Raw genomic sequence first — 72,089 nt, 5'->3', positions numbered from 1 at the left:
TCAATTACTAAGAATATTATAGTTCTCTGATCTTTAGGACCACCTCCCTTTATAACCTCTTCTGACATCTTGGATATTTAAAGGAGAATCATCAGAAGCAGAGGATCAGAGAGCTCGAGGGGATGCATTGCATCACATCAGTACTACCGATAAAATGTAATACTAAGCCTTCACGTGTGAAACCTGTTTGTGACAACTTCATTAAAATTTTTGAGACTTAAATCTATACATTCATTAATCATTAGCCATTTAATCATCATTACAGGCTTGCAATATTCAATAAATCCAGAATGATTTGCTTTTCTAAATTTCTAGGTCTAATCAGTGGTACACCCTTAATTACCATAATTACACGTTTATTTCCAATGTAACCAAAATATCAAACTTATTTCCCATACATAAATGTAATTAATTTCCGACAAAATGTAACACTTTGTAGGAAACCTGTATAAAAGTTAAAGTGTGATTTCTAAACTTAACCATGACATGTGCACTTGAAACGAGCTCTAGTGACAGACATTATGCAATTTTTTGCTCTCAGGGATTTTCTAATATTTGATTAAACAACAATGTAAATAGGTCATTAATACATGATATGCAGAATTAAAAAGATGTTTTAAAGGATTTCAATTTTGGGGTAATATTCAATTTCCTCTGAATTTTCAAAGTAAAGATTTGTGAATACGGCAAAGTTATCGACAGACAAATTAACAGACAGACCATCGACTATGTGCTTCTCGTATGTTTGATCTCAGGAGTACAATGAGTTCAGGTAGCATGGTTACCAGTGATAAATTACATTGAGCTATTCTATAAAATAATTCAGGTTATGGAGTGAAACTTGAAAAGCATGAATATAATTAATGTTCATGCACTCAAAAACTAATATGCTATAGAAGATGACACAACTTCAAAAGTGGAAATACAATTGTTCTCCTTTTTACATTACAAGAGTTGCAGCCCCACCCACAGGCACCTAAAGTGTGGATATCGTATACATGGATCTTATGTACATACCCCCCACCCCCTATATCCAATGAAAAAATACAGAACCAATAATTTATCCAAAATACTAATATATGTATTAAAATCTTACAAGTAGTCATCTCAAGAGCTTGCAGAAAGTAGAAACTGACCATGCAAAAACTTATGAAGGTCAATGGTGTGGAAATCACATATTTTGGATAAATTATTGGTTCTATATTTATTTCATTGGGTAGAAGGGGGGATGGGGTATATATGTGCATTACAAGATCTATGTACACTCTATCCACACTTTACGTGCCTCTGACCCCACCCACCTCTTTGACTGGAAACATTTTTATGTGCCATTCTGAGATATGTCACCCTTTCCTCCCCCTTTGGTTGGAAGATTACCATCTTAGGTTGCAACCCCCACCCTTTTTAAAATATCCCTGATAAATCACAGAACACTAAACTGAGTGTATGTAACCAATTAAACCGATATTGAAATCAATAATACATCATTCAAGGAATAAAACCATAGAGAACATGACAGAACACAGGAATTTTATGTAAAAACTCAAATGTTTCACACAAAAAATGAATTCTTTTTCTATCATCTAACAATAAAACCCCAGCACAAGCTGTGACTGAAGGCAATCTTACATGTAATCCTACACCAAGAAAAGTCAAATAGAGTTTTTTAAAAACATTTTTATGCACTTTGAAATCCTTGCTTCCTGATGATTTGCAATAACTGAAGATAGGTGCAATAACAATCCTTATTATCCACTAACAATAGCCCCCAGCATCCATCAGCAAGCTGCTCCTGGCATTTACTGTGGGAAATTGAAATGGCTTAATGAATTTCATTTACAATGAGATACAAAGTGAAGTGGGAGATCTACTTTAACTAGCTGATGGGTTATATAATTTGTCATATAAAAAAAACTGTACAGAAAAATGGCACTCGAGGTCAAGGTCATAAGTGAGGTCAAGGTCATAAGTTCACTTTAAATGTACCATCAGTGAAAAAAATTGATACCAATCAGTAGAAATATTTCTGCAGCTGTCATTGACAATTATTGTAAAATTTCCATTTTAATTCACGAAGTTTGAAACAATTACATAAGGCAACAGAGTTTAATCATATTGAAGACAACTTGTGTAGAATGAAATTGATGCCCCTTCTGTCAAAGGTAAATAGCTACCGATCAACTCAAGGTCACACTTCTAGTTTTGAAATTGGAATGTGTGAAACTAGTACACCACCATTTTATCTTTATAACATATGTCATGAAAACAAGCACCTGCAAAACATTGGAATAGAATCTAAACTCATCAATCAGATAGTGCAGAGAGAAGTGACTCATCTCAAGAACATCAGGTATAAACGATTTTTAAATTTATATGCACGCAGAAATTATTCACTATCACTGGTAACCTGTTTCAAAGATAGCACACAAAAAAATACTTTTACTTGCCTTAGGCCTTTCCTGTGTAACTATAGAGCTATCATGAGAATTTCTGGAAAAGGCAGCTATAGTAACTATTAATGTATTACTTTATAACATTAAGTCTATTGTTTTTTAGTTTAATGTAAAAGCAGAATATGGTTTTTTTTTCTATAGCAGCAAAGTGACCACCTCTCTCTCTCTCTCTCTCTCTCTCTCTCTCCATCCATGTTCAAAGCTCATGTGTAAATGGTTGAGAGTTCAAATGCTCACAACACCAGTTGTCTGTGCACTGCATGTACATATAAACTAGGTTTTGAACTTTTCTGTATGTACACCTGCACAGTATCGGAACAAATCATAAGCACGAGATAAAACCTACACATGTCAATTGCATGTTCCATGATTTAGTACCGTAAAATGAGAGTAACCCTAAAACAATGGTCGATCATTCTCAGTATATTTCACTGCTATCTCTTGTTAATCAATGTGTAAAAACTACATTTTGACACATAGCTTAGTCATAGTTTGGGGCTATAAATGAGGACCACTAGGGGGTCTAAATGTAAAAAGAAAACAGTTCCAAACTTAGCTTGTGGCTATATATATAAGATCTTTCCTATTCAGAATGTGCAGTTACGTGGCTCCCCTTTACCACAAAATAGCATGCATACTTTGTGACCAACTAGTTCACGGTGTTTCTGCAAGTTGCGAGTAGTGTTCAATATTCCAAATACTTCAAGTTCGTTTGAGTAATGATAGATTGTAGATATTCATTTCTAAAATGTAGATTTCTGTTACCACAAAATTTCAAAACACCAATATCCCGCGGGTAGGACTACCAAAAATTCAAAAAAGTTTGTTTATTTTGAGAAGACACCTTCCGCTCTTACCTCATCATCCTCGTCTTTCACCTGTTCGTCGTGATTTTCGATCAAAAACTCAGCTTCCATTGTTTGCAATTTTCAATGCTCCCTCTCTTTTACACCGAACTAAGTGTACCCCCTTTGCTTTCAATGTCAATGTAAATGTTGGCCGAACACCGTCAACACACACTCTCAATGGCGGCACGCTATTTTTAGAGTTTTAAATTTTTCGGACAGGTGCGAATATAGCATTTGTCGTGGAATAACCAAAGAGAGATAACTCTATTTTCTTTACTAACCTCCACTTGTGCAGTATTTCTTTCATTTGTACTTCAGCGATTCAGTATGCATTACATAATCGCTTATATTTGGGGGAATGGACAAAATGAAATTAATTCAAAATTGATAGGAAGGGGTGGGGTAGTGGTGGTGTTGGGATTGCTTTATACATCTGTTATACCGTTAACTTTTGCCCAACCTTTTGTCTTTCTTACAATTTATCTATACAGAATCAGCTATTCCCATTGCCGTTAATGCAAAATTCAAAGAACCATACTCCATCCTCTTGGTAAACAAAACAGTTCATCAAAATGATACCAACATAGATCCGTTGTTTCTTGGATGAGATATAAATAGGTTCTATAACTACCGGGTACTTAAGACACATGCCACTAGGCCTATAGCGGTTTATTAAAATTATGCCGATGTGAAGTGTTGTGTCAGCACAGATCATACCCGGGCCTTGTGTATTTTCAAAAATGAAATTTATTTCTTGATTATGGACTTCGAGAGGCATAAAAATTGACACTCATGTAACAGTAATGTGTAATATTTAACTCAGATGCAATGAATACCACATCGTCGGATACCCATGGTGATCTCCTCTTCTACACATCACCCGAAGATCGGTCGTGGGTATACCATTGAAGACGGTGAGATATATTCCTCATTGTATTCATGTAGTCCAGTCACACATCCGTAGACTTATACCTATAGGTATCGGCTATATACTGTTTTCTCTGATATGGTACCCCCCCACCCCACCCCACCCCCAGAAAACCCTCTTCCCGGGGAAACTTCACCTTTATGTACATTTCATATTGATTCCTAACCGAGAAAATAAGAATCGTCGCCCTATATATACTCCTGTTATTTGCAACGCTCTACGAGAAAATCGGGGATTTTATTATGGAGCGTTGCCTGCAACGTCTTGATGTTAGATGCTATAATAGCATGATGGTACTATTTTGATTTCGTAAATAATATTGATAATAATTAGGGCACGCGTTTTGTTAAAATGTTGATATAGACATGTACATATGAAAGACAAACAAATGAATTAAAAGAGAAATGGTATAACGGAATAAGCCGCATGAAGCATACGATATTGTTCATAAATCTCTCTATATTTTAAGCAATTTCCTTGATATTCATAGTAAATTTTCTTGTCAGTTTAATCTTTTATATAGAGGATATGAACCCGATGTACATTTTGGTATCGTAATATACTAGGGATTTTAGTACCCCAAAACGTATACACAACGCGTTGCAGATAACAGTATATAGCCCTGATATCTCGGTTGTCGTCATCCTTTTTCAGCTGCACTTCTCAGGACTGAGATGACGTGTAGTGTAGACTCATCTTATTGACACAAAATATTAAACAGCAAAATTAAACGGATACTTTGGAAATAAAAGAAAAAGATGCAAAAATTGTATCGTTATGGAATATTGATTATTCAACTTTTATTAATTCATTGCTGTGTTATATTAATTGATAATGAAAATACGTTTTAAATTGTTATATATGATACACTGAAAAGTAAGAAAAATATTTATGTTAAACTTTTTTTCTTCAAACACCGCAAACCAATGGCAATAGGACATTGTGAGTTTCTCGTAATTACATTTTACACATTAAGTACATGTACTAAGTTAACTAACGCAAGTGCATGACGGACCAGACCGATATTAATTAGTCCCCTCCCCCCTCCCCTTAAATATCTGGTGAAGTACTCTACCAAATGAGCTGCCTAGATAAATGAAAGACAAGAGCTGTATGACTCCAGTGGCGGAGCTAGGTTTGAAATATTTGTGAGCAGGGGGTCTGCCCAGAAGCTGAGGACATTTTTCGTGATGTAATAAAAATTTTACGAAAATATTTGTAAGCACGTGCTTAGCCTTACAGTGCTACAATGTAGCTACGCCACTGGACTCATACAGCATTTGTCTCTCATTTATCTTTTTTTATGCATAGTCTTGTTAAAATTGCATATAGGCCCTAACTCATGATATAAAAGTAAAATACATACCATATTGACGGTCACCTTTCTCTTCCAACATAACAGGAAGCAACTTTAGAGCCATTCTATACAAAAACCGTACATGTTTTCCGGAAAAAAAGATTTCAATGAAAAATTACTACTAGCATTATGTCATGTAGACTCCCCAGTAATATTTTTATCAATTATTGTGTTGATCTCCCATTGTATATTTTTGTCCGCAAAAGGGGGAATGGGGTCGGAACACAACGTTCCCCCTCCTGTCCGCATCCGCTGTTGGATTTTAAAGGGTTTAGAGAAGGAGACAGACATTTGTCTAGGTACTAGTACCATCCAGTACGGTGGTGAATCACGTGACTTTAACATGAGGAGAAATTCAAACGACTACTTAACACCTTTATCAATAATCACATAACTATAAATATCAACATTTGAAGAATGTTCTCAAAAACAAATCTATGCTAAAATGGTAGTTTTCATCTTCACAAGTCAAGGGTTATTGATTCGTTACCTCGCACTAACCCTTGACATCAGTGATTATCAAAAAGTTGGGCTCATTCTGATTGCTTCCACAAAAGAGTGGGAACCAATGAGAATGTGGTTCTATTTATAACAATGCAAAGCGCGAGATTCAAATAAAAATGTGTATTGATACCTACAGTTATGGGTATTGCAATCGTTTAAGCAATATTGTCTTAAGCAAAAAGGTTTCCAAACTTGATCTACTATCAATAAACATAATTAGTGGTGTAAATATCACAATTGTGCGTGTTTATCAATACAGCAGTATAAGATTGCCTCATTTGTATCCATGTACACCATAACAAGATGCAGTGATTTCATTGAATGTTTTATTCATAGTGGATTGTGTAATGGTCTAATGAGTCCAACTTTTATATAGCGACTGATGTCAAGGGTTAGTGTGAGGTAACGAATCAATAACCCTTGACTTGTGAAGATGGGTAGTTCTAGGTGCGGTAGAAACAGAGAGCATTCACACAGTATTTTGGCGATCGAAAAATTGTTGACTGAAAACAAAAATCTGTGTCAATGTTCTCTGCTTCTGTCGCACGTTGAACTACCATTTTAGTGTAGATTTACTCCTAAGAACATTCTTTAAATGTTGATATAAGGTATATGTGACATTATTATTGTTATTGTTAAATTGTTATTGTTATTGATAAAGGTGTTACGTAGTCGTTTGAATTTCTCCTCATGTTAAAGTCACGTGAGTGAAAAATTCTCGATGGGACGCAAAACAATCAATCAATAATCTGTTGCAAAATGACCTTCAAATAAACTCATTTTAGCTTCTGATTTTACCGATTTATTTATCAAACCACGCCGTTTTGGGTGTAGATTGCATGCTTAAACTGCAGTTTTACGAGCTATGGCAGAATTGACGCGGTTACGTTCAAGATTAGACATCAATGCATTTCATTTTTATTTTTTTTATTTTTCAGTAGTCCACCGGATTACTCTTAACTGATATTCTGATTGTCCGGGACAACATTTACTAGCCTCGGGCTACCGGACTAGCGTAAGTGTCAAACCCTAATTCCTATTAAAAAGCAGACGTTTTAAAATCCTCCTTGGAAAACGATGACATCCCACAGGCAATTACATTGCTTAACTTAAGCCCTAAGGTCTAATTCTACTACTCTTTAATAGTAAATTCGACCCCAAGCGATGCAATTGCCTGTGGCCTATCCTTTATAAAGTTCCATCGCAATAAAATGAATGCAAATCCTGACAAATTCCTGGCAATTTCAGTCGGAAAGAAAAGTAAAAGATCTCCCCTTTCTCACTAGGTGCCTCCTAATTCAATATACACATACAGGACCTTTTCTCAAACAGACGAAATAAATTCATTAACTGTTCCTTTCATCTCTGAAACTCCGATCATTCAAAAGAAATGGAGAGCCTTCAGACCAATCAACCGGGAAACCCCTAACATTCACTCTTCTTTCTAACTAACTAAACGACTAGGCTAGGCGACCTGTGCCTTGCACCTGTTACTTCAAACAAACGCACAGAAACTCTCAATTTCACAGTAGCTTTATGACGTAACGCGAATTAATGCAAAAATTTCGCGTATTAACGCGAATTATAGCCATTGCACTATAACGCGAAATATTGTATACAGTTATGTATAACAGGGACCCGTGATTGATACAATGTACAAAGATTGACTTTTATGCATTTTCAAGTTAAAGTAAGAAACTATATACACACGCTAACACGCCTACATTTTACACACACACACACACACATTGATTGATACCACTATTGCTTAATAGTTGCTGCCATATACCCTTTTTAATATTGAGCGTTTTAAATCGATAAATACTGGTTTGTCTATCGAAAGCACTAAAAAAGATTTCAGCTACGAAAATGAACTCGATGGACTTTCGTAGAAAAGACAGTACATAGGGTAGGAGTGTTTTAAAACCTTCTGTTGCTGAAGAAGATAGTTTGTTATGCATGAAACGTCTGACACATTAAGCTACATGTACTGATAGGGTAGGAGTGTTTTAAAACCTTCTGTTGATGAAGAAGATAGTTTGTTATGCATGAAACGTCTGACACATTAAGCTACATGTACTGAGCTACCCAGCTAAAGCAATTAGATTAAAGGAATATATAAGCATTGTTGTTCTTTTTATTTTTAATCATGCCTCACAAGGAAGTCAGCCATTATAAAGATGTGCTATACCTCCTTAAGGCCTATACCGGTCTATACAAATTTCATACCTTTAGTAAGTGTATTCTATTTAGAATCGGCACGGTATACAATACAAACAAGCAAAATGAGCTCCACAAAGCTCTTGAACCGATATACAATTATATCACTTTTAAAAGTATCAAGGGTGAGCATGCAGAACACATACACATATTCACATACATATGGTATAAATAAACATTCTCAAAAGTTAAGAAACTAAATACAAATCAGCACAAGCATTTGACTATAAAAATTAAGAACTATGTAAATCAAACCACATCAGTGAGATTCGTAAGGCAGCAATATAGCTGTTATAACTAGAAAAGAAAATAATAATAAAAGTAATCAATAATGAATAGGAATTTGCATGAGAGTTTAAAATTTTAGCAAAGCATAACCAAAGTGTATGAAATAAAAGATTAGCATTTTATTAAGCAACACATCTTGCCATTGGTTTGGGTCCATCCCTACTATCACTACATAATAAAGATCAGAAAAGAGAATAAAAATTGCTAAAGGCAAACAAAAATTAAGTTACAATGTATGAATAATGAGTTGGGGAGAAAAAAAAAAAAAGGAGAAAAGGAAAACTAGATAAAATAGAGGTTTCAAACAAGAAGCAAGTAATGCATTTGAAATTAAGGCTGCAAAATTTGCATAAAACGAAGAAACAGACTGCAAATTAAACAAAGTAAATTAATTAAATGATATATTCATTCAGCCATGTACCTCCACACTGTGTCCTCGACAGTGGCTGCATATCCCCTCCCCCCTCCCCCCCCCCCCCCCCCTTCCCCCGTCTCTGTGTCAATGAATGACCTAAATTGACTGAATGTGAAAAGAGCAGTAACTCTCCCTAATCAGGATTCCGTGCCGGGTATTAATCTTAACACAATTTTGAAATCGTGAAAATTAAATTGTCTAATTTTTTTCTGAGTATCAGACACAATGCATGTATCCGGTTATAAGTGTGTATCAAATATTCTATGTTTCTACAGTCTAAAACTCTTGTATACATGTATTATTTTCTACAGCCAATTTGTGCATGACGCTGACCACAAAACAAAATACGCATTATTAAATTTCAACAAAATTCCAAGTACATGCATCCGCATCTTCCCAAGTCAAGGGTTTCTGATCCGCTCCTCTCCTCTTTTGAGGAGCGGATCTGGAGCGGATCAAATACCCTTGACTTGGAAAGATGATGCACCCGATTTACCAAAGCAATTTACTACAGGAATGCACACTATCTTATCCATTCAAACTGTTTAACAGTTATCAGGCGCGTAGCCAGAAAGAAAATGAAGTGTGAAGGCCGCCGTGAGGTCCCCATTAGGTCTAGGGCTTTGCGAACGGAACCCACGTGGCAAAGCCCCTGAGAGGCTGGGAGCTTCTGGGATTTACCAATGAAATCATAGAACAGGGTTTCTTGTAAATTTCCAAACCCAAAAGAATTCACAAAATTATTTCCAAAATGTTTGATAATCCCAACTCACCGAGAGTATACTAGGACTGTCTTTTACCTTCATTTTAAATACCCCCCCCCCCCCCCCGGTTAATTTTTACTATATGATATACATGGTAAATGTTACTGATAACAAAGAATATCCAGTCCGTCTACTACATGTACATCATGCAAGGTGAAGATAACGAACAGTGATCAATCTCATAACTCCTACAAGCAATACAAAATAGATAGTTGGGCAAACACGGACCCCTGGACACACCAGAGGTGGGATCAGGTGCCTAGGAGGAGTAAGCATCATGTACATTAAAATGATATTCAACATGATATTTATGATTTGAAATTCAAAAAGAACTTTTAATTGATTGAATTGGCATTGTGATGCTGATTTAATTATAAATTGGGACTGTATAATGCAGTTATTTTTTAGGTACAAATATTTTAGCGTCTCTCGCTCGCTCTTAAATGACGTGTACGCAGTCGTGTAGTTGTGTATAGGCAGCTATTTACCTTGTTTGGTCCTTTTCAAAGTTTACAACGGTTTTTTGTAATTTAGACATGGCGCCTTTGTCAACACCTTTCACTCAGAAAAACATATTAAGTTCATGATAGCAGCAATCTAATTAAAATTAGATGTTGGATCCGCTCGCATACTCGCTACACAAACTACAATTGTGTAGCGAGTATGCAAGCGGATCCAACATCTAATTTCAATTAGATTGACTGTTAAAACACTAGTATTACATGATGTATTCGGCGTGTTCATAGCGAGTCCCATTCACAAACAAACCAAACATTGTCCACGTTGGAAGTTTATTTCAAACTTGACATATTGTACTAAACAGAGATTTGACATGAAACATGTATAAAGACTAGTTTCTAAGTGTGTTTCCAAAAAATCTAGATGGAAAACGTAATATGAAAAAATATCTTAAGTGTCCGTGAGGGATTTAATTTCTGTGGAAACGAGGGGGTTATTTATATTCGGTAAGGATAGGAAAGACCGAATATGAATACCCCCTCGTTTCCATATAAATTATGAGGGATTTGTATGAAAGTCCATTGAGCTCATTTTCGTAGCTGGAAAAAAAAAGAGAAATTTCGCGTTATAACGCGAAATTATCGGGAATTAACGCAAAACTTTCGCGATATAACACGTAACTTTCGCGTTATAACGCGAAATTCTATATAAATATAGTTATGTAAAATAGAAAACGGTGATTAGTACAACGAACGAGGACTGACGTTTATAAAACATCTATAAACATATACGTTATAGTGCGAAAGTTACGCGTTTTTTTCGCGAAAGACGTTCATTCGTGAAAGTTTTTTAAACTACGAAAATGAGCTCAATGGGCTTTCGTATAGATTTGAACCCGGTCGTTTTTTAAAAAAAATATTACAAATTTACAAGTCGAAAACCTTACTCTCTGCTGCACCACGCAGTTCTTAGACCATAATTTCAATGGAATATTAACGTACAGGTGAAGTTGAAAATAATATTAGTTTGGTTTTTTTTTAATTTACAAAGACACAAAATTTCAAAGCGATGGCATTTTATTGGAAAATTCGAATAACATGTTCATGCTAAATTTATTTTGTTTCCCCGGGGGGGGGGGGGGGGGGGGGGGTGTCTGAAATTCGGGGATACCCCTTTATTTTAGCGCTAAAAAAATCATATAAATCGCTTATTTTTCTCTTTTAAAATGAAATTATTTTGACTGATTCTTGTTAATACATGTCTTTTAAAATTACATGTATTATCAAAAATGTTTGAATCAAGACATATAAGTTCCAGTTAATTTGATCATAAATTTGAATAACTTAATTTTATCGATCTTTTACGCAACACCTATAGCGAATTTAACATGAGACGTTCAACACCTTCCTTCCCATACATGGCTAGGCGGTTGCATAGCTGAACGACTGTTTAACATACCTAGTAGTTCCTGGCCTAGGTATTTTTGGGGTATGCGAAAGTCTTTTGGTATCTGAAATTGTAGTTTGAATTTCTTATTTGAACCAAGTCTTGCAGAAACAAAGGGCTTTGCTTGTTGACAATTTTGAAAACTTCAAGAGACATGGCTCTCATATGTCTGGTTTTCAGTGAGGGGAGATTTGATTTATCTAGGAGTTGGTGGGAAGTGCTAATGTGGTTTTCGTATATAAATCGTCTAGCTCGCTCCTGATATTTTCTCTCTCGATTTTTCTACAATTTTGTTCATTACGAAGGTGTAAAACCACGGGACAGTATCTGAAATTTGACATTATAAAAGAATGGTAGAGAGTGTGTTTGTAAACGCAATCTATATAGAGATGTGTTGCCCTATACGCTTTAGTACATTTGATTGACGAGCTGCTTTCTTGCATATATTTGAAATATAGACTACGAGGGTTGTTCTATATATATGTAATGTGTATTGTACCACAATGCGGTAACACTTTGCACGATATCGTGGATGATGATACTCTTGAATAGCTCCATTCAATACCTTTCCAACGGTATAAACACGAGCCTTCAGCTCCACACAGTTTTAAACTTATAGTCATTTCAATAGATCCATTCGTTGACCACTGCTGTAAAAATGGAACTAGGGAAACGGGTTGAGAATATTGAAGAAATTAGAGCTTTTATAAAAGTTTGCACAAAACTCGGTCATTCGGTAATGCAGATTTTTACTGAATTGGGGAAAGTTTATGAGTCTGATAAGGTATCTTATGAGACAGTTCGTAGACGGAGAAAGAAATTTCTGACTGGCACAGAGTCCGTCAAAGATGAAGTAAAATCTGGCCGACCTGTGGCTGTAACAGGCAAGGCAAATGTCTCAAAAGTCAGGGAAATAATTGAAAGTGATGGCAGATACACGATTCGTGATATTGCCAAAGATTTTGGCATATCGCTATTGTGGGTGCATTTCATTTTCAAGCGTATTTTGAAAGTACGAAAGATTTCTGCCAGATGGATACCGCATATATTGACAGATGACCAAAAACGGGTACGAGTACAAGCCGCTAAGCAATGCTCAAATTGTTTCCCAAATTCAATCAAAGACAATTTGCAAACATTGTTACTCAGGTGATGAAACATGGGTTCACTATTTCGAACCAGTAAGAAAAAATGGAAACAAAATATGGCTAACTAAACATGGTAGAAGACCTGTAATTGCCGAAAGAACCATAAGCACAAAGAAGGTTCTTTATTGCATATTCTTCTCATGTGATGATATAGCCGTACAAATTCCGGTGCCGAAAGGCAAAAGTGTTACAGGTCGGTATTACCGAGATGTTATACTAAAAAAGCTCAAGAAACATTATCATGTAAAACGTAAAACTTAAATACGGTACCAATTTTGATGCACCAGATGCGCATTTCGACAAATAATGTCTCTTCAGTGATGCTCAACCGAAATGTTTGAAATCCAAAATAACAATGAAGTTTTAGAGCTATTATAGGGAAAAACAGTGTGCCAAAAAAGTGGAGTCAAATTCGTCTAAGGATAAGAGCTATTCGTGAGGGAGATAATCCTTAATTTGGAAATGAATTTCTAAATTTTAAAACAGCAATTAAATATACATCCGTATTTTCAAGCTAGTAACGACGCCCTGTGTCAGGATTTAGGCATGTTCATCTACTTCATGATAATGCTCCATCACATACATCTGAGCTTGTGAAGTAATTTTTTAAGTCGGAGAAGGTTACCGTCTTGCCACACCCACCATACTCTCCAGATCTAGCCCCATGCGACTTTTTCCTTTTTCCAAAACTTAAAAAGTTCTTATTTATCTGGTCGTGTCAGTGCCTCAGAGGTCTACCTAAATCAGCGTACCGTGACGCATTTCAGAAATGGATTCAGAGATTGAAATTATGTATTTCAAACCGCGGAGAATACTTTGAAGGGATATAATGTTCATTTCACTATTTGAGTCGAATGCTTTTCAAATATCGTACAATGCACATTACATATCGAACAGCCCTCGTATATTAAACCAAGCAGTTTTACTCCCTCGTCACAGGCAAATTTTTTACCATTTAAGTTAAAAGTAATGTTTTTACCATGTTTCTTTCTATCGAGAGCAATTGCTTGGAATTTTTCCGGGTTAGTCTGCATTTTGTTTGCTGAAAACCAGTCTATGAGACTACCACTTCTCCTATGATTTTATTGTGTATTAACAACACGATAAAAATCAAAATAAGAATGCGATAGGGTATTGTCATTTGCATAGTTGTACAATGCTGAATCTCTAACAACCTAAAAAAAAAAAACCCAAACATTATTGGTCCGAGTATGGAACCCTGCGGTACTCCTTTGAAAATATTAAGAAAAGAACTGATATTTTGGCCAACTTTGACACATTGTTTTGTACAAGATAGACAGCTATGTAGTTGATCTACGGCAGGTGGAGAGAGACCATAAGACTTTAATCTGACCAGAATAAGGTTGTGAAGGAGACAGTCAAAAGCCTTAGATAAGTTCATAAGGATAGCAGCGGCATACTTATTTTCATCAAGTGCTCTCCTCACCTAAAAGCCGCTAAGAAGGGGTGGAAATTTTCAGCACAATGACCGGACTGATGAGTATTGATAAAGTTTTCAAAGATCTTACTCTTAGACATAGTTGATATATGGTATCTGGATAGGGCCATTTGCAAAAGCGTGACTGCGTGTTAGTCATAACACGCCATCACGCCAACAAGCAACGCACCTTCGCGCTCTCACGCCAACAAGCAACGCACCTTCGCGCTCTCACGCCAACAAGCAACGCGCCTTCGCACCGTTACGCCAACAGCAATACGCCTTCGCGCCGTGTTGCTTGTTGGCTTGATGGTGTGATGGCGCGTTGCTTGTTGTCGTGAGACAATCTCTATCCAGAGTTGTCGTTCCTTGCTCTCACTTACACCTCAATGAGCAATGTTATTCCACATGTAAATCCACTTTTTTACGGCTAATAAAACTAAGAACTATTTTATAAAATATCTGGAAAATGTAGGACAAGCAACTATTTGTATATTTTTTTTCCATTACTATATATTCTTCCTGTACCTATCTATAGGCCTGGTGCAATAGAACTACCCAATATCTACGTTTCAATCCAAATCAATGCTTCTTGTGTCACAAAAAGACTTAACATCTGCTCAATATTTATTTATTTACGTATATTTTTGTAACTGAAGTCAAAACCATACTTTATTTGAGCATACGTGTCATTTTACAAAAATCTTGTAAAACCCTTGAGACGTTTACAGAGGTGTAAGTGAGTGTAAGGAACGATATCTCTGGGTAGAGATTGGTCGTGAGAGCGCGAAGGCGCGTTGCTTGTTGTCGTGAGAGCGCGAAGGCGCGTTGCTTGTCTGCGCGAAGCTTGTCTGCGCGAAGGCGCGTTGCTTGTTGGCGTGACGGCGTGTTGTGACTAACGCGCAGTCACGCTTTTGCAAATGGCCCTATCCGGACACCATACTTATAAAACACTAACTGGTCTATAATTAACCTGATCTAGTACAATGTTTTTCTTGTGTATTGGAACTACCTGGGCAATTTTCAAGGAGTCTGCAAAGACAAAGGAAGCCACTTTGAGGACATATAGTCCTTTCTTATACTATAAATCAGTGGCGGATCTAGACCTGGGAGGGGGTTAATTTTAAAAAGATTGATTTAAAATGGTGCATTTTAACAGGGACCTATATACTAACGTTAGTATATTGGTCCCTGATTTTAATGCATTTTCGACTGAAATTCTTGTTCCCTGGGAATTTTTTTTTTAAAAGATTGCTTTAAAATGGTACATTTTAATGCATTTTCGACCGAATTCTTGTTCCTTCTTACTTTCATTTATAGTCACCACATCCTCTATAGGTTCGTGTGTGGTCAAAAAAAAAAAAAAAAAAAAAAAAAAAAAAAAAAAGACCCCCATAATCCGCCACTGTAAATGGTAGGCTTTGCAAGATGTAGTACCTTGAGGGAAATCCCATCTAGTAAAAAAGATTACATAGATCTACAATAAAATACATTTAATTAACTCACTTAACTTTGACCGAATCACTAATTACTAAGAATTATGTACGAAATAGTTTACGAACGATTTATCAAAAAGGAAGGTGACACTAACTAACCACAAAATATTTCATCAAAACTTTTTTGACGAGAGCAATATATGTTGTGCTTAGAGCTGGTATGTATTTCATTATTTCTTTTTGTTTTACAAACGTATATTATAATCCCAGTGTCATGTTAAACAGGAGATTAAAGCAAACCCAGCGTTGTGGAAGTAAAAAAAAAATTACTGGGATAGGCTGACACACTAGATCACAGCACCGGTGCTTGGGTCATAATATATGAATACACATCTAACCTTATACATATGTAAATTTACATATGTATAAGGTTAGATGTGTATTCATATATTATGACCCAAGCACCCGTGGATCACAGGAGTTCGAAATTTTATCAATAAAGCGATTGACCAAGCCATGATCATGCAATGCGTGAATGCGGGTGGTTTCGTCCCAATTACATATTCGCACCTAGTGGATTCGCACCAAGTGATTTCGTCCCTATTTCAATGCAGGTAACATAAGGTAGAACATTGCCTTATAGTCGAGTGGTTTCGCCCCGATGTACTAATCGAGTGGTTTCGCCCCAATAAAATAACATATCTTAAAATTATAACGATTTAACATATCTCAAAATTCACTTTCTTAAAATGATCATCTACTTTCAAATAAATATTGCTGCTTTAAGTTTATGCTATAAATTGAATTCTTCATTTTGAGATTTATATAAATATATCTAAGATTAATAAAATCACATAATAGACACACTAATTTTATCTACATAATGCTAATCTGTTTCATATGATAATTTTTACTTACTGATTTTCCACAATGAATGCAACTTGCCATGGCAAAAATTCTTGGTATAATGATAGAAATGGACATAGTTTGGAAGTCGGTAAATTAATATACTGTATAGTATTCATTAATTTCAATTCAATTGCTCATCATTAAAAGAGAGTATGCTCTGATGAATCGTTCCAACCACTGTTGCCATATATAAACATCCAATTTGAAAAATTGTTGGTATAATGATCAAAATGAACATACCTTGGGCGTCGGTAAATTAATATATAGCATTCATCCCCTAATTTCAATTCAATTCAATTGCTCATTGTTAACAGAGAGTATGCACTAGTCAATCGTTCCGACCACTGTTGCTACATACTCAATGGGGGCGAAACCACTCGGGACGAATCCACTTGGGGCGTACAGGTAAAGGTGCGAATATGTAATCGGGACGAAACCACTCGTCACCCAATGCGTTACCTTTTTGTTAACACAGAGCGTCAGCTCGTGCCACTGTGAATTTTGTTGATAAAATTTCGAACTCCTGATCACAGGATTAGACCATCGGCCTCTGAATTTCAACCATTACGCCGTAAGATGTGTAGTAAGGGTGACATGTATACCCCTTTCTTTCTCTCTCTCTCTCTCTCTCTCTCTCTCTCTCTATATATATATATATATATATAAATACATGTATTTATAAATACATGTATTTATATACAGAGGGAATAGGCCTATACATATTACCCTTATACAGCCCTTATGGGTGACTAGAATTACCAAAATACCCGGGATTTACCGAAAACACCAAATATACCCCCCTAACCCACATAAATACCCAAGTGTTTCATTTCATATTATTGTTATTTAAATACTTGTACAAGAAGTTTTTTCTTTATAAAACCAAGTATTTAATAATTTGTGGAATTTTTCTTGTGCCTATTGTTGGCCATTCTCTACCCAGAGTTGTCGTTCCTTGCTCTCACTTACACCTCTGTCAACGTCTCAAGGGTTTTACAAGATTTTTGTAAAATGACACGTATGCTCAAATAAAGTATGGTTTTGACTTCAGTTACAAAAATATACGTAAATAAATAAATATTGAGCAGATGTCAAGTCTTTTGTGACACAATAAGCATTGATTTGGGTTGAAACGTGGATATTGGGTAGTTCTATTGTACCAGGCCTATACATGTATAGGTACATGAAGAATATATAGTAATTGCAAAAGATCAACAAATAGTTGCTTGTCCTACATTTTCCAGATATTTTATAAAATAGTTCTTAGTTCTATTTGCCGTAAAAAAAAAAAGAAAAAAAGTGGATTTACATGTGGAATAACATTGCTTATTTTGAGACGTTAACAGAGGTGTAAGTGAGAGCAAGGAATGACAACTCTGGGTAGAGATTGATTGTTGGCCTCTATTTCAACTTGGAAACGGCTTGAGACAAGAACCATAACACCTGTGTATCATAAAGTATAACTGATGATAATGTTTCAATAATTTTTGCTGTAAATCTTTTGATGAATTAAATTATATTAATTCTTTATACCTAATTTTCAAACTTTGTATTAGCTTTTCTTGCCGGTAGACAGCACAAATCAATGATTTGAAGGGAAAGGCAACCCAAAATATTTTTATATGATAGATGCTATTTAGAAAATATTGAAATATTTAAAATGATTATAGATATGGCACAGTGATGTTCATGGGTGTGACATTTTGTCACTGCTAGACTAAGTGGAAGCAGCAAAACACACTGACATGAAATTTAGAAAAATTACCATTATCTCATCATTTGCATCTTCGCAACCCAAGCGTCCGTTTCGCTTACTCTCATCTCCCGGGAGATGAGAGTAAGCGAATCAGACACTAGGTTTGCGAAGATGCATCATTAGCTGCAATATTATAATGATGTAAACTTTTTTCAAATTACATCCTAATTTCTTAAAGACTATTTACCAATACTTCCATTTCAAAGTTACAAATGAATTATGTATTTGTTTCATGACAGAGAGCGAGAAGAGCTACAATTGAAGTTGATATTGTAGACCCCCAGCATCACGTTTGAAGTTAACAATGATATAATCCATCTGTATAATTTTGGTTCAGGCAAATATGGATGTCCTTGTTTGAAAATTGATTTGTTGGAGCTTAGCGGAAGTTTTAGATACAAAGTTTGAAAAACACATTTGACTGAGATTTGTTCATTAACGTGTCTATACACACTTACTACTGCATTCAATAAGCTGTGTAAAATATTTACACATTTTGTGATTAAATTTAAAAAAAAGTTCAACTAGTTTAATACATTGGGTAATCAAGTCATCTGAAATTCTTTGAAAAATATTTGACTATTTTGTAGTGTAACAAGTTTTGATTTTGACAGAATAAATACAATGGAGGTAAACGTTGCAGCTGGTGTTCCCTGGAATGAATTAATGTTGCAAGACTCTCTTCAAGGCAGCATGGAAGTATTTATTGAGTTCATCAAACAGGGACAAATGGACTCCAGAGACCACATGGGTTCCACCCTTCTCCACCTAGTAGCCAGGAGTGGCAATGTGGAAAAGGTTGAGAAATTGCTTGAACATGGAGCATCCACCTTTTTGAAAGATCTCCATGGACTCCTCCCACTCCATGTTGCATCGATTCATGGTCATGCAAAGATTGTGCAGTTGCTATTGAATAAGGGCTGTGATGTGAACGTGTCTTCTGATGCAAAACTGACTCCTCTTCATTGTGCCGCTCAAAATGGGAAGTCTGAGGTAGTGAGGCTTTTGTTACAGAATGGAGCATCTTTGGATCCCCAGAATTGTTACAGTCAAACTCCTCTCATGTTGGCTGTATGTGAAAGTCATGAAGAAGTGGTGAGGTTGCTAGTGGAAGCTGGTTCAGACCTTTTTGTGAGGGACAAAACATCCATGAGTATTTTCCACCTTGCAGTTGTAAAGAGCTCTTCAGTATGTCTGCAAATCCTCCTGGAAAAAGTGAAGAGTGGCAGATTGTTGGACCTCACTAACATTCATGGAATGTCACCTTTTCATTCAGCTTTAATGAAGTTAATCAATCAAAGAGACAGTTACAATGAGATGCTTGAAAAACTGAAAATGTTAATAAAAGCAGGGACCTCACCCAGACCTCAGCAGGTATCGAGAAGTTTTCACATGAAGAAATCAGCTCATGATTTACAAACACTTGTGATGATTGGAAACGTGGATGCCGTTTCTTTGATTTTACAAGTCAATTCACGAAAAAATATCCTCAAAGAAGTTAGCAGTGTGTCATCCGAACTGAATGGTGGTCGTATTCAGAGTGCTTCCAAAGATATGGCTGGACTCCTGCAGAGTTATGTTAGCAATGTGGACCGCCTGCAACATTTATGCAGAATGGTTATCAGAGACAATATGGATCCAGGGAATCAAAACATTTGTCAACTACCTCTACCACAGAACTTGAAGAATTATGTGGCATTTTCGGATCTGTGTTAGAAGTCTAAATATTCAGGAAAGTATTGGTGCAATATGTAGGTCCTCAACTTCTTCACTATTTTTCAGTGAAAGAGGTTGATAGGCCAAATTTCCTTTGTGTTCCTTTGCAAAACATGAAACCCATATTGTGAACCTGTCTTGGGCCTTGGGGACATGGTTTTAACAAACTTTAATCTGCACTATGTGGAGATGCTTGGTTATGAAATAGATAAATACAATATTTTCACAAAGCATCTCCTCACTAGTACATGAAAAAAGACAATAAGATAAAAAATCTTACTATAAATGGTACACTGTACCAATTTGTTCAGTTTATTAGTTATTTTGGTCTGATAATCCATCATTATAATTTATTACACAATGGTTAAATTGTTGTATATTAAACTAACATAATACATGCACTAGGCAGATTTTATTATTTAAAGAATGTGGACATTCCATTGTGAAAAGATTGATGACTTCCATTCATTATTTTTGCTGGTGTTCTTTTTTCTATTTTTTGTTTGTTTACATTGTACTGTGCAACCTTGTAAATATGGAGTGCCAAATTATCATAAACTCAAATGATTGAAGATCTCTTTAATTATTTGAAGATATCATTCGTTCATTTGAAATGTGCAGCAATACAGCATTAAACTTTTTTTTTTTCAAATATAAATCAATGACATCTTCAAATTTATAGCACACATTAATTGAATTATTGATAGCATTAATTATTCTGCTGAGTGAAATTCCACAAACCTTGAGAAATAGGCATGTGTACATAGAGAAAAAAACCCCGTTTTTTTGCTTTACCTACCCATTCATGAAAAAAAAATTTATTTGATTCAGCACACTGATTGTGAATGTATTTCTGATGGATGATATCTAATATAAAATATATGCGTAGTCTTGCGTACAACTTCTTTCTTGGGGATACAATGGCACTGGGGTGAAAGGAATCCTTTTAGGGTCTCAAAGTACAGCATTTTAAGTTTTTATTTGTTTGTTCCTTCTAAGGAACTTTTTGATGGACGGGTATGTATTTGTGAATCTAAAAATATTGATAAATTTACCTTTTGTAAATTTTAAGTAAACAGGTTCACAAATAGTCTGATTTCACTTAATTTCATAATGCATACATTTGTTGTTAGCTAGGTAAGATATACATGACTAATTAGAATTCTAGCTGTGGGGTATGAATTTATGATGTATGATATTGTGTGTCCAAGTTAAATTCTTTATTGCTGTGGTGTTTCTTGTGACCAAAACTTTTAATTTTTCAACCCTTGTTCATAATATTTGGTTTCAGAGAGTATGGAGCAAATGCATCAACCACAAAGTTTATATATAAATGTTACAAATACTGTACATGAAACTAGCTTTGATATTGAGACACAGGACTGAATCAGAATGAAATGTGGACATTTTTGACAATTTTCAAGAACAACATTTAAATCACCAACTTTGTGATGTCATATACTAGAAGAGAAATCAGTTTTAGGAAAGTATGATTTTCTCTTTAGTTTCAGGATTATTTTATGGAAACAACTGAATTTCAGAGAGATTTAAGAAAGGATTTTTCTCTGACCTAGTTCTTTAAAAGTGCTGGCCTAATTTTGGATAAGGTAAACATGTACTGGCACATGATATTGATGTACGTCAGAATGTTCCTATGGACTGCCTGTAACTCTTATAACCTTGCTATTATATTAATGAAACATTTAGGCCTACATGTATTTTGATATGTTTAAATGATGGTGATGGTTAGTAAAGTGAAATACATTGCTGTTCAGCAAGGAAATAAATCCATATTCTTAAACTATTTTATTACCATTTTTATGTTAAATTCTGGACATGAATGCATCTAAAAGTCATCATGTTTTTGAAATCAAGATATGAGAGTCACATCCCTAAAGTACAATAAAAAAAAAAAATGCAAGGTATTGAAGTTTATATTACCTTGGTGTTTGCATGAGTATTCAATATTCCTGTAGCAATCAAAGTACTGTGAGTACTGGTAAGCACTATCGTGATCACTAATGGTGAATAAAAGGATATCAACATACTGTATTTCTATGAACATCACTCATCAGATGAGTTAGTAACAACGTCTCAGTTTTGGATGACTCAGGTGAAAGTCGCTGGAGCAGATATTCTTGTGTCACATCATGACATCAAGATGAAAACATGCAATCAGATGACCCCCCCCCCCCCCCCCAATAGTCCAGATTTTCCCCCTTTGAATGTTGGATAAATTTGTTGATAAACATGCAATAAGAACAATTTGATGAGTTCAGTGATAAGATAGCGGCTGCAGTCTGAGATAATCACACAGGCTACTGTATGTCCATTTATTTTGCATATTCAATGCTTGGCACAATCGGATTTGATCTATTTCGTGAAATTAATTTAGTGCTTCTATGTATTTTAATTCATATTCTAGACCGGCTGTATTCTCATTCTAAAGAATCTCATGTAGACTGTCAGAAATAATTGGGGGAGGGGTTCTGGAGACAGCCCCTGGATACCCATCCATTTACTGCTCCTCCCCCCCCCCCTTCAGAAATTTATGGATCCGCCACTTGTAAACACGAGGTTGATGATTATCCTCACAATTTCAAGGGTTTGTGATTACATGGGGAGGATGATTACCGTGGGGATCCGAGTTAGAACAGGTCCTCAGTAACCCTTGCTTTTCGTAATAGGCGACTTAATGGGGAGGTCCTTCGGATGAGACCGCAAAAACCGAGGTCCCTTGTCACAGCAGGTGTGGCACGATAAAGATCCCTCCCTGCTCAAAGGCCATAAGTGCCGAGCATAGGCCTAAATTTTGCAACCCTTCGCCGGTAATGGTGACGTCTCTCCTAATGAGTGTAAAATTCTCAAGCGGGACATTAACCAACATACAATCAATAATGGGGAGGGTGGAAGTTGATAAGTGAGGGAAAGTTCGAATGTCGAGATTTGAAATAAATGTATATAGGCGATAAATTTAATTTTGCAAGAGGGAACTTCACACCTGGTAAATGTGATATTTTCCTGTGAAATATGGCTCTCTTGGACTTGACAATGTGTAAACCACTTAGAACACCTCGCGCATTACCCAATTCGTTATACAATGACTTACAATTAAACCAATAAAATCTTTTGTAACAAACCAAAATCATTTGGTTTAGAATCATCAAACTTAGTCAATTAATGCATCTTAAGTAGAGGGTGTGCTGCACTCTAAATCAAGGTCACTGTGACCTATAATGAAGATGATAAAGGAAAACGAAAACATTCATATCTAGTGATTAGTCGTCCAAAAATTACTTTGTTAAACACCACTCTGATTCCACGCACAAGTACTCTGAAGTTGAAATTAAAAATATGCTGAAGTTCCTCATTGAAAATATCTTCGTAGTCTTTGGTGATCAGGTTTTCCAACATGGCCACGAATTGTGCTCCTTTGTTAGCTGACCTGTTTTTATATTCATATGAAGCAGAATTTGTTCAATATCTTCTACGTGAGAAGAAAAAATCTCTTGCTGTGGCCTTCAATTCCACATTTAGATATATCGACGATGTTTTATCTATCAGCAATGCTAATTTTCATTCATATGCCTCCCATGGGGACCCGGGTTAGAATAGGTCCTCAGCATCCCCTTGCTGGTCGTAAGAGGCGACTTAATGGGCGGTCCTTCGGATGAGACCGCAAAAACCGAGGTCCAACGCCGAGCATAGGCCTAAATTTTGCAGCCCTTCACCGGCAGTGGTGACGTCTCTATATGTGTGAAATATTCTCGAGAGGGACGTAAAACAATATTCAATCAGTCGATCATTCACATGTCAATTCAATGTATTCCTGTTAAGGTATTCAATGTATAATGACCATATTTCATATCTAATAAATGGATGGTGGAATATTTGTAATCATGGTATCATTTTGAAGGGTTCATCAAATAAAAATAATCCACCATAGGAATTTTCAAAATTTTGTTTACTGCTTGATTTATTTCACCTAGAATTTAACATTAAAGTATATGGGAAAAGCATGTTTTATTACAATATTTTAAAAACAAATTCTATTTTCATAATTATCTCTTGGTAGAAAGTTACATACACTTTCTTTTTATGAAAATATGAAATAAAATTAATCATTGACCGCACAGTTTTAGAAAATGAGATTTTTCTTATTTTTACAAAGGGCAGACAACTTTTCCAAAAAATCTTAAGTGCAAAAAGGTCAGCTTCTAATCATTTACCAGTCATGTGAATTTTATCTGCTTCACTTTCATCATTATTTAACAATAAACTTTTATGTTGATCTAAATCCTTCAAAATTGTTCATTATCCTTTCATTATACATGGAATACCTTTACTCGAAATAAAAGACACCACAGAGTCATCCACTTCTGCTTCATACCTAGATATTTTATTGAAAGTAGATATTAACTGCAAACTAACAACTGATAGATGGGATGATTTCAGCTTCTCCATCGTCAACTTCATTCATGTAGCAATATTCCATTATCACCAGTCCTGCATAAAGTGTTTATATCTCTCAACTGATTCGATACGCAGGAGGTTGTTCTGCGTATGATCGGTTTTTAAATCGAGGCAGGGTACTGACAAACACGTTGAGGGTGCTCAATGGCCGTAAGCGCCGAGCATAGGTTTAAATTTGAAGCCCTTCACCGGTAATGGTGACGGTTCCATAGCAGTGACAAATTCTCCAGAGAGACGTTAAACAAGATACAATCAATCTTCTCTACGCTCATATATATTTGAGAAAAACTAAATGCATGCATGATTATGATGTCCATGAAGCTCTCTACTTAAATTGTGAAATTCATGGTTTCTGGGACAGGGGTTCAGACAGGGCCAATATGGGAACATAATAAAAGTGTATTTAAAAATATGTTCTTCTTCTTTACTCTCAGTCATGGGAGATAAACTAAATATATGGTTGTGATGTCTGTAATGTTCTCTTCTTAAATTGTGAAATTCACAGTCCATGGTTTAGAGGAGGAGGTTGGGGATGTCAAAATGATTTATAACTTCCATTTTCCCTCTTCTGTAAATGAATAGGAATTGTATGCATATTTTGAAAGATGATATAAATATGTGCACAAAGTACTGCATTGAGGCTTAAACTAGGCAAATATGAGACTCCCTATATGGGCTATGATTCTCAGGTGACCGTTAAGGCTCGTTGGCCACTTGTTTCATAAAATAAAGCTAATTAGGTCGCCGTCTTTAACCCTACACCATTTTCTCCATGCAATTTTCCATCATTATGTTGGACTTTATGCATCCGTCATCCGTTACAGTCCATCTTAGAATTACCGTTTAATATATAGCTACTTGTTGTCACCCTCACAATATTTGAGTAAATGTTGATCATCCGTTTCGGCAGATCTTTGGCAAGCCCTTTTAGTATTTATTCGTAAAATAAGATATATCTTTAAATAAAACAGACCCCCTCCACCCCGTGTGATCATAATGACTTATCCTTGTTGCATCGCCATTAATATGATGTAACCCTATTTTTTAACCAATCAAAATACTTCTAGTGTAAAATATTTGCTTTGGCAGGCTTTCGGTTTAGTTGAGAATTTCTTAGGTATTCAAACTAATTAAAAAAATATTGGAAAGAGATATCCCTTTCTCCTTGAGAGATACATCTTTTTCAACGATTAAAGAGATGCCTCGTATTCTTTGAGATATATCTCTCTAGGAATTCTTAGAGAGATGTCTCTTTAAGTGAAGAAGATATCTCTCAAAGTAAAAGAGATATATCTCAGAATAAAAGAGATGTCTCTCAAAGTGATAGAGATATCTCTCTTATTGAAAAAGATATATCTTATAGTATCAGAGGTATCTGTCTAAGTAAAGGAGATATCTCTCAAAGTGAAAGAGATAGCTCTCTAAGTGAAAGAGATATTTCTCTAAGTGAAAGAGGTATCTCTAAAAGTAAATGAGATATATCTTTAAGTGAAAGAGATATCTCTCTAAGTGAAAGAAATATTTCCCTAAATGAAAGAGATATCTCTTTTTTAGAGAGATATCTCTTAAAATTAAGAGATAAATCTCATTTTAAAGAGATATCTCTTTAAAATAAGAGATATCTCTTTAAATAAAAGAGATATCTTATTTTTCGAATAAATAGTAAAAGGGCTAAGTTTCATACAGATCAGATTCGTTTTCACCAGCTATTAGCCTCCGAGTTCAAGCGAGTCTACCATATTGAAACTTTAAATTTCCGGTGAAGATCCGCAATTTCTAAACGATCCGTCCCATTGTCCCATTACCGATCCGTCCCTAGAATATCCGTCCCCTAGTTAATTCGTCCCCAGGTCGATCTGGCCCTCAGGAAAAATAATTGTAATGGTAATACCACATTTTTCAACCATTTTTCCAAGTGTTATTTGAATTTTAATAACGGACCATTTTGAGAATCGGCTTACATATCCTTGGTTTCGGTAGATCAAAGAATATTCCTAAGCTTGGGCAATTGTTTTTCTTATTAAAAAACTTTCAATTAGTTAGGTTAAGCTTGAATGCTGAGTTAAATTTTTGGTGTTCAATAAAAGGTGTTATTCTTGCAGTTAATGATCAAAGGTTGTAATACAAAGTAAAACTCCAAAAGTTTTAACAAGGGTGTTTTCACAATGATTAATGGACACATTTTTACATTGATTGCTGTACATCAATTAATTAACACACTTTTTCAGAAACAATCATACTGATTATCGCACTCCAAACAAAAATCACTAGGCCTAATTGTTGTATAAGTAATTTTATTTTCATACCTAAATCCGACAGTTATTTAATCATAATATCTAACTTCAGAGACCTAAAATTTGTTTTTTATAACATCTCTGCTAAATCGTGTGAAAATATGCATGCAAAAACTTCCCCTTTTTTCTTAAGTAATTTAATAATTTATTATATCTTTAATAAAAAGATTTGACGGACCGGATCGACGAAGCAAAATGGGCCGGATCGATAATAGGACGGATCGACTAGGAACGGGTCAACCGAGGGACAGTGAAGTAATCCAAGTGTCACAGCTTGCTGGGAAAACAGCCGTGTCAGTTGCACCTCCTTTTGTCTCAGAATGTCTCTTGGCCGGATGGCACAGATCACATTTTACATCATCCTAAGACATTCACACTTGGCCTCGCAAACATGCTTTGTGTTCTGTGACACGTTCACAGTTCCTACTGAGAGCAAGTGTTGGGCTGTACCTTGGTGTGCTGATACTCTAGAAACAACCTCAATCTATATAAGTTCATGCCAGGGTTGCTACACCTTTAGTAAAGACAAAGGGATTTACAGAGGTTGACAACCAAGATGCAGTAGCAAGAGTTCTTGCGATCGCATCTTTTTGCAAGTCAGTTGTTAAACCCCTCGTATAGATTTAAGGCTTTACAGAGAGAGTGGAACTATATTGATTATCTTGCAGAGACTAACTAAGGGCTTTGTACACGACACAGTTCGTTCCAATACTACAGTCTCTTGGCTATGGATTGGTGATTGCTGTGTCCTGAGATGCAGATCGTTACGATGCTACACTCTCTTTGGCTGTGGGTTGGTGATTGTTGTGTCTTTGGATACAGTTAGTTTTTATGGTTTATATCTAGTTATGACTGTGGATATTTAGTTAATCTAAGAGCATTCTTATTCTATAATACCCTAGTTATTTCAGAATTGGCAGATGATTCATCCCAGTTTCTAGATTGATGGTAACTTACAGATTTTGGCTGGATGTCGATGGTACTACATTTGCTGGATGTCACCACTGGTTCGATGTCGCTAATGTGGTTTCACCGTCAAAGTGGGTTGTCACGGATCTGGAAGGATATCAAGATTCCGGAAAAACGTCACCTTTTTGGAGGGATGCCACGTGTGATAATCTTCTATATGCATCTATGTCATTATAAAACGGGGAGGGCTGCAGTCGAGTTAGGTGTCCGTAAACAGACGACCGTAGTGAACCACAACTTCGCGCACGAGCGGGTTTCCCGCACAGAGACACTCTCTCGAAGTCAAACCAAGTAACCCTTCAGATGTGCTATTATATTATCTTATGTATGCCTATGTCTAACAGGCCTGTGTCGAACCTATGTCATGCATGTATTGTATTAAATGTCATGCTTAGGCTGCTACTATTGACTAAATAGTAGTTACATGTTCATATACCATCGCTTTGTATTGCTTGGCAATCTAACACAGCAAGAATGCAAACAGTAGTTTGATGCACGTATGGCCGGCACCAGCCTCTCCACCACCAGAAAGTCAATTGCAATTCCTTCCTACGTTCTTGGAGGGTCTGTAGATCAAGATTAACAAGCATTTTGAGATGGTCCCTATCTCTCTGGTTTTGTAGTCATTGCATGTGAAAGGTGAGGATAACGAACAGTGATCAATCTCATAACTCCTATAAGCAATATAAATTAGAGAGTTGAGCAAACACGGACCCCTGGATATCCCCTATCGACCGGTCACACCCGCTGTGAGCTCTATATTTTCATCTGGTAAACATATAAATCTTGCAGCACGCCGCTGGATTTGTCCTAGTTTGTCTATGTCTGATTTAAGTTAGTGATCCCAGACAATCGCTCCATATCTAGAGTAGAACGTACCACAGATATATAAGCGTTTTGTACCGCAGTTGATAGAACAATGGCGCAAGTTCCTGCGGAGGAATCCTAGGGTTGAGCTCGCCTTGTTGCAAATAAAGCCAAGGTATGGGTTTTCTGTCAATAGTAAAGTGTTGTCAGTGTTAAATATAAGAAGGTTCAAATATACACCTAATCATTGTCTATTGCAGTAGTATTGTATTATATTGTATTGTTTATTGACCAAGAACCATACAGTTCATAGGTATAAAGTACATTGTATATACAACAACAAATTATACACGAATTAGTAACAGAAGATAATATATCATACTGATGTACATGGACAGGATAGGTACTGAGGATAATCTTATAATAACTGAGATCTCATAGATGAACATTTATACATGGATAGGTATTTACCAAATTTACATAATTCCGTAATATTTCCAGTTGATAGTAGTTGGGTAAGCTTGAAAGTGGAGGGGTGTTTATAATAATATTTCTTTAAATACTGTTTTCTACAATCATTATAAAAAGGACATTAATATAAAATGATATTCATCTTCAATACTCTCTGAACATAATTTACATTTTTCTTTCGTTTCTTGGAATATTGCTAAATCTACCTTGTTCAATTTCTTATCTATGTGAGGATAATAGTGAAGCTTTGTAATCCGATTGCATTAAATTATTATCAGCAAGAAAGTTTTTTTTTTAAATTGACGTTGTACAAACAAAATAAAAATGGAGATAAATTTTCTACCTGACGGACTCCTACATGTATTACAAACAATAATGATAAAAAAAATCAGGTGCCGTATCATTCATCTTTATGAGTGATTCAATTCTTTGATACATATTTGTAGTACACTGGAAGCATAAATTTACCATTGATGCCGTAAATTACCATATTTTCCAAAAGTATCGAAGGCTTGTTTGAAGTCTATAAAGCAAAAAAAAAAAAAAAAAAAGTATTTTCCTACATTTGATATGGGACGCGTTGGATAAAAGAAGTAAAGTAAGGATGTGATCTAAAGTAGAGAACACCCCCCTGAGGTCTTCTGGAAGTGAGAAGAGATAACCCTACCTAACAATGGACACTAGGTACCTAATTCAGTGCGAAAATGACCCAAGGGACCGTAATTACATACGTGATACGCCCGTCGATAATTGATTAAATGGTTTGATAGGAGATTATTGAAGCCCTAACTCCTCTGTAGGCTGTCCGACAATTAGCAGTTAATCCCTTATCGATTTCAGAAAATAGGTGGAGGCAGTTAAAATTTCTAAATGCTCTAATTTTCATACTGTATACAGTATTTTTGTTCATATTTTGTGATTTATTATGTATTATGCTGATGAGCCAATAAACAACTACAAGCAAATGGGCATATTATGATAAATAATGTGTTACATTATTTAATTTCTTAGAAATTCCATTTATTCCTTAATATAAATATTTTGAGCATTTAGAAAAAAGAAGAAGAGAAGTTTATATATATATATATATATATATATATATATATATATATATATATATATATATATAAAAGCACTAAAGTTCCAACAACATCCGATACCTCAAAGTGTCGGATCCACAACATGGATCATGTACAAGGTCAAATACAAAAAATTATACAAAGCACTAAAATGACCAACGACACGAACAACCAGATTGTCAAATTTTCGGGACGCCCCGTCCCTTCTTCAGGACAAACGAAAAGAATTACATAATGTGGCCAATATCAACAGAGAATAATAACAAAAACTATATATAAATACATCTAGCACTACAACTACACTAATCTACAAACGTATTTACAACACAGACTACATGTTTTTTGGTCTTTAGGCATTTGGTATTTATATATATTTATATATATGGGTGTGTGTGTTATATACATGTATATAATATATATATCGAGTACGCGCAGTTCTTGAAAATGAGTACCTGAGATGTAGGCGTGGCCTAATACGAACAGATGTAAACTTGATCTTACATGAAATGTTGTAACCAGCACGTACTCTGAATAAGGATTGGTGTCAGTGATTTAATTGCATAAATATTAGTGGACTACTCATCAGCTGCCAATATTATGAGTGTTAAATCAATCTAATTTCTATATTGTAAATTGATTTGATGACATTTATGAAAGAAGTTGTTATTTTTATTTGAAAATTAGTTTTGGTTGATCACAAGTTTGGTTTTTTTGATACGGTTAAATATACACCTGAGGTTTTATAGCTTTTTATCGATTCACATGTCAGCACAATTAACAAAAACAAACGAAAACAACCAACATTTACATATAATTCAGAATTTTTTTTGAGATATTGTGAGCCAGTGCTATAGGCTAATTTTTAAAATTATATACATATTTTTTAACCTTCCCATTTGATAGTGACCCAGTCTAATTCATAATACAGTATTGATCTGTTGCAGCTTGTTGCAGAAACTTTCGAAAATATTATCATATAAGTTAAATTCTAGCCCAGCACGGTATTGCCGTATTCAAGAATAGGACAAATAAAAGGGAAAACATTAATAGGAATTCACACTATAGAGTATAATTTTGAATCAGGATTGGGATAAATTAAGAAGTAAATCATGTATCTTCAGTTGCTTTCTGAGTTGGTTGAATACTCTCATTATTTCTGAACTATGAGTAAAATGGACTTGATGGTTCGATCAAAAATATGCACAATTCTTTATATTTGGACTTAACGAAAAAATTATTTGCAAAAGCTGCGGTAGCCTAAGAGAGCCTTGTTGTAAAACTTGTTTTGGGTAAACGAACAAGATCAGAAGCACTTACTGTTATCCTTATAAATATTCTTGAAAATTTTCTATTTAAATTGGTTCTATCAGGGGAAATGTGCCGTCAAGCTTTGTTGAATATTGAAACTTTTTTCTTTTCTTGTTAGGATTAACCTTCAAACACTAGCACTTGCAGTAGATGTTTAATTTATCTAGTTTAATCTGGATTCCTTTTTCTGTCGTAGAGAAAAAAATATTTGCTTATGATAAACTGTGTATAAGAGTGGAATCTAAACCATTTTAAAAGTCAGGAGTAAATTAGAAATGTCATAAATATCTTAAAATAAGTTTGGTATCAGATTATCACCCTGTTTAACGCCAACTTATGTTTCCAAACTCTGTTATTCTATCATTGATACGGACACAAAAATTTTACGAGTCATATACCCTTAACGATGTTTTACTTTAAATTATAATTATAACTATTCAAAAATCCCTGATGTTCCAAGTTCTCATCACGTGGAGCGAATTCTAGCGTGAACAGTAGAAATGCTAAATTTCAATTTATATTGTCCTCATGATACATGCACTGGGGTGACATTTTTTCTTTTAGATTGAAATTTCATACGCTACACCCTTTCCAATATGGAGTCGTTCCAACGGTTGGACACGGATATGGGTAATTGCTCCCGGGGTTAGCTGATAGCGCGCTTGGCTGCTCACGTCAATCAAATTGAGCGCTATTGTCTTCTGACCGAGTCTCGTCGGAGTTAGGTTTTGTGGGCGGTGACAACAACTTGGTTCTATAAATATCGCCCGATAAGCCATTTACGGAATAGAGTTAGAGAAGGGAACGTGAAAGTTGGTGATGAAGATAAATATTGTTATGAACGAAAATCCTCAGGATGACCCTTATGGGTCAAATGAAAGTAAGACTGTGTCAAGTCAAGATAAAAAACCTGAGAAAGACTCGGCCTATTATTGCGCACAAGATTTTACAATCCTGCTTAGAACAGCACAGTCGTTGGCTCAGACAGGGTGGTATTATGGACATTTCACAATGAAGGAGGCAGGACTTTTACTTCGAAAGGAACCAGCTGGAACTTTTCTAATAAGAGACAGCTCTGATTCAAAGTGTCTGTATTCTCTGAGTGTCAGAACAAAACGAGACGTAACCAATGTGAGAATTTTATATAGTAGGGGGATGTTTCAGCTTACTAGTGACGAACGAAGTAGTGGAAGGATCCCGAAATTTGACAATGCAGTTAGTTTAATAGATTTCTACGCTCGTATGATACGAATGGGGAAAGCTGATAAAATTGTAGGAACCTCAGGAAAAAGGGCCTCTACATTAGTATTGCAGAAACCTAAACCAAGTTGTGTCTTGGATTTGAAACATTTGTGTCGTTTGTCAATAAACAGAAATCTTCCGTTAACCCGAAGCAGGACAAAAGTATTGAACAATATGGATAAGTTACCAGTTCCTAAGCCCATCAAGAGCTATTTGAAGGAATATCCGTATATTTTTTAACTTCGAGTGTTCAAACGCCTCGGCTCTGGGGTTAACAATAGTGAAAACTACCTGGCCCGCGTGGTCAGTACCTGTTACAGGTATACACGTAACAAACTCCTTGTTTTGTAGGGGTATGTGTTGTTTAAGTATTACTTTAGTTTGAATGTTTCGTTCATGCATGAAATAGAAATATAAATTGATAGAAACGGAGACACTTCTTTCTTGTTTCAATTTTGGATATCACCAGGTATTGCGATTCAAGGTTTAAATCTAATTATCCGTGATCGGTAGTCGGACGTTTCGGCACAGAGACCTTCCCGTGATCCTCTACAAAATCACACAGATATATAGATCCGTTTTAGGTATTTTGCACCCAGACTACACGCTATAGTCTTTAATAGCAATGTTACGTGAAGGGTATAGTGCAAAATTATCACATTCATGATTCGACATGATTCTATGGTTATTTGCTGTTTGGGTGCATCGGTTTACCGAAAACAAGTGTAATTACCATTCTAAAAAGTTGTCTTGTATACAATGATAGAGACTTATTCCCCAGTCACATAAAACGTGTACAGAGGTAAAGTGATCAGATTCCAGACGATATAGTGAGGTTACCACATGGTAAGGACGCCATTTTGTTTTTGATAAACATGGCGGATTCCACGTTGAAATGATTGATTCTTCCAAGCCGTACTTGGTTATTATTAACTACATTGATTGAAATTTCATCCAAGTTTAAAAACAATATATTATTTTTAAAAAAAACATTGATTGAACAACAGGCATATGAGCCCTCGCCACACACAATACATCGTCAAGGTCATACAGATAGAGAATGTTTGATTACATGTTTGTATAATTACAGATAAATAATAACAATGAAACTTGTAACAACAATATATGTTTCATATTCTATTATAGTAATTTACAACTTAATGTATGACCGACAGGAGTAATTTAGATATGAATATCAAGAATTACAATAAAAAAAAAAAGAGAAACATATAAAAAGGTTGGTTCTGTGGTATGAGAATGAAATTGATTGAACAAATCTGTTTGCAGACAAGATGAATTCATGTACAATTCTGAAAATTGCGACATTTTGGTTAACAAAGGTTATGTTTTGTGGTAGGCTTTGTAAATCTACATATTATTGTTGATCGACAGCATTGTGGTTATCCACTGTATTCTTAGAAAACAATGGCAAACATATCGATATATCGATATATATATGATACTCATTATGTTCGGAGAAATAAGTCTGTATATTCCCATTATTAAAAAACAACAACAACAACCCAATCTTGTTCTAAAACAAAAACGAAAGATTATTCGGCGAGGCGTAGAAAAGTCTTGTTATCGTGTTACTTCCACCTGTTCCATCGATGTAATGTAATATTTGTGTTAAAAATGGGGTATGCATACAATATGAAAAAAAATCACAACAATGTTCCAGCAAAATGTAATCTACAGGTCGATATGAGGATCCTTCTTTGTCGGACCATGTGGAGGAAAAGTTAGGAACAGTAAACATTACACAACACATATTTACTCAGGTTACACAATATTTTATTCACTCTTCGTGTACATACATTCATGGTTATAAACTACGGATATGAGATCGCGATTGGGAAACACACATATGCTTATCTAAATTCCTCTCTATTACATAACGATATTGATGGGATGTATACATTTATGCATATATTTCGCTTTGGATAGAATTTCATCTACGTGTAGGTTCCAAGTTAAATTACTTCTTGAGATCGACGTTGTGAAGTAAAAGCGGTCGGTGAATTTTATTTTATTTCTTCTCGAGATAACCATACTTTCTATTGTAATTGGGTAGAAGGACACAAGCCATATTTCTTTTTTTTCCTCTCTCTCTCTTCTTTTTACCAAATTCTAACTTTATCGAGATTGTTATTTAGTACAGCTGCTGAGATCGATCCGTTTTCGACGGTTATATAAATCGAAGTATCATCCGGAAAACCCCGGCACTGCATTCTGTATCAGTCACGAGATCGTTTATGTATATAAGGAAAAGCAATGGGCCTAATATTTTGCCTTGAGGAATACCCGTGTGCATAATCTTGAAATCTGATTTAGTACCATTATTGACAACGCATTGTTTTAATTCTAAAACTATTGTAACCCCGTAACCCTGTAGCCCTTGGCTTATCTAAGAGACCTTTGTGCCAAACTTTATCGAATGCTTTGCTTATATAACCCATAAAAACACGAACAAAATATTGTACATTTACTGAAAGATACAGTTCAAGACTGAAATATTTGTGTTTCTATTGGTATTAATTAATTATTAATTAGTTTCATCAATTACATTAGTATTTTAAGATTTCTATTGTACAATGTACATTTATATGTTTATTGTATACATTATATACGTTTAAGTAAAAATAAACGATGTCAGAATGAAAGGTAACTCAGTTAGGGCATTCATATGCATTGGAGATACATGTTTTCAATTACTGTATCAGCAATGTGAGGTTGCATATCTTATCATTCGACTTATACGTACATCAATTCGTTAATCTGATAATCCGGAATCTTTTTCTTCACATTAGATTGGCCTAAGTTAAGATCAAAGTAATTCTACTTGCAAAATAATTTCGTTATCTGGTCCCCTACTAACACTGATAACGAGGGTATATACGTCTTACATTTATTTTGTTAATCAGTGGTTGCTAGGATATAATGTCGATTAAAACAACATTTCATTATAAAAGGGGATTAAAGGACACATCTCATGCTTTCAAAGTATACAATATTACATGCATTTTGTCTTCTTTATGCTTATAGTATTTAATTCTAATAGTTCGTTCGCCGAAATTTTGCGATAATTAACCATAATACAGACTTAAATCTAAGCCCCGATTTCAAAAAGTCAAGTTAATTAGGTAGGTAGTCACGTGGTACAGTGACATCACATGCGCCCTTCGGATTGTGAAAGTACTGCGAGATATTATTAAAAACTCAACTTTTAGGGACCTAATTTATTTACCATTGGCAACATTTAAATCGATGTTGACAAATTGTCCGAGTTTTATATGTGTTATATATTACATGTATGTAAGCCTGTATGGAACCTGTAAACATGTGTGGAACATGTAAGCCTGTATGGAACCTGTAAGCCTGTATGGAACCTGTAAGTCTGTGTGTTGTGTCTTTCTCTAGATTGTTTTGAGAGAGTCTTCGTTTTTTACCTTTGAAGAAAGCGAAGCTAATATATAGTATACGTATTTTTGTTTCTTGTAATTTCCTTCTTGCGGGGGAGATGCCAAACTAACTATCCTCATGTGTTCATATAATTCTCATATCAAATCTTACTGCATGGAATTCTTCAGTGAATGAAGCCCATAACAACGAAATAGAACTTAGAGTCAGATGGGTAAAAGAAGGAAGATCTCGCGGTATGCAGCACATATCGTATGCTGGATATAAACGTGCAAAACACCATTTCCGACGATGTAAAGAAAGCGCTTAGCAAAGATTCATTCGAAAAAAACGTATGAAGATACCGACAACGCTGCAGGAATCAACATTTGATTGTTTTGGAAATTAATTTGTCGACAAAAAAACCACGCCTAACAAAATATCCAGAAATGCAATTTGCTGAACGAGTAGGAAATACACCTGAAAATGTTGCGTCAGTTTTACTGAACACTTTTCAACTGTTTACCACCACCCCACATGAAATGTATGACAATCAATTCTACAAGAACACCATTCGAGAATACAACCGTATCAATATACAAGAAACTCAAAATCCTGTTAAAATATTCCAGGTGGATATATTACAGAAAAACAAGTGGTTTGATTTTTTAATACTATTAAAATCAAAGAAAGCCCCTGGATTCGATAAAATTCAATCAGAACATTTAATTCATGGAAAAAGTATGTTTATCAAAATATCTATGTGTAGTATTCAACAGTATAATAAAAGCAGGTAAAATTCCTTTTGAATGGAAACAAGGTTTTAAACTACTAATTTCTAAGGGTGGAAACAACCAAAGAACTTCTCCTGACAGCTACCGAACCATTTCATTATTGTATACTATATTCAAAGTTGTTGAAAAAAAAATTCATCTACACAAGGATTATGATCGTAAAATTCAAAGAGAAATACCCGAGTCCTCAACAGCAAGGTTTTCATAAAGGTTTAAGTTCTATCATAGCTGCATTTCACCTTCAGGAAACAATCTTACATCACATTGAAAACGGATCACGTCCCAAACACATCTACTGGGGAAAAACCTGTAAAACCCGCTATTTCTCTTAACGAAGATTGTGAATAGAATAAACGAACATATCTTGACTCAGATTTTACTTGATTTATAGAATTACATACCAAGAATTTGGAAAATCATGTGGTCATACAAGAAACCAAAATCATTAAAACTTTAATTAAACTCTGGACAATACCTCCCATGAGAAACAAATAAACATGCAAACTTTGTAATTCTGAATGTAGTGATATGTTTGAACACATTGCCTGCAGTTGTCCCAACTTTTCCTCAGATACCAATTTTGGGACAATATATTACAAAACTTGATCTGTGCAGAATTCTGTGTTCTTGATGAAGAAGGTTTATGTATGTTAGGTAAAGCCCCAATTCATCCACTGTGAGAACAAGAGGGGAAAAGTTACTACTTGTATGTGGGAATGATCTAATTAAAGTATTTGCCATATATAAAAGAAGCATGTGTAGTTCAAACTAAAAGTTAGTATATACTACACTGAGTTCCTTGCAATCTGATTAAAATAAGATCCTTGATCCGCTCCGTTATTTTATGTCGCTACACAAAGCGACATAACAATAACGGAGCGGATCAAAGATCTTAATTTAATCAGATTGAGTTCCTTGTACATCATATTTTCTTTCTTTATTATCCATTTACATGTACTTAATGAAATGTTCTTTCCTTTTTTTCTTTGTTCTCAAATTTTCATAACATATTCACATATAAAAACAAAGGAATTATATTTGTATCAAAATGCTAGAAAAAACAATTAAATACGCCAGTTTTGAGATACGTTCGAGTTATTTCCCTTTGAAGAACTCTCGTACATAGTAAGGCGCGAGCAACTTGTTTACATGCGGGAGTGGGACGAATATTCATCACTGCATAAGTGAATGTACACAGTATGTTTCTCATACGCTGTTTATCATCCGAATTCAACTGATATACAAACTAAGTACTAGTAAGTAATAAGTATTCAGGGAGTAATTAAATACATGGAATTCTTATTATATCACGTAATTTCATTGGTCGTAGGTATCATATACAGGATATTACTTTCAAATATAACATTGTTTTTATGTTTCGGCTTTTTAAAAAATAGTATTTTGTATTTCCAATGTTTACATATTTAAAGAGAAGCCGCCTTTAATACATTTTATCGTCTTCCTCACTGACTAGGTTCACTCTGTCCCACTTGGACCCTCAAAGTTCTACTAAATGTACCTCCTACACAGGAGAGCTTTAATATCGAAACTGGCCTATTGGGGGATTTGTTCTTAGGAAAGGGAAGATGTCCTGGGGAGGGGGTGTCTTGAAAGTGAGTTGCCCAGCATTGTTCCTCGGTTTGTGATCTTTAGATCATATATAGTGAAAACGCATTAAATGTCTGTATATCTTATTCCAGTACATTTAGGGAATCTCTGACCTACCAAAATTGTGAAATTCGTGAACTATAGGTGAGGGTTCATGCTACCAGGCGGGGTTATAAGGATGATATTGATGAAAGCAGAAATTATAAAAAATAAAAAATAAAAATCTCTCGGAATTCTCAGTCGTGTTCAAGATTCACACGTACATTGTTTACAACTACAACACACCCATATGGAAATGGCTATCATTACAATTTGTAAAGATATCAAAGGCAATTTAAAAAAAACCCATTGGAAATAAAAATATTAATATATGATAAACACATGGAGCAAATGATTTGACAAACAGTATCGTATTGTAGAGGAAGTGGATTTGGTGTATGGTTCTTCGGAACAAGGTCCGCAGTAAGAGAACTAGGTTTCCAAAACAGAAAAAAAAATGCGCCAGCTCCTAGATATACACAAATTCTATACTACTCTCCGTTGTCCAGTCTGATGGTGTAATGCAACGTTTTAACCGGACTGTAGCCATGTTTAACGGATTCGTAAATATTAGAATGTATGCTCGCCATGTTACGATGGCCTACCATTCATCTATGAAATTACCCCGAATATGCTGGGTCATGAAGTGGCAACCCCTCTAGATAAATTGTGTGTACCATCATCTTACAAGGTAAGAAAAGTTTTATCTGCTTTAAATTCAATGTGCATGGGGAGTGGACCTCAATGCAAATCTGTACTTCGACATGCATTTCAGTCATGTTATTCGCTCTAAAGTATTCTTCGTCGTTCGCATTTTAATTGGTAAGCTTGGAGGCTTCTGAATCGACATGTAGTAATGTACGTATTTATAGGAAACTAGGCTAGGCCAGCGAATTATACAGATGAAACGAACATAGCGGAACGTACATCTACAATGTTTCTTAAAGCGGACATGCATTCATGAATATGAAAGGTGAAGATAATTAACAATGTTCAATCTCATAACTCCTATAAGGAATACAAAATAGAAAGTTGGGCAAACATGGACACCTGGATATACCAGAGGTGGGACCAGGTGCCTAGGAGGAGTAAGCATCCCCTGTCGACCGGTCACACCACCGTGAGCCCTATATCCCGATCATACAAACGGATCAATCCGTAATCAAATCAGTGTGTCAAAAACTACCTAACAATCCGTATGAAACATGATTGGTTGTTTTGGCAAATTAGATCATCATAGCGACCATGGAATTTGCGAAATTCTGATTTTAAACGAGACTGTGGAAATCCCTGTAACATCAACTTGTTTGTCAGTAGCCTGTCTCGATATTAAAAAAAAACTCATCACACGCAGAACAAGCTCTTGCGTATCGAATCAGTTGAGAGATTTAAACACCATATGCAAGTGATAATGGAATATTACTACATAAATGTGGGAAGTTGACGATGGAAAAGTTGAAATCATCCCTTTTTTCATAAAGTTGAGTCGTTAGTTTGTCGTTGATATCTGTTTTAAATAAAATATGTAAGTACGAAGCAGATGTGAAGGACTCAGTGGTTGGAGTTTACAGGGATATATCGAATCGACATATGTATGAATCAGGGCTGAAACGATACGCCCCCTTCACGATACGATACATATTGCAATACTTATGCCACGATTCAATACAACACAATTTACAGAAGAAACCAATAATAACATTGAAGAAGAAATTAATTATCAAGATTTAAAATCATAATTTTAAAAGTAAAACTGCCAAACGATGAGATGCCTGTTCGCCGTAGTTTAAAACTGATAATTAGTTTATTATTATTTTCGTCAACCTTAAGGCAAACAACAGTTAGAACATTATTTGACACTATTTCGTCCCTCATGCAGGTAGAAATAATATGTACAGGCCGAGACTGATGTATTTTTACGGAACCCGTTTGTATTAAACTTATCGAACCGAAAATCGAGGCAATGAATCGAACATTGAATCAAGCGTTTATATTGAACAGTATCGATATTTCGGTGAATCGTTTCGGCCGTAGTATGAATATGATTATTGTTAATAGATAAAACATCGTTGATATATCTAAATGTCGAGTTGAAGGTCACAGCAAGAGATTTTTTCTTCTCATGTGGAAGCGTTTGGATAAACTCTGCTTCATAAGAATATAAAAACAGGTCAGCTAACAAAGGAGCACAATTCATGTCCATGGGGATTCCAACAGACTGTTGGAAGACCTGGTCACCAAAGGCTACGAAGATATTGTCAATGAGGAACCCCGGCATATTTTTTATTTCAACTTCAGAATACTTGTGCGTGGAATAATAGTGGTATTTAACAATGTAATTTTTTGGATTACTGATCACTAGATATGAATATTTCCGTTTCCCATATTAAAAAAGCAACTGTATATGATAAAAACAAAGCCTAGTCTTTAATTTATCGTGAAGAATTGTTATGTAAAGTGTTGAAAAGTCCAACGGTTTGATGTAGTTGATTTGAGAAAAAGTTTGCGATTTCAAATTTACTAAACCTTCTTAAGAATTTTTAAAATTCACATTTGATTAACACCACTTCCGGCGTATGTTGTGACAAAGTACGTTTGAAGTTTCTCCTTCACAACTGTTAATATTTTCGTAAGGATTCACAACTGTTGATATTTTCGTGAGAAGCAAAGATAGGGGCTTGGTAGAACATTTACTGGATCCACCAATGTATCATTGTAAGGGTGTTTGATACCCTTCCATCCAATTGATGAGAATTTTAAATGTTAGCCTTATTTCTCTATTCCCCCCACCCATATTAGGTGAGTATTATATTGTTATATGTATGGAGTATGCGTGATACAGTATATAGAGGTGAGTTTAGTCATGCTTCACTTCCCATGGTACAGTATATAGAGGTGAGTTTAGTCATGCTTCACTTCCCATGGTACAGTATATAGAGGTGAGTTTAGTCATGCTTCACTTCCCATGGTACAGTATATAGAGGTGAGTTTAGTCATGCTTCACTTCCCATGGTACAGTATATAGAGGTGAGTTTAGTCATGCTTCACTTCCCATGGTACAGTATATAGAGGTGAGTTTAGTCATGCTTCACTTCCCATGGTACAGTATATAGAGGTGAGTTTAGTCATGCTTCACTTCCCATGGTACAGTATATAGAGGTGAGTTTAGTCATGCTTCACTTCCCATGGTACAGTATATAGAGGTGAGTTTAGTCATGCTTCACTTCCCATGGTACAGTATATAGAGGTGAGTTTAGCTATGATTCACTTCCCATGGTACAGTATATAGAGGTAAGTTTAGTCATGTTTCACTTCCCATGGTACAGTATATAGAGGTGAGTTTTATATCTAAAAATTAATGTCAGCTTTAAGGATATATGCCACACCAGAGAAATTTGATATGGATGAAAAGTGGAGGATGTGTACAACGATATTTTGAAATTGAAAACTTTAAAATTTACTTTTTTTATTCAAAAAATGCAGTTTTAGTTGAAAGCAATCTGACAAAAAATTTAAAACCCCTGCTTGACTCGAACATGCGATCTACAGTTCAGCAGTCGACGTGCTAACCTATTGAGCTACTCAGCTATGCGGCAATATTTTTAATGAATAGACAAATATTGCTGATATTTATATTTTCATCATGTTCTTAAAGGTTTGAGTCGGCCATTATGACGATGTAGAGTACCTCCTTAAAGAATATATATATGTAACATACGTGAAAACGAAAAAATGACATCATGTGGGGAAAAAATCTTAAAGTATTCATCGCTATTCTTCATTATACAGCAAAAATTCACGAAAACTATTTGCTGTTGAACATGCATGAATAAAATTAGAAACAATATTTTAAAATGTGTTTTACTAAATAAAGAGCAAAATGTGATTCAAAAGGGAAGAATGTGTAGAAAAGATCTAGAGTTAGATACCCCTAAAATTATCATCTGTATATACATGTAGTGCATCCATGTTTAGCGACAGGACATTCCACGGAAATATCATTCGGGGGGGGGGGGGGGGTATTGTAGTAATTTTAGAGGTATGGATTTGTCTGTATGTCTCAGAATGTGTTATCTGGTTTTGTTGCCAGTAGGTATATTTATATTTTTTAAAAACCCGGGAGGTTCTACTTAAACAAAGATATGCTTTATTCAAAATGTCTGGCTCTAAGACGGAGCCCTGCATGGGTGGGGTATTTGTGAAACTTCTTTTGGTTTTGTATGTACTGTATATAAAACATGACTGAACAAAAATTAAAGTGGTTGTTTTCTTTGAAATAAATAATAACTCTTTTATTGGCTAGTTTCCGCACATGTCATTTTTATGCTCCCCAAAAAAATTTGGGTAGCATATAGTCGCCGTCATGTCTGTTCGTCCGTCCGACTTCACATCTCCTAAACCTTTCATCAGAAGTTGATATAATTGATCACAAATGTTCCTTGAGACAAGGACTTTGGGACCAAGGTCTTTCAAGGTCATTTTGGAAAGGTCAAGGTCACTCAAAACATATAAATGTTCTTTATTTCAATAGTTTTTGATATTCAATTTCTCATCTTCTAAACCTTTCATCAGTAATTGATCATGATTGATAACAAATATTCCTTGAGATAATGACTTTTGGATCAAGGTCATTTTGGAAAGGTTAAGGTCACTCAGAACATTTACCTTACATGAGTAATAAGTTTTTTATTTAAACAGTTTTTGAAAAGTGATTGATCATTATCACACAAATAAGTAATAGGCAAATGGCTTCCAGACAAAGGTCACTTAAGGTCATTTTGTAAAGGTTAAGGTCATTCAGAACATATACCTTATTTATGAAAAAAAATCTACATTTCAACAATATTGTAACAATTATTGATCTTCTGGACGAAAGTCTCCTCAAGGTCATTTTGGAAAGGTCAAGGCTACTCAAATTATATACCTTATATACGGGAAAAGTGTCTTATTTCAAAAGTTTTTGAACAGGCATTGATCATATATCACACAAATAAGTAATGGAAAATTACTTTCAGACAAAGGTCATTCAAGGTCATTTTGTAAAGGTCAATGTCACTTAAGATATACCTTATATATGAAAAAGAAACAGTCATTGATAATTGTACGAGTAGTTCACTGGTTAGATGTATTTCGGAGAGCATCCATCAGTTTTACCGATATTCTTGTTTTCAGAGCGCACATTAATTCTTAACTATAGTATTGTATTATACTGTACACGTACACATATGAAGAAACAGTCCTGCACATGAACAGATGAACAAAATTGTTAACCTCATGACCTTGACCTGGGAGTTTGAATTGGTAGTGATATGACTTTTAAGTTTCTTGTGTGTATTTCATGAGCAGCCCTTGCTTGTCGTAAAAGGCGACTAAATGGGGCGGTCCTTCGGATGACACCGCAAAATCCGAGGCCCTGTGTCACAGCATGTAGAGACTCAAAGGCCGTAAGCGCCGAGCATAGGCCTAGTTTTTGCGGGTGTTGCTAAAACGCGGAATGGAAGACGGAACGGAACGGAATTTAAGAATTAAAATGATTAATGTAGATAAGATAACGCCAAAAATCGGGGGAAAATTATTCATTTTGATTAAAATCAACAATATGGGAATTGTTAACAAGCGATAAAACAACTTTATCTTAAAATTTTGCATTATAAATTGATTTAGCAAATTAAGTTAAACGTTTGTACAAGAATTATAAAATTTTGGCATTAACAGAGGTGTTAGCGAGCAGTGACACATATGGGTAGAGAATGAAAATAACACACGTGGTTTATATGCCATAGTGACCACAGCACTCCAATCCTTAATATGGAGGACTTCTGACAGTTCATTTCTAAACTAAATACACTGTACTTGTATAGCCTAACATTTAGATTATTTTAAAATGAGATGACTTTTATTAATTTCATTCAAGCATAAATTCTCTGTTAGCCTTTTAGCTATTTCATGTATTATGAATATATATATAATAATATTTTTATTAAAACGTACCATGCAAAAATATTAAGCAAGCGCCTGTTGAAACATTCAGCCTCAAAATCCACCGTTTTAAAATACATAATAATGCATTAGTATGAGGTATTGGTATGAAATGGTGGATTCTGAGGATGACTTCCTGTTCTCTCTGTTTCCCTTGTTCATAATAAGCCTTTTGGTTTTACAAAATGCTGACCTCCTCATAACATTATTGCATAAGATATTTTCCGTTTTCCGTTCCGTGTTCCGTTCCGCGTTTTAGCAACACCCAGATTTTGCAGTCCTTCCCCGGCAATGATGGCGTCTCCATATAAGTGAAAAATTCTCAAAAGGGACGTTATGGCTATAAACAATATACAATCAATCATATCTTGTGACAAAACCTCTCTGTCGGTACCATAATTACTTTGTTACCATACGGGGGTATCATTCACAAACACATCTATGAACTTATCTAACCATGTGGTGGATCCAGAAGATTTTTTAAAGAGTTTGGGTTGCGATCCAAGTTTATATCTTTTCAATAAAGGAGGTTGGTTGAAGTTCCAAAATAGCAAAAATTTGTCATTTTTGTTCACAATATTCAATAAGGGGGGGGGGGTGCAACACCCGTAAGCCCCTCTAGATCCGCCACTGTCACTGTAATAACACACATAACGTCTTGCAATACACAATAAATCTGTAGGTGTGTCTGCGCGTGTGTGCGTGCGCCTGTGTGTGTGTGTGTCCTTTCATTTTGGAGTGCGATGAATACCTCTTGCCATTTGGGAACATTAATACACTACTCCACTATGCACTTTCAAAGACTCCAATTTTAGACAACTGAGACCCTAAAAAGTAAATAAAGCTTGAATTTGTTATGGAGACAACTGTTGGAAATAAGAGGGAAAAAACCTATTTTAATCATTTTATCTGGTGATCTTAAACTATATCAAAGCCTCTGTATTGTCATCTATAAAGCGAGAGAGAAATGGATTTAAAACAGAGAAAAGGCACGGAACATTAGTTACTCTCTGTTATTAATGAAAGCAGACAGGTACATGGCCACAAACTGTATGCAACTTCTAGGATTCTTTTACGTCATGTAGACACTACACCCGGTGGTGCTGCAGAGGTTCATTGATATATGATAAAGCAAAATGGAGTTTCAATTTTGTTTTGTTTTTTAAATATGGACTAGTTATTAGTTTATTATTTTCTTACTGGCAAAACCTTTCAGAAGTCTAATATGGTTTTATTCCAAACGTTATTAACAAACATACAATCTTACCAATTATCTAAGTATATATGACTTAACACCGGATTCTTCCCCGATAAGTTATCCTGGAAAAGGATATCCAGAAATACTGTATCATTGTATCACCAAGACCAGCGGCAATTGAGGATGAACAGTCCGGATTTCCATTCAGACATATGTTTTCAGCTACAAAACCTGCGACAATTTGGAAATTAGCTAACATTGAACTTTGCAAATTCATATGCGAAATATACACAGGTATGCATGTTAAATGGCCTTGTTCATTTGTGTCATTTATGTGGTAATTCGTTCACGGATGTTTTCTGTCATTCGTCTTGTTTATATCCAAGTAACACCAACAAACGAGAACAGTGATGGAATGCCATCATAATAGCATCAGTGTCGAACTGTGTGCTGAACTATGTTGGCTCTCGGAATTTGAATGGCACCCTGTTCTTCTTGTTAAATATCTACACCTTTAAATCAGATGGATGCCACATCTCATGTTTTCAAAGTATGCAAAATTACATGCATTTTGTCTTCCTTATGCTTCTAGAAATTAATTCTAATACATGTAGTTCGTTCGCCGAAATATTGCGATAATTAACCACAATACAGACTTAAATCTAAGCCCCGAATTCAAAAAATCTAGTTAATTAGTTAGGTAGTCACGTGGTACAGTGAAAGTAGTGTAAGATATTATTAAAAACTCAGCTCTTAGGGGCCTAATTTATTCATCACGGGCAACTCAAATAGCCCTATACTACAGATGCTCACCGCATTAATCATTACTATAATACCTATATTAAAGCAATACAAGATGTAACTGACGGTATTTTTTCAACTATCCAATTATGCATCAATTAACTCCTATCGGTATAACTGTTATAATCCCCGAGATCTGAAGAAAAATTCAGCAAAATAAACAAGGGAATATTGTTTGAGAGCATACCTACACAGAGCGTTTCGTATAAACCGCCATTGCGTCATATACACGGACATGGGAACTAAATTAAAATTAGATGTTGGATCCGCTCGCATAATCGCTGTGTAGCGAGTATGCAAGCGGATCCAACATCTAATTTCAATTAGATTGGATGATTACCAAACATAATCGGGTTGCTGAGACCGACGTCATATACAAAGATGGAAACTGACGTATTACATCGTTTCATGAATGACAAGAAGTACTGTAAGTATAAGAAAGTAATAATGACGTAAATGTGCAACTGAAATGAAATTTTGATAGTGAATTTTCTACGAAAATTGGCATGTTAAATTGTTTACAAAGCTGACACATGCTCAGTGCCTCTCTTTCGTTTTTTTCCGAACTGGTGACCTCCGAGGTCAATGCACATCGGAGATTACAAACAGGAATTACTGACAGGATGACAATGATTCCTGAATCGACATTTTCTGCTGATTTGACGAGTTTATTGCTTCAGATTCACTCTGATTCTATTATGGTAAATATTTGTTCTTTTATTTTTCAATTTATTTACCGTCAGTTACAGCTTGTATTGCTTTAAATATGTCTTGGCATTAAAAGGGACAGCTGCTACCATATATACTCATCTGTTGAGGTGTACAACTAGGAATATGCTTTTCTTTCTTTTTTTTTTTTTTTTTTTTTTTGGTTATATTGTGTTTATAGTGGGCTTTTTCCCTTTCTTTCTGTCTTTCTGTTTTTCCCCTTGTATGTAGGCCTATTTGTAACTATAGTGACAGGCTTTCAAGCGGGCCCTTATTTTCCTTATTTTTCTACAACAGCCCTTATTTTCCTTATTTGAACTTTAGAATCCTAAAAAAGCCCTAATTTTTTGTTGAAATTCCTACATATTCAAATTTTGAAAGTTTAAATGAATTTGACATAAAGTAAGTGTTGGAATTCATTAAATTTAGTCTTAGTATACTTTCAGAAAATGAATATGTTGATTAAATGTACATCTCAGAAGGCATCTTGATGGTTATCAGCTATATTCAGCATTGATTGTGAGCCATTGGAGTCCACCTGAATTATATCATGGTTTGTGCTGAATGCCGAATATGGTTGTTGATGACCACTGGTATGATCTTCTGAGTGGGTAGTTAGTTTTTGTATTATTGCTCTTGCAAATGGTGAGTAAAACATTTTGTCTATCCTATTGATTTGTAAATTTAACCCTTATTTTTGTCTAAAAAGCCCCTAAAAATGGCCCTTATTTTTTGCAAAATGTCACTTGAAAGCCTGTATTTATGTAAATGTATTTTTCTATAATCTCCTAAGGGAGGAAATACAGTATGAATGAATGAATAAATGAGCGATAAATAGCAAAATGATGCCCCATGGTTTTAACGCCACAACCTTATAAGTTACCGCGTAGATTGTGTATGATTGAGTGTATATTTATATTACAAATCGCATTTCCCTCTATGAACCAACCAATTTCAGTGCGCGACACAATCCGTTCACATTGACTATGAACGGATTATGAACTAGCTTAAAGCACACGACTGAGAGAGTAGAGCGTGATGGTTTGAAAAAAATAGAACATCTGTTACTAAGATCTCGCAAGTCACACCTTTGGATTAAGATTGTAATCTTACGTGAATTATCATCCCAATCTTGCGGTCTCCTACCTCCAAAATACAGTGTACCTTGCAATGTTGATAAAAGGCAGGGCGAGACGAAATGTGACGTCATGTCCATGTGTTGACGTACTGTGACAGATGCTAGGAGTTCGTTTTATGCAACAAAATAGAAGCAATGTAAACAAACAGTGTTTTAGTAAATGAATATAAATATAAGAAATGAACATCACTTTTGAGCTGTCCATGGTCAATATGAACGGATTTGGATTTGAGGCAAATTCTCTAGCGATTCACAGAATTTGCCTCAAATCCAAATCCGTTCATATTGACCATGGACAGCTCAAAAGTGATGTTCATTTAGAAAAATGAAGACTATAAAGAGTTGTCGCTCTTGCATTGTGATACGACAATCGTACAGGGTTCATTGACATTCGAAGGTCTCGTTTTTGCAAATTTTCATATTTCTGTATTTTGCGACCGCAGTAAAATATCATCTCATTTGTTTATTTTTAACTTTATTTATACTGAGGAAAATGATAAGAGGTCAAATAATCTTGCAAAGTTCTAGTTTGTCCTTGCTGAAAAGGATTTTTTTTCCTTCAAAGCTTTTGGAATTAAGGAACATAGTAACGCGATATATTTTCCGTGTTGTGTTTATTAAGTGCAATTTACTTACATTTTGAAATCGCTGTATTATGGAAAAAAAATAAAGGAAACCTGTCACGCTTCTTCTGTTTTCAGAATTAGTTTCCTTACCTGGAATTTTAAAACGCCACGTCACCCACGCAGAATAATTTTTTTTTTCAGCCTTCATATTTTTAGAATCTTTCAGAATCAAAAGGGTTCAAGGAATAAGTCAGGAAGAACTAAACGAATTACTCGTGAATGTGAAAATCATTCCCTTTTCTTTCCATTATAGAATAACTACCCAGGTATGTGGTCCCGAGCTGGGGAGGGAGGGGGAGTTTGTCGGGTGGGGAGCAGGAACTAACATCACACTACATAGTTCTACATATGTACCATAATATTTTACTGATATTTTACTATTCATGTATGTCCAGGTTCATTATCTAGAGTCATATATTTGATAACTACAAAAATAGGATATTCATTATTTGCAATGTAACGTGCGATTCAACATTTCTAGGAAAATAGCGTGCACTTCCGCAGTCATTCAGGAAGGAAAATTTCATGATAATTGTTAAACTGAATAAAAACTAATTGCAATAGTCGTCAATTACTGAGATTTCGAAATATACATGTACCTAAGTTAATCAATCCTTACATTAGTAAAACAAAACAAAAAAACAACAAAAACACCCCAATTTATTTTCCTACGAGAAATTTTGAAATAACCAAAAATAGAAAAGCAAACACAAAATGAATATTACGTTGACATCTTAAGGAATGAGATTGTAAAGGACTACAGAGTGCAAATAGTTGTCGGATTTTTAGAAATATTTTTGAAAGTGCATACACAGAATGTCGCACTGTGATATATATCGATTCGGTATCGGGGCCATCTGGGGCTACATCCGTTGTTAGAAAACCAATGGGGCCGTGAGAGAACGTAAGGCGTTGTACATATAGGCCGGCGGACTGGAAACGCTGTGAGGTAGAATATATCTTGCTGTCATAAGACAGTCATGATTTGATGTACTTTAGGAATATACATGTACATTTATTCTGAAAGGTGGCGCGGCGAGAGACAAAACACGACAATGATTGATCGAGTCGAATGTGCCCGGTATGTAGTGTGTGACCTCGAGCATCCAGCTAATAAATAACCTTAGGTACATACTGAGTAATAAAACACTTGTACATGCATTCTGCACTGAGCATCGATGAAATAGACACCCACAGGTTTGACATAGTACTGATCAGTCCTTCTAGGGCTGGACACTTGGGCTATTCATAAAGCATGGCTCAGCAAATAGCCGTTGGTCTGATTAACCACTTATGAATTTCGGAAAATAAACATAAAAAATAACAAATAAATGAAAATCAATTGATCAGAGTTCATATTAAAATGAATGTACATAAACAATCAAAACCACTCTCTGGTAATGCTTTGATAGGCGGTTTCAGAGTTGTAGAAGTGTGCATTATGTAACAGGTTTTCCTGCTTCTGTTTCCGAGATCTAAGCAGTGTTTTAAAGTCCTCAAAATTATATGTATAAATAGCAATTAACTCATATCAATATTTGTCTAAACAACACACCTGCAGTTTCTTTCCGATAAACTTCTCAAGTGCAATCGATATAAGATCACGGATCTGAAATTTTAAACCCCTATAGCAAAAAGCACCCTATATATATAATATATCTACATTGTTAGCCATCTATGAACTTAATGAATATCTAGGTCACTGAGTTTCCTGATAAAACGTGCATTGATATATATATCCTACTCTAGCTTAACGACGAAGATTGCAACATCATACAGCAAGTTTTTTCCTGATTACAATCAAAATCATAATTTTGGGACCCGGTACGAAAGATATATATGCAACATTGGCCTTAGTTTTGCTCTGTTTTTCAAAAACCGCGCGCTCGAGATCGATTCTATTTATAGATCAAGGTGCTTTCCAGCTTATTAGTCGCGAGATAGCCGTTTCTAGGAATTGGAGTTCACACAGGATTTCTGGAAACAGCGCGTAACTTGTAATGTATACTTGGAATCGAGCATTTACAAGATAAACATATCAGGATGACGGAGACGGTCTTCATTCTCTTAAATATCGCCGGAGAAGACATTCATGAAACAGAATTAGATATAGAAGGAACGTGAAAGTCGGTGATGAAGATTATTATTATGAATGGCAAGCCCCAAGATGAAAATCGCAGGCCATTGGATAACAGGATTCGGAATGGCCATATGTGTCAGTGTGGTCAATGGGATCATTCGAAACACAAGCGTCTGATGGCTGACGGAGTATCGCCGTGTACTGACCCATGTGGGTCAAACGAAAATAAGACTGTATTTGTCAAAGAAAGAAAGGCAAGTAGTACACACTGTAACGATTGTACTTTTGAGAAGGAGGATGAGAGAGAGCCGGCCTATTATTGTGCGAAAGACATGGTGATCCAGATCGGAACTGTACAGTCATTAACACAGACAGGGTGGTACTACGAAAATTTCACAAGTCAGGATGCAAAACTTTTACTACGGAAAGAACCAGTAGGGACGTTTCTAATCAGAGACAGTTCTGATTCGAAGTATTTATATTCTCTAAGTGTCAAAACGAGTCGGGGAACAACCAGTGTGAGGATTCTCTATAATAAAGGGCAATTTCAGCTGGACAGTGATGAACGAATTAGTGCAAAAATGCCGAAATTTGACAGTGCAGTTCGTTTGGTGGATTTTTACGCTCGTTTGACACACATGGGGAAAAGCTATGTTTGTAGGTGGATGGAAAGCTCAGGGAAAAAGGACCTACCTATAGTATTGCAGAAACCTAAACCAAATTGTGTCGTGGATTTGAAACATTTGTGTCGTTTGTCAATAAACCAAAATTTACCGAAAACTCTTAGCAGGACAAAAGTATTGAACAATATGGATAAGTTACCTGTTCCTAAGCCCATCAAGAGCTACTTGAAGGACTATCCATATATTCATTAACTTCTGGTGTTCAAACGCCACGGATCTGGATAACATTTTAAGGCAGCAGCAATGTGTTAATTTATACCTACTGAATTAACATCAGTAAACACTACCTCACCTTAGTGGTCTATATATACACGTGTAACAATAAGTATTTATTTAATTTTTTTTTTTTTCGTATATGTGTTGTTTTTTGGTGCTACTCTGATTTTTATTGTTTCGTTCGTGCATGAAATGGAATGATTAAAACAGAAAACATTGATAGAAACGGAGGCATTTGTTTCGTGTTTTACTTATCAGGTATTGCGATTCAAAGTTTGTTTTAAAAAATCCAATGATCCGTGGTCTTTTACAAAACTTCCTTGTTGGGTTTTTTTTTTTTTTTTTTTTTTTTTGAATTGCATGGGGATTTTTAAAGACCTGACCAATTTATAACGTTTTTGACATGCAAAAGTATTTGCTGTCATTGACGTAGGATATGAAATTCGATAGAAAATATCTATAAAATTTATTAGTGATTTCCTGTTTCGTTTATTTTTTTCCCCTGAACGAAAATTTCATATACTATTTTATGTACCTATCGTGTAAAGGAATTTCTCTCTGGAAAGTACAGATTATGGCAAATTGATTGTTCACGCAGTGTAATTGACTTGCAAATATACTGCAGGAAGTGCCATGTCTACCTTGATTTAGTGCAGTTTGTTTATCTCGTTTTATCTATAGGTGCATTTACAGTTTTGAAAATTGATTATATCCTTAAGAAAGACGATGTGATAAAATAGCTTCATTTCAGGTTTTAAGGTCACTAATGACGTTTTTCTCATTTTTTTTCCTAAAACTATTTTTTTTTTATCTCTTCGATATCATACACGTGTAGAGTTCTTGTTCGATTTCTGAAATATCACCCTATACAGCTCAGTAATTAGATCACCTAACCGTATGTGGTAATGGTCCCTGATTGTATTTTCTGATTGATCCATTGATTTAAATTTTCTCCCCTTCTGGTTATTCGGCTGGTAATGTCCATATATGCAGCCTAATACATAAGAATTGATTGCCGCAACCAGGAACTTACCCTAAATTATAGTTTTTTGTAGAAATTACATATTACTATTGATTTCCCAATAAACGTTAAACTTTCAAGGTTTCGTTGTGAAGCTATAGTAGTGGTTTGATATACCAGTAGATGAAAGAGAGAACGGATTCCAAATGGGAAGGGGAAACATGTACTTTAGGTTTTTTGGTGGTGTTTTTTTTTTTTATCTCATCTGAAAGACAATTTATATACATGTATATATAATTGGGTATTTGTAATTCAATTCGATAGCGAGTATTGAAAACAGTTTAAGATTGTGAAATTACAATCCTAATTTTCCACCACTTTAAAGCCCTTAGCCTGAAGATTATGAATCAGATAATTTTAAGTCGACAAACTTACAGGTATCGACCTTGGATGATGGGATTGATCGGAAGTTCAAATTCTTAACGAGGCCTCTACATTTCATCGCTAGCTATCCCAGTATGGATCGTCTTTGTGAACACCGCACCGTGTCTGAATGCACGCGTACTTTTAAGAATTGAAAAATGTGACGTAATATTACGATATGCTCATTTTCATTCAGAATATGCAATAACCCGGAACAAGAATGTCAAGTTGACAGTTTGATCCGAGGTTGAAAAATTACATCATATACTATGATACAACTTTCAATGACGGCCTTTTCACGCCTCACTGGTGTATGGGCTAATAAGTGCGTTTAGAAAATATATTATCTTGGTTGAAATCTTAAAAAGAAAGGGGAAATGTATTTTTTAAAAATAAGTCTGAAGAATGTTGCCGAATAAGAACCCGAGTTTTATAATTAACTATGGTATACCACTGAATTGTGGTTTAATTAAGTGCCGATTTCCTGAAAACAATGGACATGGATTGAAGCATCTAATTTAATTTCTAGAAAAGGGAGCATTAACCGTGCAGTATATCCGTCACCGTTTCGTAAAAATTAAACTGAAAGATTTTATTTAAATGCGATAACAATATCTAAAGCCTTTGAGTTTAGTGAATCGTTTTTAGAAATTTCATGGCTCTTTCACTTTCGGTTTTCTTTCAATGAACGATACATAATGCTTACAATGCATATTGGTTTATATTAGTGCCTATTTGGGCTATCTAAATTGATTTCGGTTCACTCAAACCTGAGTTACGGACAAGTTCAGAGTGAATATTAATTGATGCATGTGTACACACTGAAAATTAGTATCCAAAATAACTTGGGAGTCCATGCCGTTTTAGTGTTGGATATTACTGGTGTTCTGTTCTAAGTTCGCGAGTGGGTATATAAATAGAAATTACAACGTGACAACACCTAATACACACAGTAAAATAAGATTAATTAAATGTAATAAAATACTTTTATTGGTTTGATAAACGGGAGACGGAGTAAACGTTTGCGCGTTAGCCGATTATGCAGATTTTTTTTCTGCAGTGTTTGCGACTTTCATTCCCCGTTTTACAACCAGAGGAAGACATTTTATTAGGCCCCTATTCATATTTTTATGTTTTTAAAAAACATAAATACTTTCAAATACGTAATATGTATATTATTGACCTGTAAGTTATTTAAACGTCCCAGCGTAAAATCGCCTGACCTTGACCAGTCTCCATATTTGCCAATGATTTCCATACTTGAACTTTTGTAAAGGACAAACTCTAATCTCATTAAATAAACCATTACATAATATAGCAGCGTTCTTTAGACTTTGTCATTCAAGTTCAAAACCAACAACAAAACCTAGAAAATATGGTCTTCAACAATGCAGCAAAATCATCTCTCTCTCTCTCTCTCTCTCTCTCTCTCTCTCTGAATATTTATCTATCTATCTTTCTTTCTTTTCACACTTAAAGTCACGCCTCGTGGTTTGAACAAGCTTGAATTTTCACCATAAAAGGAAGCTTTCATACACGTTTTGGCTGTTCTTGAGAAGATGGTTTGTGTGAACACCTTACCCTGTTTTCACTTGAATAATCCCCCCTGGAAGAGACAGTGCCCTCCATCTGAACAATTGTAGGATCCCTTTCTGTCAGGTGACCAGTTTGATTGAAATTGGCGCAGCAGTTCCGGAGAAGGAGCCATTTTTGTTATAATGACGGACCAGAAGCCTACAGGCAGAAAAACACTAGTAAGACAAACTTCAGCTTAGGAGAGCTAGCATCCAGAACAAACAAAGAAGTCTAGTAAGACAAACTTCAGCTTAGGAGAGCTAACACCCAGAACAAACAAAGAAGTCTTTAGATTATAACTTTTCTGGAAAATAAAATCCTCTAGTTTATCAATATCTCAATCTTTGTCACATGTACCGAGTGCAGCTTACACTGGTAAAAGCGTTCAAGTCTGGTATCACCATACATCTTCACTGGTTAGAGTGTTTACTTCTAGTACCACCATATATCTACACTGGTCAGAGTGTTCACTTCTAGTACCACCATACATCTACACTGGTTATCTTCAGAGTGTGCACATCTAGTACCACCATATATCTACACTGGTTATCTTCAGAGTGTTCACTTCTAGTACCACCATACATCTACACTGGTTATCTTCAGAGTGTTCACTTCTAGTACCACCATACATCTACACTGGTTATCTTCAGAGTGTTCACTTCTAGTACCACCATACATCTACACTGGTCAGAGTGTTCACTTCTAGTACCACCATACATCTTCACTGGTAAAAGTGTTCACTTCTAGTACCACCATACATCTACACTGGTTATCTTCAGAGTGTTCATGTTTCTGAATTATGTGTTTTCATACTCTAATCAAATTGAAATTTTCATTATGAACATTATTTGAATTCATGTATATGATTCTATTTCTTTTGTCCCAATTTTTCTGTCGTTCGAGTATGTCCCCCTATATCGAGTATGAAATGGAATTAGATACTTAGTTTACTCGAGAAAGGAAAAGGTATTGCGGTTTCCTCCCACACCAGTGACCCTTGTTTGCACATCCGATCTGGAATGAAGTTAACACGCACGTGTGAGCACGCGCGCGTGCATCGCCGAGTAAATCTTTTTTCATATTATGTTCCCCAAACAAAGTTTGGGAACATATTGTTTTTACTCTGTTTCTTATTATTATTATGTTCCCCAAACAAAGTTTGGGAACATATTGTTTTTACTCTGTTTCTTATTATTATTAGGGTCTTCCGTCTTCAGCGGAAGAACCTTCTATTATTCTATTGTTGATTTTTCACTTTTCTTATTATTATTATTATTATTTTTATTCTTTTTTTTTTCCTTACCGATTTTGTGCAGAGGATTTCTCAGAGATGGCTTGATCGATTTGCTTCAAATTTTTAGGGTTGATGCATTTCTATCTGAAGTTTATATCTTTTTTTGGATGTTTGAAAATTCACTTCCGGTTGGAAGTTATCCCCCTTTTATCGATTTTCAGATGACCATTTTGTCCGGACAAAAACTCAAAAACGACAAAAGCTAGAATGCTGAAATTTTCAGTGATGTTAGACGACATGTTGTAGTTGTGCACATCGGTTTTCAAAATTTCCGGAAGTGCCTAGTATGGAAGCTCGGTAGGGGTCGAAAATGGAGTTTAAAAAAATCCCAATTTTTTTCCACGTTTTAAATCACAACTTTTTATTCGTAAATATTTTGTTTAGACATATATAACAAAAGTTGTACAGTTTATTGAGGTCTTTCGTGTCATATCAAGAAATGCGCCCATGGGCCTAATGGCTCGCCTGAACCATTGAATTTCTGTTACAATGATTAACTTTTTTCTCACGAAACTTTTGATAAGACATGTAGAATGAAAGTTGTTCAGTTTTGGAAGATCTATCTAACGAAGTCAAAAAATAGGCCTCCGGGCGTCATGGCTCGCCTGAACAGTCGAATTTGTATCACAATCAATAACATTAATAACTTTTTTCTCGAGAAACTTTTGACAAGACATGTAGAACGAAAGTTGTTCAGTTTCGCAAGCGTTAACTAACGATGTTAAGAAATAGGCCTGCGGGTCTCATGGCTCACCTGAATAACTGGGTTATTGTTGCAATCTATTACATTTTTGTCAAGAAACTTTTAATAAGACATGTAGAACAAAAGTTGTTCAGTTTTGCAAGATCTTTCGAACAACATCATGAAAGAGGCGAACGGGCCTCATGGCTCGCCTGAACAGTTTGATTAGTGTCATAATTACTAACTTTTTTCTCGAGAATCTTTTGATTAGACATGTAGAACAAAAGTTGTTCAGTTTTGCAAGATCTTTCATACGATATCAAGAAAACGGCCCACGGGCCTTATGACTCGCCTTCACAGTCTGATAAACGTCGCAATCATTAACTTTTTTCTGAAGAAAATTTTGATAGGACATGTAGAACAAAATTTGTTCAGTTTTGCGAGATATATCTAGAATGATATCAAAAAATAGGCTTTCGGGCGACATGACTCGCCTGATCAGTCGAATTGTTTTCGCAGTAAATAACATTATTAACTTTTTTCTCGAAAAAAGGCTGACCCCTTTAATTAGTGGCCGAGAGGGGCAGAGAGTCTTTAATTTATAACACTTAAATGATCAATATTTATAAAACATTACCGAAGCTAAATTGTACGTCTAGACAATATATTTGTATCATTATTTATGAACGAAAATCTCAGTCAAATTCTTATCTCATCACATCTAAAATTGGACGGAAGACCCACTCGTTGCTCGCAACGAGATCGCATCTAGTTATTATTATTATGTTCCCCAAACAAAGTTTGGGAACATATTGTTTTTACTCTGTTTCTTATTATTATGTTCCCCAAACAAAGTTTGGGAACATATTGTTTTTACTCTGTTTCTTATTATTATTATTATTATTATTATTATTATTATTCTTTTTCTCCGGTACTTTTTTGTCCGGTAGTGTTCTCAGAAACTACAAAAGGGATCGATATGAAACTTTCCAGGATGATAGTATAGCGTTTGTAGATGTGCATAGTGATAGTCATTTTGTTTGCACGTGCATGCACGCGCGCGCACGTGCATTGCAATTTTGGTACAAAAAATGGAAAATCAGAATATTGAAGGAAGCGATATAAAACCTAAATAGGATGATAGTATATCATTTGTACATATGAAAAATAATAGTTATTTTGTCAGCACGCGCACGCATGCGCGTGCACGCGCATTCCAAAATTTGTACACTAACTTTGGAATCAGTCTAACTTTTTTGTTGTTCATTGAAATGGCTTGAAATTCATATCATAGGTAGATATTGAGACCCTTAACTGATTTACATAGTCAAAATTACCAATTTGCACGCGCATGCACGTGCGCTTCATTTTGATTGGATAATACTAAAATGTTTGTAACTATCTTATTTATGAAGCGAATGAGATGATATTCACAGCATAAGTAGACAATATGTGTATCTATATATTGGTGTAATAAAAAAATGCCAACGTACACGCGCATGCGCGTGCAACGTTTTTTAAATGTTCAATTTTTAAAGGACGATAAGGTTTTTGTTTTTCATCAAATTCTATTCATATTAGGGGTTTAGATGTATCTTGGTACTCCTTACAAATTGCTGTGGTTAGAATTACTGCTAAGCACGTGTATGCACGTGTGCTGAATTCTGATTGGACGATTTTAAAATCGCTATAACTTTCTTATATTTGGTGGAAACGTTATGAAATTCATACTGTGGGTATATGATACAAATGCCTGTTGAACGACATCAACAAAAATTCGGAATCGTACACGCGTGCGCGTGCATGCACGTGCAACACTTTCTTTCATTTCTTGGTACTGAAATGACCATATTGAATGTACTACATGTAATTAAAGACTAAAATAAGATGATTTTTTGCTATAGATTTAAAAGGACATCACTTTTTAATTGGGGGAGGTTTGGGGAACATATGTAACGGTCCCCGTTACAATTAGAACTAGTTATGTTCCCCAAACAAAGTTTGGGAACATATTGTTTTTACTCTGTTTCTTATTATTATTATTATTATTATTATTATTATTATTATTATTCTTTTTCTCCGGTACTTTTTTGTCCGGTAGTGTTCTCAGAAACTACAAAAGGGATCGATATGAAACTTTCCAGGATGATAGTATAGCGTTTGTAGATGTGCATAGTGATAGTCATTTTGTTTGCACATGCATGCACGCGCGCGCACGTGCATTGCAATTTTGGTACAAAAAATGGAAAATCAGAATATTGAAGGAAGCGATATAAAACCTAAATAGGATGATAGTATATCATTTGTACATATGAAAAATAATAGTTATTTTGCCAGAACGCGCACGCATGCGCGTGCACGCGCATTACAAAATTTGTACGCTAACTTTGGAATCAGTCTAACTTTTTTGTTGTTCATTGAAATGGCTTGAAATTCATATCATAGGTAGATATTGAGACCCTTAACTGATTTACATGGTCAAAATTACCAATTTGCACGCGCATGCACGTGCGCTTCATTTTGATTGGATAATGCTAAAACGTTTGTAACTATCTTATTTATGAAGCGAATGAGATGATATTCACAGCATATGTAGACAATATGTGTATCTATATGTTGGTGTAACAAAAAATGCCAACGCACACGCGCATGCGCGTGTAACGTTTTTTAAATGTTCAATTTTTAAAGGACGATAACGTTTTTGTTTTTCATCAAATTCTATTCATATTAGGGGTTTAGATGTATCTTGGTACTCCTTACAAATTGCTGTGGTTAGAATTACTGCTCAGCACGTGCATGCACGTGTGCTGATTTCTGATTGGACGATTTTAAAATCGCTATAACTTCCTTATATTTGGTGGAAACGTTATGAAATTCATACTGTGGGTATATGATACAAATGCCTGTTGAACGACATCAACAAAAAATCGGAATCATACACGCGTGCGCGTGTATGCACGTGCAACGCTTTCTTTCATTTCTTGGTACTGAAATGACCATGTTGAACGTACTACATGTAATTAAAGGCTAAAATAAAATGATTTTTTCCTATAGATTCACAAGGACATCACTTTTTAATTGGGGGAGGTTTGGGGAACATCTGTAACGGTCCCCGTTACAATTAGAACTAGTTATTATTATTATTATGTTCCCCAAACAAAGTTTGGGAACATATTGTTTTTACTCTGTTTCTTATTATTATTATTATTATTATTATTATTATTATTATGTTCCCCAAACAAAGTTTGGGAACATATTGTTTTTACTCTGTTTCTTATTATTATTATTATTATTATTATTATTCTTTTTCTCCGGTACTTTTTTGTCCGGTAGTGTTCTCAGAAACTACAAAAGGGATCGATATGAAACTTTCCAGGATGATAGTATAGCGTTTGTAGATGTGCATAGTGATAGTCATTTTGTTTGCACGTGCATGCACGCGCGCGCACGTGCATTGCAATTTTGGTACAAAAAATGGAAAATCAGAATATTGAAGGAAGCGATATAAAACCTAAATAGGATGATAGTATATCATTTGTACATATGAAAAATAATAGTTATTTTACCAGCACGCGCACGCATGCGCGTGCACGCGCATTACAAAATTTGTACGCTAACTTTGGAATCAGTCCAACTTTTTTGTTGTTCATTGAAATGGCTTGAAATTCATATCATAGGTAGATATTGAGACCCTTAACTGATTTACATGGTCAAAATTACCAATTTGCACGCGCATGCACGTGCGCTTCATTTTGATTGGATAATGCTAAAACGTTTGTAACTATCTTATTTATGAAGCGAATGAGATGATATTCACAGCATATGTAGACAATATGTGTATCTATATGTTGGTGTAACAAAAAATGCCAACGCACACGCGCATGCGCGTGCAACGTTTTTTAAATGTTCAATTTTTAAAGGACGATAACGTTTTTGTTTTTCATCAAATTCTATTCATATTAGGGGTTTAGATGTATCTTGGTACTCCTTACAAATTGCTGTGGTTAGAATTACTGCTCATCACGTGCATGCACGTGTGCTGATTTCTGATTGGACGATTTTAAAATCGCTATAACTTCCTTATATTTGGTGGAAACGTTATGAAATTCATACTGTGGGTATATGATACAAATGCCTGTTGAACGACATCAACAAAAATTCGGAATCATACACGCGTGCGCATGTATGCACGTGCAACGCTTTCTTTCATTTCTTGGTACTGAAATGACCATATTGAACGTACTACATGTAATTAAAGGCTAAAATAAAATGATTTTTTCCTATAGATTCACAAGGACATCACTTTTTAATTGGGGGAGGTTTGGGGAACATCTGTAACGGTCCCCGTTACAATTAGAACTAGTTATTATTCTTTTTCTCCGGTACTTTTTTGTCCGGTAGTGTTCTCAGAAACTACAAAAGGGATCGATATGAAACTTTCCAGGATGATAGTATAGCGTTTGTAGATGTGCATAGTGATAGTCATTTTGTTTGCACGTGCATGCACGCGCGCGCACGTGCATTGCAATTTTGGTACAAAAAATGGAAAATCAGAATATTGAAGGAAGCGATATAAAACCTAAATAGGATGATAGTATATCATTTGTACATATGAAAAATAATAGTTATTTTGCCAGCACGCGCACGCATGCGCGTGCACGCGCATTACAAAATTTGTACGCTAACTTTGGAATCAGTCTAACTTTTTTGTTGTTCATTGAAATGGCTTGAAATTCATATCATAGGTAGATATTGAGACCCTTAACTGATTTACATGGTCAAAATTACCAATTTGCACGCGCATGCACGTGCGCTTCATTTTGATTGGATAATGCTAAAACGTTTGTAACTATCTTATTTATGAAGCGAATGAGATGATATTCACAGCATATGTAGACAATATGTGTATCTATATGTTGGTGTAACAAAAAATGCCAACGCACACGCACATGCGCGTGCAACGGTTTTTAAATGTTCAATTTTTAAAGGACGATAACGTTTTTGTTTTTCATCAAATTCTATTCATATTAGGGGTTTAGATGTATCTTGGTACTCCTTACAAATTGCTGTGGTTAGAATGACTGCTCATCACGTGCATGCACGTGTGCTGATTTCTGATTGGACGATTTTAAAATCGCTATAACTTCCTTATATTTGGTGGAAACGTTATGAAATTCATACTGTGGGTATATGATACAAATGCCTGTTGAACGACATCAACAAAAATTCGGAATCATACACGCGTGCGCGTGTATGCACGTGCAACGCTTTCTTTCATTTCTTGGTACTGAAATGACCATATTGAACGTACTACATGTAATTAAAGGCTAAAATAAAATGATTTTTTCCTATAGATTCACAAGGACATCACTTTTTAATTGGGGGAGGTTTGGGGAACATCTGTAACGGTCCCCGTTACAATTAGAACTAGTTATTATTATTATTATTATTCTTTTTCTCCGGTACTTTTTTGTCCGGTAGTGTTCTCAGAAACTACAAAAGGGATCGATATGAAACTTTCCAGGATGATAGTATAGCGTTTGTAGATGTGCATAGTGATAGTCATTTTGTTTGCACGTGCATGCACGCGCGCGCACGTGCATTGCAATTTTGGTACAAAAAATGGAAAATCAGAATATTGAAGGAGGCGATATAAAACCTAAATAGGATGATAGTATATCATTTGTACATATGAAAAATAATAGTTATTTTGCCAGCACGCGCACGCATGCGCGTCCACGCGCATTACAAAATTTGTACGCTAACTTTGGAATCAGTCTAACTTTTTTGTTGTTCATTGAAATGGCTTGAAATTCATATCATAGGTAGATATTGAGACCCTTAACTGATTTACATGGTCAAAATTACTAATTTGCACGCGCATGCACGTGCGCTTCATTTTGATTGGATAATGCTAAAACGTTTGTAACTATCTTATTTATGAAGCGAATGAGATGATATTCACAGCATATGTAGACAATATGTGTATCTATATGTTGGTGTAACAAAAAATGCCAACGCACACGCGCATGCGCGTGCAACGTTTTTTAAATGTTCAATTTTTAAAGGCCGATAACGTTTTTGTTTTTCATCAAATTCTATTCATATTAGGGGTTTAGATGTATCTTGGTACTCCTTACAAATTGCTGTGGTTAGAATTACTGCTCAGCACGTGCATGCACGTGTGCTGATTTCTGATTGGACGATTTTAAAATCGCTATAACTTCCTTATATTTGGTGGAAACGTTATGAAATTCATACTGTGGGTATATGATACAAATGCCTGTTGAACGACATCAACAAAAATTCGGAATCATACACGCATGCGCGTGTATGCACGTGCAACGCTTTCTTTCATTTCTTGGTACTGAAATGACCATATTGAACGTACTACATGTAATTAAAGGCTAAAATAAAATGATTTTTTCCTATAGATTCACAAGGACATCACTTTTTAATTAGGGGAGGTTTGGGGAACATCTGTAACGGTCCCCGTTACAATTAGAACTAGTTATTATTCTTTTTCTCCGGTACTTTTTTGTCCGGTAGTGTTCTCAGAAACTACAAAAGGGATCGATATGAAACTTTCCAGGATGATAGTATAGCGTTTGTAGATGTGCATAGTGATAGTCATTTTGTTTGCACGTGCATGCACGCGCGCGCACGTGCATTGCAATTTTGGTACAAAAAAATGGAAAATCAGAATATTGAAGGAAGCGATATAAAACCTAAATAGGATGATAGTATATCATTTGTACATATGAAAAATAATAGTTATTTTGTCAGCACGCGCACGCATGCGCGTGCACGCGCATTCCAAAATTTGTACACTAACTTTGGAATCAGTCTAACTTTTTTGTTGTTCATTGAAATGGCTTGAAATTCATATCATAGGTAGATATTGAGACCCTTAACTGATTTACATAGTCAAAATTACCAATTTGCACGCGCATGCACGTGCGCTTCATTTTGATTGGATAATACTAAAATGTTTGTAACTATCTTATTTATGAAGCGAATGAGATGATATTCACAGCATAAGTAGACAATATGTGTATCTATATATTGGTGTAATAAAAAAATGCCAACGTACACGCGCATGCGCGTGCAACGTTTTTTAAATGTTCAATTTTTAAAGGACGATAAGGTTTTTGTTTTTCATCAAATTCTATTGATATTAATGGTTTAGATGTGTCTTGGTACTCCTTACAAATTGCTGTGGTTAGAATTACTGCTAAGCACGTGTATGCACGTGTGCTGAATTCTGATTGGACGATTTTAAAATCGCTATAACTTTCTTATATTTGGTGGAAACGTTATGAAATTCATACTGTGTGTATATGATACAAATGCCTGTTGAACGACATCAACAAAAATTCGGAATCGTACACGCGTGCGCGTGTATGCACGTGCAACACTTTCTTTCATTTCTTGGTACTGAAATGACCATATTGAATGTACTACATGTAATTAAAGACTAAAATAAAATGATTTTTTGCTATAGATTTAAAAGGACATCACTTTTTAATTGGGGGAGGTTTGGGGAACATATGTAACGGTCCCCGTTACAATTAGAACTAGTTATTATTATTCTTTTTCTCCGGTACTTTTTTGTCCGGTAGTGTTCTCAGAAACTACAAAAGGGATCGATATGAAACTTTCCAGGATGATAGTATAGCGTTTGGAGATGTGCATAGTGATAGTCATTTTGTTTGCACGTGCATGCACGCGCGCGCACGTGCATTGCAATTTTGGTACAAAAAATGGAAAATCAGAATATTGAAGGAAGCGATATAAAACCTAAATAGGATGATAGTATATCATTTGTACATATGAAAAATAATAGTTATTTTGCCAGCACGCGCACGCATGCGCGTGCACGCGCATTACAAAATTTGTACGCTAACTTTGGAATCAGTCTAACTTTTTTGTTGTTCATTGAAATGGCTTGAAATTCATATCATAGGTAGATATTGAGACTCTTAACTGATTTGCATGGTCAAAATTACCAATTTGCACGTGCATGCACGTGCGCTTCATTTTGATTGGATAATACTAAAACGTTTGTAACTATCTTGTTTATGAAGTGAATGAGATGATATTCACAGCATATGTAGACAATATGTGTATCTATATATTGGTGTAAGAAAAAATGCCAACGCACACGCGCATGCGCGTGCAACGTTTTTAAATTTTCAATTTTTAAAGGACGATAACGTTTTTGTTTTTCATCAAATTCTATTGATATTAATGGTTTAGATGTGTCTTGTTACTCCTTACAAATTGTTGTGGTTAGAATTACTGCTCAGCACGTGCATGTACGTGTGCTGAATTTTGATTGGACGATTTTAAAATCGCTATAACTTCCTTGTATTTGGTGGAAACGTTATGAAATTCACACTGTGGGTATATGATACACATGCCTGTTGAACGACATCAACAAAAATTCGGAATCATACACGCGTGCGCGTGTATGCGCGTGCAACGCTTTCTTTCATTTTTTTTGGTACTGAAATGACCATATTGAACGTACTACATGTAATTAAAGGCTAAAATAAAATGATTTTTTCCTATACATTCACAAGGACATCACTTTTTAATTGGGGGAGGTTTGGGGAACATATGTAACGGTCCCCGTTACAATTAGAACTAGTTTCTTTTGAAATTGACATTGCTTTCATCATGCAATGAAAATACATGTTTTTGCAAACTACATCAATCCGGTTTTCTAATACCACCCAGTGGCGGATTTAAGGAGTTTTGTTGAATTGGGAAAACTTTTATTTTTTCCAAAAATCCCTAAAATTTGCGTCATTTCATTGATTTCTCTCTATGAAAAATGACAGAAAATAGTAAAAATGACTACATAGGAGACATATTTGAAACCCTATAAAATCTGTAAAATCCATGAGCTTCCGGGGGCTTCACCCCTGGACCCACTGAGGGCCTCAAGGCGGTCCCCTAGACCCCCTGCCTCAAAAAGTTACGCCCCCCCCAACTGCAATTCCTGGATCCGCCCCTGCAACCTGTCTGCAAAATCATTACCATATGAAGTGTCATCAAGGGCAAAAGTGCATTGACTGTTTCGTTTAACGTAACAAATGGGTAAACCACGTGGTATCTTAGGTCTTAATTCTAGTTTATATGTTTAATAAAACATAAAAATATAAACAATAAAATGTCTTTCTTTGTTGTTTCATCGGGTGATGAAGGTAGCAATCATTGCAGAAAAAAAAAATTGCATAACGCGGTTTATGCATTTTATCTGCAATGCAAGCCACCTTCATCACCCGAAAATAAAGAAACAACAAAACAAAACCAACACTATACACCGTTAACTATTATATCTTTTTATTCGAAGTGTACATACATGTTACTGTGAATATTTTTCAAATTTGATTTAAATAATGAATGTACTTGGTGTACTATATCGTTAAGATATTACAGTTTTTGAAATATGCTCTTTATATCTGAAAAAGGTTTTAGTTTATGTGCAGCGTTCAAAGTGTATACACAAGTATAGTAGGAAAATATATTAAGAATTTTTTGATATTTTAAAATTTATGAGACAGCAACTCAAGAATACAACGATATAAGGCCTCAACCGTGCGCAGCTATTTGTGCGCCGTAAATCGAAGGTTTTTATAAGGGGTGGATCTGTAGCACTCTGTTATGTCAAAATATTTTTTCAGAGAGCTACAGTTCTGCAGCTAACACGGTGAGTGCTGTGTGAAAGAAATTACTACTGGGTATAATCACAAATTTCATGAGATTTCAACGAGACTTCAGAAATTGCTGTACAGAGTTCCGAATACATTATAGTACTACACTCCAGAGATAACCTCTATAACTGTACAGGGGTATTACTTTTCATTGTAACCCCGTCCTTTTAAATTGCACCTCAGATATCGTTGTCGTCGTTTTCTGAAAACCCTCCACGACATAGGGTCAAGTTTGTTGTCAACATCTTCAGCTTGACACCAGACTCAGTACAATGTAAAGTTATAAACAAATCCGTTATCTATGTGAGTCAACTACAGTGTATATTTCAATAAGTCTCTTGAATTACAAAACACTTTCATGCACTGTTGAGTATAAGAATACAATATTGATTTAGACAAAGATCAAAATGATGTTTTTTAAAAAAAACACCACTTAAACGTAGTGTTATTTATATTGAAATTCATGATTTTTTTTAAAGAGGGAGGTTCATTAATTAGCTAACCAAATATTGATGTTTTATGCCGTTCAGTAAACTCCGTGGATACACAGTGAAACAGAGATGACTAATTATCCATATGTTTGTGAAACAGAGATTACTGAATATGTATATATTTGTGAAACGGGGATTACTGATTATCTATATTTCTTTATATAAATCGTCTTCCTCTTGATGTTTGCGAATAATGGAGATATTTTCCTCTTATTTCACCTTAACGTTTCTTCTGTAGTGGGCAGTGTAGAGGGAACTTCTACTGTCCTACTAGTGAGCTAGCTTTTCTCGTGTTGTGGTATAGTCTCTATCTTGATCAGTCAACGTAAAGGTGGGCGTGATCAATCTTGGCTGAGAGACCGCTTCTCGGTCCACTTTTATTTCAGATCAGTTAGGTCAATGAATCGATGTTTGAATGGTCAGTTCGTTAAATATATAGTTACAAATTAATATTGGTTTAGCATATTCTATTTTGGCAATAGAGACATAGATATTTTGAAACATCAAACTTAAGTTCGCTTTGTTCCTGGGATCAGCTTTAAACTTGTATAATATCGCATCGAATCGACCTACACTGGAAACTTATACATAGTTTGGTAGGCCGCTGTGTAAAGAACAAATCGTGTCATCTGTTTGACCTGTAGTGAATCCATCGAGATCCAATTTTCAGAAAACCTGTCAACAAAGGCTCTTGAATTCAGGTTGATATCTTTAAGAGACATTTAAGCCTACCTTGACCTTGGACTTGGATGGGGGGGGGGGGGGGGGGGGGGGGGTTAGTCACTGGATGTCTGAATCATATGACATCTTTGCCACCCAATAGTCTCAATCTACTCTCACCATGATAAAAGTGGACTCCTTGGCTAGCGAAGACGAATATGATACAACTTGTACAATTATAAGTACATGTAATCACTTCTGTTGAATGTAAATTTTGAAAAGTGTATATCGCAGACTATTTCTATATTTTAAAGTAAAATCGTCCCCCCTTGACCCCAACCTGAGCCCACGGGATCTGATTTGAAGCGATTCTTTTGATTATCTCACTTGAACGTGAACAAACTTGAAACTCTTTCATTTATGTAACTGTATGCTGTTTTTATGTAACTTTATGCTGTTTTTATGTAACTGTATGCTGTTTTTATGTAACTGTATGCTGTTGTGAAAAGTCGCAGTTCATACCCTCATCTATTTTTGGAAAAATGAAATTTGTTTCTTAAATGGCCAACTTCTATATTTCTATGTAGTGTTATGAATTTAAAAGAGAATTGCGTTCAATGCTCAAATGAATCCATTAATCTTCAGAACAGCTTAAGGATAGATAATGTTGGGTCGTTTCCAACAAAACACCGTGAACAGCTGCCGAGGAGCACGAATTGAAGCCCGAGGGGGGAGGGCGTGAGAGGGGGTTAACCCCCTCTCCTTAAGGGGGTCCGGGGTTCCCCGGTAAATTTTTTTTAAAGATTTATTCAGAATGGTGTATTTTAAAGCATGTTAAACTGAACTTCTTGTTAAAGTCATCACATCCTTTATAGAATTCAAAACAAAAATAATAAACACTTCACTTGTTGAAGACTGAGAAGAGCATAAAGGGGGTGGGGTCCCGCCCCCAAACCACAGGTGCTTGTGGACAAGACTTCCGGTACCCCCCCCCCTTCTTGTAATTTTAAATGTTCAATTCCTTGGGTATTTCAGACGTATTTTTGATAAAATATGTAACTTCAGAGTTTATATATTATGATCGGTGATATGACATTTTTAAAAACGGTTTCTATGCGAGGTTTGTGTATTCATTTGAAATAGATAAACTTTGAAGTTACATATCTTATCAAAAATACGTCCGAAATACCCAAGGAATTGAACATTTAAAAATACAAGAAGGGGGGGTACCGGAAGTTCTGTCCACAAGCACCCCCTAAATCCGCCACTGTGTGTGCCATTGCATTCATTGTGGGAGAGATTAGCACCATAGTATTTAAAAGCAATTGTATGCGAAGACTTTAACACGATATTCTGACTTGTTTGATGCACATATTTCAAAGAATATACGATCGTTTTCTTGGAACCACAATCCACAGATCGACGCTCAGCCAAAGGTTACCTTCTGGTACATATTACAGATAATATCATGTAGCGACGAGGATTCTGTATGCAATTCAAACGAGAGCAAAACACAAATAGGAATTAATAACATTTCGTGATCGATCAATTTTCGAGGATCTTAAGATTATTGAATGACTGCACATAAAAAAGCTGGTTATCAACAAATCATAATCCCAAGCAATTTTCTAGTGTTGTGGTAGTCTCTGTCTTAATCACTCAAGTGAAGCAACGGTGGGCGTGATCAATCTTGGCTGAGAGACCGCTTCTCGGTACACTTTTATTTCAAATCAATTAGATCAACAAATCGATGTTTGAATGGTCAGTTCGTTAAATTTATAGTTGCAAATTAATATTGGTTTAGTATATTCTATTTTGGCATTATTAAGCGAAATAGATATTTTGAAACATCAAACTTAAGCTCGCTTTGTCCCTGGGATCAGTTTTAATCTTATATAATATCGCATTGAATCGACCTTTAAGTCATTGGTACCATTGGATCCTTGTGTACTCTGAACGAGTTTGTTTTACAAATGGTGAAAAATTCAACAATGGTACCATTGGTATACTGATCAATTAGTACGTAATCTCAAAGATATACGCTCATATCACCTTTGTGAATAAGTTGCGTTTAGAAATATATTTTGAAGTCATATTAATTACTTTCCCTTGCAGATAATTTTGTCCATCTTCGCTAGCCAAGAGTTTTCGGTCAATAAATGCGAAGCGAGATGGACCAAAAACCCTTTGGCTAACGAAGATGTATTTTCTCTTCTGACGAAATGGTTAGACTGGGAGATTGCTATATAGCACTTACAGTAACACGCGGTGTTTTTAAAACCCATTTCCGTCTAAGCAGGGCCATGTTTAAAGCAATATGTCTGAAATTGTCTTTTGTTGATGCCTGCAAAGATTTATAAGGGGGGAAAGGTGTCATACAAAATCGGTTTCTTTCAGTGTGTACAGTGTGTACGCGATGCCCGCCATTTTTGATTACGTCATAAATAGAGTTGCCAACCCTAATAGAGCTCTAGGTTGTCTGCAGAAATGTTTACCATTGGTAAATTTTATTGGCAACATTGGTACCATTGTTGTACCAATGATAAAATAAATTTGCCAATGGTAACTTATGTCAACCAACGGTAGTACAGTGCCTTTAGTAAGCCGCTATAATCGCTATATAAACAACAAATGGTGTCACCTGTTTGACCTGTAGTGAATCCATTGAAATCCAATTTTCGGAAAACCTGCCAACAAGGTCTCTTGGATTCAGGTTGACGTATTGATATCTTTAAGAGACACGTAAACCTACCTTCACCTTCTTGGATGGGGAGGGGAGGGGGTTAGTCACTGGATGTCTGAATTATATGACATCTGCGCCACCCAATGGTCCCAATCTACTCTCACCATGATGAAAGTGGACTCCTTGGCTAGCGAAGACGAATATGAGACAACTTGTACAATTATAAGCACATGTAATCACTTCTGTTGAATGTCAATTTTGAGAAGTGTATATCGCAGACTATTTCTATTTAAAAGTCAAACCAAATCGTTGCCCCCCCCCCCCCCCACCCCCGACCCCAACCCGAGCCTGCGGGATATAATTTGAAGCTATTCTCTTGATTATATGACTTAAACGTGTCATTTAATTTGAACAAACTTGAAACTCCTTCATTTATGAAGTACTATAGTATGCCGTCGTGAAAAGTCGCAGTTCATATTCCCACTTGCATTTTTAAAAAATGAAATTTGTTTCTTTAATGGCTAAGTTCTATATTTCTTGATAATGCTGTATATTTTAAAAAGAATTGAGCTGAATACTCAAATGAATCCATAAAAAAGTTTGCAAAATCTCGAGAACAGCGTTAAGGGTAGAGTCCAACAAACATCCCGTGAACAGCTGCCGAGGAGCAACGTATGTGCCATTATATTCATTGTGGAGAGATTAGCCCCATGGTATTTAAAAGCAATTGTATGTGAAGACTTTAACACGACATTATGACTTACAAACAGTGATTTGTTTCATACACATACACTGGCGGATTTAGAGGGGGATGGGGGCAACCCCAACCCCCCTAAAATTTTCAAAGTTTAGGTTACAAATCAGTGCGTACTATAAAAAGAGGGAAAATGAAATCATATCTATAATAATTGATTCTAAAAGGTGAATGTCAACATACATAAAGTCCCTAACTCCGTATTTTACATCAGTAGGAGAAATAAGCATTATATCTTGCTCTAATACTGTACATATATAAATGGATAACCGTATAAGATTCCGAGTTGATTATATTTTTTTTTTCATTAGAGATACTAGTATGCGTTTCTTGAGAATTGTTTATATACATCTTGGTTTAATTTTTTGCAGCCGCTCCCTCCCTCCGAAAGTCATGCATTATTTTTTTTATTGGCTATTATAATTAAAAAAAAATAAAAATAAATCTACATCTGTTGAGGCAAGAGGCGTAACATGTGAATGATGTGATGAAAAGGTGCAAGGGCGGATCCAGAGGGGGGGGGGGGGGATGTTCCAGACCTCTCCCCTTTTTTGCGGACCAAAAAAAATTAAGTTATTCAATTTTAACGAGACTTTGCATCGAAATGATATGAAAGGTGGATACTTGATTGTAATAGCATCATTCAAATTTATCAACACCAGTATATCATTTAATTTCACGATGAATACCGGTAAGATGAAACACTGATATGTATTTACGATATTTTCTTCAGATACTAGTATCACTTCAAATTCTTAAAAAGTATATGTAACATAAAAGTTTTGTTTAAGAAGCAGACAATTTAAAAGTGAAAAAGAAGTGCCAGGAAATGCTCAGAATGCAGGAT

At 35.4% G+C, this 72,089-nt stretch overlaps 4 protein-coding genes across 7 annotated transcripts in view; 3 read left to right on the top strand and 1 right to left on the bottom strand.

Annotated features, from left to right (window-relative positions):
* The window catches only part of LOC125671322 (ankyrin-2-like), a 117,810-nt gene extending 114,310 nt beyond the window's left edge, over positions 1–3,500 (bottom strand). For 2 of the 3 annotated variants that reach the window (XM_056163569.1, XM_056163566.1), the window contains exon 1: positions 3,311–3,500. In XM_056163569.1, coding sequence (XP_056019544.1) covers positions 3,311–3,370 — 60 coding nt within the window. In that variant the 5' untranslated portion in view covers positions 3,371–3,500. The remainder of the gene's footprint in view (positions 1–3,310) is intronic. The other variant, XM_056163563.1, reaches the window with a different exon arrangement.
* A 12,213-nt stretch (positions 3,501–15,713) lies between these two features.
* Positions 15,714–21,889, top strand: LOC125671324 (ankyrin-1-like). Of its 2 annotated transcripts, none has more exons than XM_048906951.2 (2): positions 15,714–15,922; positions 18,984–21,889. In XM_048906951.2, exon 2 carries the CDS (start codon positions 18,994–18,996, stop codon positions 20,083–20,085), a length of 1,092 nt encoding a protein of 363 aa, XP_048762908.2. In that variant the 5' UTR covers positions 15,714–15,922; positions 18,984–18,993; the 3' UTR covers positions 20,086–21,889. The 2 variants fall into 2 exon arrangements, with proteins under 2 accessions (XP_048762908.2, XP_048762909.2); XM_048906952.2 differs by lacking the exon at positions 15,714–15,922 and adding an exon at positions 16,049–17,184.
* Positions 21,890–30,672: 8,783 nt separating this feature from the next.
* LOC125670640 (suppressor of cytokine signaling 2-like) lies at positions 30,673–33,160 on the top strand. The gene has a single exon (XM_048905933.2). The coding sequence runs from the start codon at positions 32,306–32,308 to the stop codon at positions 32,966–32,968; it is 663 nt and encodes a 220-aa protein (XP_048761890.2). The 5' UTR covers positions 30,673–32,305; the 3' UTR covers positions 32,969–33,160.
* A 14,048-nt stretch (positions 33,161–47,208) lies between these two features.
* LOC125670847 (suppressor of cytokine signaling 2-like) lies at positions 47,209–52,227 on the top strand. The gene has a single exon (XM_048906252.2). It carries the CDS (start codon positions 51,152–51,154, stop codon positions 51,971–51,973), a length of 822 nt encoding a protein of 273 aa, XP_048762209.1. The 5' UTR covers positions 47,209–51,151; the 3' UTR covers positions 51,974–52,227.
* The last annotated feature ends 19,862 nt before the right edge of the window (positions 52,228–72,089 follow it).

The sequence above is a fragment of the Ostrea edulis genome, chromosome 4, assembly GCF_947568905.1.
Source record: "Ostrea edulis chromosome 4, xbOstEdul1.1, whole genome shotgun sequence".
NCBI lineage: Eukaryota > Metazoa > Mollusca > Bivalvia > Ostreida > Ostreidae > Ostrea > Ostrea edulis.
This window is presented reverse-complemented; position numbering and strand designations above follow the sequence as displayed.

Bases quoted from the DNA above. Each gene is read 5' to 3' on its own strand.
- LOC125670640 (XM_048905933.2), top strand. From the start codon at position 32,306: ATGAAGATAAATATTGTTATGAACGAAAATCCTCAGGATGACCCTTAT.
- LOC125671324 (XM_048906951.2), top strand. From the start codon at position 18,994: ATGGAGGTAAACGTTGCAGCTGGTGTTCCCTGGAATGAATTAATGTTG.
- LOC125670847 (XM_048906252.2), top strand. From the start codon at position 51,152: ATGAAGATTATTATTATGAATGGCAAGCCCCAAGATGAAAATCGCAGG.